This window comes from Nilaparvata lugens, chromosome 11 (assembly GCF_014356525.2).
Source record: "Nilaparvata lugens isolate BPH chromosome 11, ASM1435652v1, whole genome shotgun sequence".
Classification (NCBI taxonomy): domain Eukaryota; kingdom Metazoa; phylum Arthropoda; class Insecta; order Hemiptera; family Delphacidae; genus Nilaparvata; species Nilaparvata lugens.
Window position 1 is genome coordinate 44,452,745 of NC_052514.1, and position 55,230 is coordinate 44,507,974.

The 55,230-nt window shown below is 37.3% G+C and overlaps 2 protein-coding genes and 1 long non-coding RNA gene across 3 annotated transcripts; 2 read left to right on the plus strand and 1 right to left on the minus strand.

Annotated features, from left to right (window-relative positions):
* Positions 1–1,920: 1,920 nt before the first annotated feature.
* Positions 1,921–2,545, minus strand: LOC120353716. Its single transcript, XR_005572538.1, has 2 exons — positions 2,404–2,545; positions 1,921–2,170 (listed from the first exon to the last, which is right to left on the minus strand). It is a non-coding gene; the product is annotated as an uncharacterized LOC120353716 (long non-coding RNA).
* An 8,555-nt stretch (positions 2,546–11,100) lies between these two features.
* LOC120353717 (ATP synthase subunit gamma, mitochondrial-like) lies at positions 11,101–12,045 on the plus strand. Its single transcript, XM_039438525.1, has one exon. It carries the CDS (start codon positions 11,156–11,158, stop codon positions 11,984–11,986), a length of 831 nt encoding a protein of 276 aa, XP_039294459.1. The 5' UTR covers positions 11,101–11,155; the 3' UTR covers positions 11,987–12,045.
* Positions 12,046–17,436: 5,391 nt separating this feature from the next.
* On the plus strand, positions 17,437–44,485 carry LOC111060618 (serine/threonine-protein kinase PAK mbt). The gene is made up of 12 exons (XM_039437318.1): positions 17,437–17,496; positions 17,851–18,066; positions 21,353–21,580; positions 22,520–22,683; positions 25,597–25,609; positions 25,676–25,834; positions 28,369–28,575; positions 31,841–32,029; positions 34,686–34,946; positions 37,810–38,070; positions 41,714–42,446; positions 43,821–44,485. The coding sequence occupies exons 1-11, from the start codon at positions 17,437–17,439 to the stop codon at positions 41,873–41,875; spliced, it is 1,920 nt and encodes a 639-aa protein (XP_039293252.1). The 3' UTR covers positions 41,876–42,446; positions 43,821–44,485.
* The last annotated feature ends 10,745 nt before the right edge of the window (positions 44,486–55,230 follow it).

Here is a 55,230-nt window from a genome sequence, read left to right on the forward strand (position 1 = left end):
TACTTTTAACAGATTTTAAAACAGATACAGTAATGCCATCATGACCAGGCCCAGATGCACCTCTAAGACTCTCGATCGCCTCCACAACCTCAGTCTCTGATACATATTGAAAAGTAAAATAATCTTGCGGATTGTGGGGATTGTCTGGTTGCAAATCGTCACCAGGCTCACTAGGAATATTTTGTACCATTTTCTCTCCTATAGAGATGAAAAAATCGTTAAAAGCATTAGCACATATATTGGGATTATCCCTAGCACTATAGACATTACCATCAATTTCAATTTCTTCCAAACACTCCTTCCTTATTTTACAACCAGCTACCTCCCTAACTACATTCCAAGTCCGTTTTACATCATTTCCAGCCTCCTCAATTTTTCTGCTATAATACAATCGTTTAGCTTCTCTAATAAGGACTGTCAATCTATTTCGATAACTTCTAAAATAATTTCTCAGATTTAAATTGAATGGTTCCTTTTTACATTTGTTAAATAGAGCTTGCTTTCTTCTAATAGAAAATACTAAACCTTGAGTAATCCATGGCTTGATTTTTTTAAACCTCGAACTAGATTTGGCTACATTTATAGTGGATTTTTCAATATAGCTTTGTAGAGTTGCTACAAAGTTATCTGTTGAAACATTAACATCCCTACTAGAAAATACAGACTGCCAGCCCTCAGACTGGATAAGAGACAAAAGCCTATCATAATCGAGCCTGGTGGCAACAAGTGGCAACTGAGCAGCATTGTTAGTCAAGTCTATTTCACAACGAACCCTAAGAGAAGTAACATAGTGATCAGTAATACAAGTCTTCAATACCATGGGTTCAATGTGCTTATTAGTGTGAACATTACCGAAATAATGATCTAAACACGAAGGTGTTCCCTGAAATGGAACCCTTGTAAAACAATTCACATAAGATATAAGCCCATTTTCGTTCAATAAATTCAAATAAGATTCAGTGTGGATGTTATTTCTAGTATTCAAGATATCAATATTTATATCTCCTACAAATATAATATTTTTTCCTAAATTTAAATTCGAAAGCAGCTCAGCTAAAGAGTTAACAAAGTCCTGGCAATTATCATTAGGTGATCTGTAAGCACAAACAATAACCCACTCCTCCTCAAAAATTTTCAGCTCTATCACGAGACAACTAGCCCCAACTATTGTGCATTCCCGCACATGAACATGATCATAATCTTTTTTCAAGTAAACTACTACACCCCCATTTCTATTTGTGTGATTCATTGAATAGTACTGATTAAAACCAGGTATATGACACCCTATGGGCCTAACACCTTGGTGACCCGTCTCAGATAATACAATCATGTCTATAAATGGCAATACATTAGCAAATTCTAAACAGAACTCGTCTAAATTCTTCCCAATGAATCTGATATTACTATGAATTATATCAAAATTTACACTGGGTTGATTAGAAATAATATTGTAATAATCATTAGAGTTATTCAAACATAATGTCTCAACTTCATCGAATTCATCTAAATTTTCAATGAAACATAATCCTTAAGTTACAAGAATAAGAACAATTTTTAATAATAGATAAATAAATAATTGAAGCATTTATTTTTGAAATTTCATTATTAAAACCTGAATTCACATATTATTTGAACTGGGATATTGTTTTTGACCGGCGAGCAAGAGTGGTTCAACCGGGGAACGCGAGAAGATCTAACATCTTCCGTAACGTTCATGATGGGTGCATGGGTGGTGCGACTGTGGTTCGATGGAGGAACGAGGGCGGTACGAGGGAGGAGCATGCTCGGTGCGGGTTGGAAGAGTGTATATGTGTACACAGCTTAAGGAACACGAGTGTCATGACCTGTATTTATAGACTTTGCTTTTCTTCAGAAATCCAAATCAGAATGCTGATGAGAAATGATAAACACAAACAACACTGATTTTCTAATATTTTTTTATGTTTGTAGTAACATAACATAGTATTTATATACTTACTGAAACATTTGATGGGGTCGGGAACGTCTACTTCTTGGACTCAGTATTGATGGGAATTTCTTCGGCTGCTGGGGGAGCATCTCGGTAGTTGGGGAACAGTTCCCACGGATTCGAGAGGTCGAACTTGCGGAATTACTGTGACAACTCCACTGGTTCGGCCACTACACGCTTACGTTCGTCGTCATAATGCACCTGCAACAAACATTCAAGTACCTATTAATACTAGTGACCCCTTGGGTTGAAGAACTCACTCAAGAACTGTTGTGTTGTAATCTTTGAAACCTGCAACTTTTAATTATACAGAGTTGATGAAAATTATGAAAACAACTAAATATTTCTCTTACAAGAATCATTTGACAGTAGGTTTCATTGGGAACCTATTTGAATTGGAATATTAGTCTGTCGCTTCAACATCTAATACTAACCAGCTGGAATCATGTGTCAGCGCGTGTGATAGCTCCCAAATAATAATAATAAATTTATTTGTTCACATTAATCATACAAATAGAGTTGAGCCAACAAACATAGTAAAAAAATAAACTCTCTACATAACAATTTATAATAAACAACAATATTACACAATTTTGATGGTAAAGGTTATAATACAATATTTCCAATGAGAATTAAATAGCATCTGATCACTCTCAAACAAGATCACATATCATTTGTCTTATTTCTAATGCTTTAACCACATAGATGAAAACTCTGTTAATTTTTTCCTCCATCAGATTCAACAGTAATACCTGTTTGGATGTTATATGAATGTTCCCCTTTGTTGTCTGGCGTTGTGTGGTGGGGGGGCCAATTGAAGGGTGACAAGCAGAGCATAATACCGCCAGTTGCCGTTTGCGAGCCAATCAAACAGCTCACTTCTTGTAATGTCGATTTTTGCAAAGTGATCTATTGATTTATTGTGATTTATTACAAGTGTCGTCTCGTCTTGTATCATGATCTGGACCCGGGATCCTAGAAGCAAGGAGGATTTGGACATGAAGGTAGGCCTATGTTATTGTGCACTTAGCCATTTAAATTGTTCAACTTGCTACCCGACGCCAGACAACCCCAAAAGGTTCTCGATGTAATTGATACAGTCCACAAACCAGAGTGCTGTTTGAGCCAGCCTCTGTCGAATAAACATGGTCCTCCGGGCCGGTTTATTTGTTAATCGAATTTGAATAGGACATAAGTTTGAAATATCATCTAATAGGTTTGTCGTTTTTTATGCCCATTTTATTCTTGGTTTTTCTGTGTATATGGCTTGTTTTTGTCATCGTAGATGAATATATGCTTTATTTGTGGTATTCTTAAGAAATTTGGGCTCAATTTAAGTTGGAAATTGAGTAGAACAAGTAATATTTTCATAAATAATTGTGTCGTAGTTTTATTACGTAAGATTGTTGCATTGGCGCCACAAGGCTGGACTGGCAAGTTCATGTCGATAAGTAGAGAAAGACTTATACGTCGTCTAGCTGTAACAGTAACTGGAACTGTTACTTTTTTCAAAGGATACTTGCAGTTATTTGCATTGATTATTGTCGTTACTTCGTTATTAATAGCAGATATTGTTTGTACCAATGAGTATTGATACAGTAGTCTATTATTAGCCTTGTAACTGATCATTCTCTACCGAGCATAAGTTGAAATGCTGGCTTGGCTTGTATGATTAGATAAGCTAGCCATTGTTCATTACACTACTTCATTGTGTCACCTGCTCTCATGTTTTCCCTCTTATTCTTGTTTGGCTCTCTGTCACACTCTCTCTCTCGACGAGCGCTCACTGTTATTGCCTCACTATGGGTGTTATCGAAGACTTGACGTTTCAAAGAGATGCATTAATTCGTAAAATAAAACAGATTAATGAAATTGCCGAAGCTGTCGAAAAGGATCCGAAAAATAAAAAAATGAAGAATTTATTGAAAGTTATGGGTGAGCATATCGATCACCACCAGGTGGAGTTCAATAGATAAGATGCAGAGCTACTATAACAAACAAAATCCTCGATTGGAAACAACTGAGCTTGAAAAACTGATGAGCCAATTTGATGAGACATATTTCAATGTCAAGGCTATTCTCGAAACCTTACCATCCACTCAAACAAATTTGAATATTAGTTCTTCCAATGTAGCTTCTTCACCTACAACTGGAAATATCTCGCCAGTTGCCCTACCTAAGCTTCCTTTAATGACTTTTGACGGCAATTTGAAAATTTGGAGTCAATTTAAAGATTTATTCGATGCCACGGTTCATAATAATGGTCAAATTGCTGACATACAAAAACATATGTATCTTTGGTCTGTACTGAGAGGCGATGCACTGTCAGTCATTTCTGTAGTCCCATTGACAAGTGATCATTATGCTGAGGCATGGAAAATATTATTGAATCACTACAATGACTCTTACAAGCTGACTGACGCATACTTGCAAGCAATTTTTGATATGCCAGCAGTTAATAAGCAACCAGACTCGCTACGAAAATTCATCACTCATTTAGCTGAGTATATTGCAGCACTAAAACCAATTGGTCATTCAGTTAATGACTGGTCGATTCCGTTATTATTTGTCTTACCTAAAAAACTGACTGAAGAATTGAGAGAGAAGTGGCAGAGACTGCTAAGAAATGGAACAGTATCCGATTTGAAAAACTTCCAAATATTTTTGAATGATGAAGCTGTTATTTTGGAGGCTACCAAATCCACTGATTTATTGGGGTCATCTACATCGTCAGAAGCCTCCTCACGTAAGCAGTTTGGGAAATCGAAACCCACTATGGGAAATTACAAAGCTTCAGCTATGATTGTTAAATCGAAATCGGACGAGCTGAAATGTATTGAATGTAATAATTCTCATGAACTGGAAAATTGTGAAGTGTTCTTGAATCTCAAACCGTCTGATAGATTAAAACGTGTAAAAGAATGGAAACTATGTATATGCTGTTTATTGGCAGGGCACTTTATTAGAGATTGTAGAAGAAGGAAGCCGTGCAGTCACTGTAATTCACGTCATCATTCGCTCCTCCATTTAGAGCCGAGACAGCCGCCTGTTGAAAACACCAACACATTGGCTGGTAATAAACAAATGAGCAGGGTAGACGGGCACAACGTCGCTGATCAAAGCCATCAAACATTTGTTACTGACTCAGCTAAGAAAGTATTTTCGAATGTAAATAGTTCCTTAGTATTGTTACCAACTGTTAAATTGGGAGTTCGAGGTAATCAAGGCAATTATCACAAGGTCAAAGTATTATTAGATAGTGCAAGCACGGAGTCATTTATTACAAGGCGATGCATGAAAAAACTGGGTTTAGTGGTACAGAAAACACACAGTTTGCCAATCTATGGATTATCTGATACTAAACTGGAAGTGACAGATGAAATTGCTAACTGTGAATTTGAAACACCGAACTCCCCTTCATTAAAAATTACCGCGTCGGGAGTCAACAAAATAGCAGCTACAAATCAGATAAAAAATGCATACTGGGCACATATTGAAGGACTGAAGCTAGCAGATTCTGAATTTTTCCTTTCAGAGGAGGTTGATATTTTATTGGGTGCTGAATACTTCCCCTTCATTCTGACTGGAAGAAAGGTGATTGGTCCAGCAGGTACACCATCTGCCCTAGAAACTGTATGGGGCTACTGCCTGATGGGTAAGGTATCAGAGGAGAGTTCTACTATCTCAAATAATCTGTGCATGTATTCCAATGCTAATTTAGAAGAGTTGGTGAAGCGATTTTGGGTCATAGAAGAGCCACCTAGGACAAAAAAATTATTGGAAAGTGAAATGGCTTGTGAGGAGATATACAAATCAACTGTTTGTCGTTTGAATACTGGTAGATACATTGTAGAATTACCATCCAAGGAAACAAATACGAGTGAGATATCTGGATATCTTGAAGGTAAAACTAATGTCGGAGAAAATGTTTCCATGATTCGAGAAGAAGAATTGGGAGATAAGTTAGAAGAAGTTCCAGGTAAACAAGGTATAGCCTTCAACAGTTATTTACCGATCAACGGTAATTTAGGGAAAGAGTTAAAAGTGATTCATAGTCCACATGAAATCAAACCAATGGGAAGACCCATACCGAAAAAGGAAATTGAAGAAGATGTTTTTGAAAGGGAGAAATGAAATTTGGAAGAGTTAGATGATGATAGACAGGATAATGTTGAAATAAAATGGACAAAATCCGAAAAGGGAGAAGAAATGAAAGAGTATACTCTAACACCTATGTCATATGGTGTATCATCATCGCCATTTCTTGCCATTTGTACTACGCATCAGTTTATTGAAGATGAAGAACAAATGTTCCCTGCAGCTTCTGAAGCCTTACGGTTTTCTACTTACATGGATGATATAGTTACATCAGTCTCATCAATGGAAGCAACCAAGCAACTGCAGCTTACTGAATTGTTAAGCAAAGGGAAATTTGAATTGCTAAAGTAGGCCAGCAATCATTCTACCATTTTATCAAATCTCCCTCCAGAGCATTGCACTATTGATGCAAAAGATTCCACTTTGGAGTCTGATAAAACCATTAAAATTCTTGGCTTCCAATCGAATCCAATTGGTTACTACCTCTTCTACAGGGTGAAGGTTCCATCCAGTCTAGCTACAAAACGAAATGTTTTATCAACTTTAGCACAAATTTTTGATCCATTAGGATATTTGACACCTTTCATGCTTACCTTCAAGAGTATAATTCAATGTCTATGGCAATCGGGATGTGACTGGGATGATATAGCATCTGTGGAGGTAGTGAAGAAATGGGAGATTTGTGTGGTTGTCCTAGTAACTAGATTATTACATGAAGTTCCAGAAGTGCTTTCAAAAATTATAAACATAGATTATATTGCAGCTTGGACTTATTCAACTGTGACAGTGAGTTGGATTCGGTCTTCACCTCATCGTTGGGCTAGGTTTGTGGCAAATCGTGTAAGTCAAGTACAGGAACACCTGTCTACAGAGCAATTCAGATATGTGTCAACCAAATGTAATCCAGCTGATTGTGCTAGTCGAGGACTATTGCTCAATGAATTAATTGGTAATTCTCCATGGTGGAATGGTTTTATTTGGAAATTGGAATTATTTCTCGTCCCATCCTCTCCTTTCCGTGGGCCTCCTACTCCTTTTGTATAATTCTCCTCAATGGCCCCTGAGGAGTGAAGATATTTTTTTTCCTAGTTTCCCTAGTAGGGTTCGTTAAAGGTGGTTTTTGTTTTTTTTTTGTTATTGGAAGTTCTTCCAAGGTGGGCGGAATGTTTGGACGTTATATGAATGTTCCCCTTTGTTGTCTGGCATTGTGTGGTGGGGGGGGGCCAATTGAAGGGTGACAAGCATAGCATAATACCGCCAGTTGCCGTTTGCGAGCCAATCGAACAGCTCACTTCTCGTAATGTCGATTTTTGCAAAGTGATCTATTGATTTATTGTGATTTATTACAAGTGTCGTCTCGTCTCGTATCGTGATCTGGACCCGGGATCCTAGAAGCAAGGAGGATTTGGACATGAAGGTAGGCCTATGTTATTGTGCACTTAGCCATTTAAATTGTTCAACTTGCTACCCGACGCCAGACAACCCCAAAAGGTTCTCGATGTAATTGATACAGTCCACAAACCAGAGTGCTGTTTGAGCCAGCCTCTGTCGAATAAACAATACCATTAAGGGGTGCATACCAACTGACCCAATTCCCATTTGACCCAACCTACCACTTGACCCAATTTTTTTAAATCGAGAAAAGCCGCGAAACCACTTGACCCAATAGACATCTGACCCAATATACCATTTGCCCCAATATTATAAACATCACAAAACCATCTGACCCAATTGACATCTGACCCAACCTACCACTAGACCCAACTACTGTGCTGCGCTCTCGTGGCATAGTTTATGGTGCGCAAAACATCAATGCCTTCTTGATGAGTGGTACTCCTTCGACAACTTCAATAAATAACTCAACTGAGAAATGCAGTCTCATATAAGTACCGGTAACCGAGAATTGTAGGCAAGAAATCTTTCATCTGTGGGATGTAAGACGCATTACCAACGGCTGTCACATCCAACCAAAATAACACCCACACCTTAAACTTGAAGTGTTTTATAACAAAATTACACCTTTCTCAATTCTGTAAGTAATTTCAATAAATATTTATGTGCTTTCAAAGTTGAAAGTTCTTTTATAATCACTCTGTATTATAAGGGAATGTATTCATATTTCTCTCTCCAGTAATGTTATCTCCTTCTCTCACCAATATACTTCTTTCTCTCTCTAGGATCGTTCTTTCTGTCTTTCTTCCATTGCAATGTCAAAATCTGCTAATTTGTCATCAATTTGCATTTGTATGTGTTGCCGCTATAGTGAGGTCCACGTTGTAATGGCGATATTTGATTAGAAGTGTTGCTATCCTTGTCTATCATTCCACAAAGCAGCTAGCAATATCCTTTTGTACCTCTGCAAGGCTGCCAGATCGTTTTCCTGATGAATGTAATATAATTGTTCATTTTTAACAAAAAGAACAGTCAATATATCAGTACCTTATCGGTTATATTTTATAAACAAGGCAGTGGAAAGGTAGGTAATCGGAAGCCCTGTTCTTCTATCTTACTTTACTGTCATTATAATGTGAGCCCCACTCTATGTGGGGACCGTAATAGCTTCTTTTTTGCTGAGGAATAATGGATAATGTATCAACAGACGCACACTGCCTCGTCGAGGTATGCGCGAGAGGCTTGCCTCGGACAAATCTGTGCGTTTACCGAACATAACCTAAAACTTTCAGTGTCAAGATGAAAAACTCTCAATAATCGAAATTAATCAAGTAAATTTATACTGAATCCTCGAATTTTCATATATTTTAATTGAAAAACCTTGTGTGTTTTTGAATAAATATAATACATTTTTTGAATCATGCCAAGCCCTTGAACAACGAAAATCAAGATGGCTGAGCTAAAATTCCAATGGAGAAAATGGTTTTGCTCAACAGAGTTCTCTAGTGAATTTAATGGACGGTCTCCATGGTAATCATGGTAGTGTTAATTATTTATTTATGCAATATTTGTACAAATAATTACTCAACATTGTGACGAAGCTACTAATAATAAATTAGTGGATACAGCGTAAGTAATATTTTACCGCCTATAGTCTAGTTGTACGTTATATTGTTGGTGATAATTGGACAATTTCGGTGGCTTACATCGGAATGTCAGGCCTAGTTTTGTGGCCTTGTTTGTATATAATTGATACACTAGAAAAACAAATTCTTCTTTATAGAGTAAATAATAAAAATAACAGGTCCAGACCTAAATTTTCTAAATATGTCATAGTATTAATCCATGAACTAACCTACATTTTCATGTATTTTGAATATTGCCTGGTACTTTTAACCTAGGTTTTTATACGGTTACTTTCGCTTTGATGTTTACTGTTTTTTTATTAGTTTTTGTCCGATATCAATGACCCTAGAATTTTTTATTTCTCCATTGCATTAGCCTATGCACTATCATAATTATTGAAGTATCGTCTACTCATTGTTGTTTGAGGTAGATGGAAACCCTGTTTGTTGTTGCTATTAGTTACAACATCGTTGTCCAGTAATCTGCTTCATTGGCTTGTCCTAGATGATCTGAATAATATATTTTCAAGAATTTGAGTTGCCTAGATAGTTTTAGCTTTAAAGTCAGTTAAAAACTATAGACCTACTTATTTGGTAATAGGATTATAGAGTAGAAACATCACCGTACCTAACCTATTCCTTGTTATCCAACGTTCAAATTCCCTATACTTGCTGTATGGGCTATTAATCATTTGTTGGTTTTGCTAATTATCATTTTAATTCACCTTCTTTGGTAAAGCAATTTGATATATCTTTTTCGAAATAAAAGCGTTTCTCGGTGTAAGTGCACGTCCAGTGCCAACATACCTATTATCAAATTTTTGGTTGGGATCGATTTAGTATGTTATTTTGTACGGTTACTAGTGTTTAAGTTTTATTTTTAGGATAACATACTAAATCGATCCCAACCAAAAATTTGATGACAGGTATGTTGGCACTGGTCGTGCACTTTAGCCGCGTTTCTCTCCCTTATTATTGAGTGTTAGAGTTAGATCTATTGTGAGCTTATTTCAACAACACTTTAGCTGCGTTTACACCAAAGTTATTGACAAAATGTTTATTTTTCCGTCCTTATAGATGCTAATAGATTGAACATAACTATCATACACATGATGAACAGATGTGTTTGTTCAGTTCCGTTCAATCTAATTAATAGAATCTATAAGGACGGAAAAGTAAACATTTTGTTAATTATCATCCACACTAACTTTTTATTTCAACATCAACATATTAACTGTCTTTAAGTTGATGCTTTCCATTCAATTATTACTTATTTTTTAAATTAATACTATAGAATTCACCAATTCTTTCCTCTTCCTCACCTTTACTTATTTGTTTTCAATACTTTCCAGGTAGAAGACCACACTCCTGAATCTTCCTGAACATTATCAAGATCTTCCCAATCCTTTCCTAATGCTTCTTCTTCTGCTACCTGTTGTCTTCCTTACCTAGAAGATAAATCAAGATAACTAGATCATCAGGACCTTTCCTGATCATTATCTTCCTTGTTACCTAGAAGATATCTCGAAATAACTAGGACATAGAGACATTTCCTGAACATAATCTTCCTTGTGACTATGTACCTTCATGGATCTTCCTTCTTAATCTTTCTCTTATAATCTTCCTTATTCCTTGTTACCTAGAAGATAACTGGAGATAACTAGAACATAATCTTCCTTGTGACTTGGATAATAACTAAAGATACCTTGGAGGTAGCTCAAAGTGCCTAGAAAAGAAGTAGGATACCTAGAAGATAACTTTAAACAATAGCTCACTAGTCTATAACAAGAAGATACCTAGAAGATAACTCAATACAATAGTCTATAACAAGAAGATACCTAGAAGATAATTCAATAGCCTATAACAAGAAGATACCTAGAAGATAACTCAAGATACCTAGAAAGCAACTAATATACCTAAAGACTACTCGAGATTTCTATAAGATAACTGAAGATATCTAGAAGACTACTCAAGATACCTAGAAAATAACTAAAGATACCTAGAAGACAACTCAAGATATTTAGAAAATAACTAAAGATACCTAGAAGACAACTCAAGAAGCTAACTCAAGATGTCGTCCAATCTACGAGCAATACAAAAACGCTTAAAATCGGTTACAAGCATCCAAAAAATCACAAGATCTATGAGAATGGTTTCAGCCGCCAAGTATGCGCGCGCAGAAAAACTTCTATCAGATGTGAAGGATTTTGGGTTGGGCACGAAAGTGTTCTACAATCTTTTCCCAGTTGAGAAGGAGGCGAAAGACGGTGGAGGGGTGGCAGCGTTTGCCGTGACGTCAGACCGCGGTTTGTGCGGCGCTTGTCACAATGTGGTCTCCAAGAGGGTGGTGAAGTATTTGGAGGGGGTACCGGAGAACCCACAGGTGGTCTGTGTGGGAGAGAAGTCGCGTTCGATTCTACGTTACAGGTTTAAGGATAATATTTTGTTGACGGTGGGCCAGGTTGGGCAGAAACCACCGACATTCCTGGATGCTAGTAGGATTGTGATCGAGGCTAACGAGCTAGGGTTGGGTGAGATGTCGTGGTTTATCGCCTACAACAAGTTTGAGTCGATTGTAAAGTACGAGACCAGTGAGATGGAGATTGCCAGCGTGAAATCGATTACAGATTCGGTGGAAATGTATAAGTATGAAGTGGAGGAGCCCGAGGATCTGGTGGATTATCTGGAGTTTTCACGGCCCGCTCTGCTGTTCTACGCGATGTGCGAGTCGTCGTGTAGCGAGCAGTCGTCGCGGATGACGGCCATGGATAATGCGTCGAAGAACGCGTCGGAAATGATTGGACGACTGCAGTTGCAGTACAATCGCAACCGACAGCGACTCATCACGACCGAGCTGATCGAGATCATTTCGGGAGCGTCGGCTTTGGAGAAGGAGGAGTAAGCCTCAGTTGCACAAAAGCCTGTTAAATTTTAATCATGATTTGGCTCAACTCACACTTACGCGACTCAGGTCGAGAAGAGACTCGACTCGAGCATGTGTTTTCAAATGGGACGTCACGGAGACTAGAATCGACTGGTCTGAGTGTCACCAGTTGGAAACACATGCTCTCTAGTCTCTAGTCGAGAACATGTGTTTTAAATGTTGACAGTCACGGAGACTAGAATCGACTGGTCTGAGTGTCACCATTTGAAAACACATGCTCTCGACTAGAGACCAGTCTCTTCTCGACCTGAGTCGCGTGTGAGTTGAGCCTTAAAGGCCTTGAGAACCAATTAGAGAAGACTTCCTCACGGAATAGCCTTCTCTGATTCGATTTCGTTACATTTAATCATGATTAGAATTTGATAGGCTTCTGTGCAACCGGGCAATAGAGTGGGATATTTGAGAATAGAAGGGAATTGAGGTTGGAGGAGGTTGAGAAAGAAGTTTAATTGTGGTTGGATAGTGATTTTAAGGGTTAAATTTGGGTTGGAGAGAGTTTATTCTGGGCTAGAGGGGGTTTATTATACATTTTTTTATAGGGGAGGATCAACAGGCACATCCCAAAACGGTTCCTCCCCCGAATTTTGATTCATTAAAATATTTGTGGTTGGAGGGGGATTGAATAGGGGTGAAGAAAGGGATAGATTCTGTGTGGAGAGGTAATAGAATTTGAATGAAGTATTGGAATTTGAGGAGATATAAGTTAATGGATAGAATAGGAGAGAAGAGGGGTTGAATGAAGTAAAGAAGGATTGGAGTTTGAGGAGAAGGTAAAATAAAACAGAAAGCTATTAGAAATAAAAGAGAAGAAGGGAAAGAAGGGGTGTAACTGTTGGGAAGAGGGGATGAGGGAGATGTTTGATGGGAATAGAAAGGGAAGTTGAAGAAATTTGAGTGAAAAGTGAAGAGGATTTCAGTAAAAATTGAAAGGAAATTGTAAATTTATGAGGGGATGGTAAAGTAATGAAGATGAATGGTATTGGAGTAGATGTGTTTAGTATTGGAGGGAAATATTGAAGGAAACTGTACTATGGATTGAAGTGAAATAGTTGTGCTGGAAAATGAGAGTGAAGAATTAGGAATGGAGGTGTAGTTGGTGATTGAGTTATTCATAATATTTGTTGCAATTGTCGTTCAGGACTCTCCCATGTATTTTGTAGAGTCTAAGGCTCAACTCACACTTACGCGACTTAGGTCGAGAAGAGACTCGACTCTAGTCGAGAGCATGTGTTTTCAAATGGTGGCCGTCGCGGAGACTAGAGTCGACTGGTCTGAGTGTCACCATTTGGAAACACATGCTCTCGACTAGAGTCGAGTCTCTTCTCGACCTGAGTCGCGTAAGTGTGAGTTGAGCCTAATACATCATAAATGCTTAGAGATACTGAAAAATGTGTTTTCCAAAACTGTAAAAATAGGAAACTAAGTATTGGTAATTCAAGATATGTTCTGTGTGAGTTATTTGATATGGTTCTCCATTATTCCATACTGAAAGCATATTGATTAAGTCGTGTATTAATTTCTCTTGTTATTGATAAGGTTAATTGATAAGGCAACTGAACTGATTCAATAATTTATGTTAGTAAGAATTAAATTTCCCTTATCGCCTCAAGTTATAATATTCTAGTGTATTCTAGAGTATTTTTTGTAGACACTCTCAGTGTATGCTTCAATGTTAAAATATCCATGTTACTCAAGTCATGATTAATTTTAATTTTCCCTGTCTTTGATATCAGCAAATACTATTCAAACATTTTTCTCTGAATAATAATTGATTCTCATTCACATGTTAAATTTAAATGCATTTCCTTGTAATTCCCGGGAAGTTGATAAATAAAGTTTTTATTTTTGTTCTAGTTCATTTCATACTGAGACTATTAATATTATAACTGTTATCATGCACAAATAAAATTTATCATTTGTCAATAGAATTTGTATTTATTTGCTCTCAAAATTATTTTGTGACAAGCTGAAAGTGATGTGTTTTGAGTTCCGGTTGCTCAATATCCAGTTGAATTTTAACCGTGATTAATTCTACAAGAACCAATCAGAGAAGCCGTCTTTCAAAAAAAGATATCTTCTATGATTGTTAGAATCATCAACCAATCACGAATTGGTTCTCGTAAAATTAATCACGGTTAAAATTCAACCGGCTATTGTGTAACCGAGCCTGAATGTTTCAGAATTGGCTAATAATTAATCAGTAGTCTTATGGTATACTAGACGTCAGGCTCGCTTCGACGCCTTTTCCGTCTAGCCCCGACTGGATCGTCCAAGAATGAGATCAGCAGGCTCGCTTCGCTCGCCTGCATTTTTCATGATCATATGTTAGGACGATCCAGTCGGGGGTCCAGACTAAACGGATATGGGGAACGAAGCGAGCCGGACGGCTAGTAATATAATATTCTCTGATTGAAGTAGCAGTGCCCAATCAATTTTTCTGTGGTAAATGCATTTCAATCTTCAACTTGGTGCCAACCTAACAAAGTCAACTCAACTTAATGCCATCCTGGCAAAATTATTAATTTAGTTACCAGTTAACAACTGTTTCGAAGAGGTACTCTCTCTAGATTATAGTTCTATATTAACATATGGTATCGACATTTTTCAATCATAATTAAGAGAATAAGAAGAATGTACATGCTAAAAGATGAACTTTAACCCCTTAAAACCACCCTTAGAGTTGAAATATTGCCAAAAGATTTCTTAGTGCGCCTCTAAAGGTCCAACTGAACATACCTACCAAATTTGAACGTTTTTGGTCCGGTAGATTTTTAGTTATGCGAGTGAGTCAGTCAGTCAGTCAGTCAGTGAGTGAGTGCCATTTCGCTTTTATATAGGCCTATATAGATTTGATAGATCTTTCCAAAGACCTTAAAGAGATATAGACCCACAATGCCTATGCCTTCCCAATGATAGCTCTTACTTGATTTTGAAGGCCGCCATTGGGGCATTTTAGCACGACATATTATATCTATATATTTGTGATATTATAGATTACAAAGGCATTGGTATGTAATAATAATAATATCGAGTGACCTGGCTGGCTCAGGTCTGGTGTCAGAGTTTTCAGGTCGCAACGGATCAATTTCAGGGCCTCTGACATGACCTATGGCATTGGTATGTAATAATCTTATAGGTTTCCCCCTCAATGGCCGATTTCAATTCCAAGTACCACACTAGCGCTGCATGTGAGTCTATGCATCTTTAAGGTCTTGAATCTTCCCAAAGAATGGACATTGATATGTCCAAAGCTCCGCCAATTTATGTAGATGCATAACATATGATTATTATCTATAGTTATTATATTACAAACTGCTTTTTCCTATCATATACAGTTCAATAATTATTTTTTTCTTAGTCTATTAGTATAAATAATCACTATATTTTGCTGTATTGTAAGCTATTGTATATAAGTGTATAAGCCAGTATATATGTAATTACATAAATAAAGTACTCAATCAATTTTGTAAATGTTACCATAGGCAACAGCCATAGTAACAATTATCAATAAATATACTACTATCTATATCTATCTCTCTCTCTATCTCTCTCTCTCTCTCTCTCTCTCTCTCTCTCTCCTCTCTCTCTCTCTCTCTCTCTCTCTCTCTCTCTCTCTCCCATTATCAGTATCGTGTTCCATGGCAGTTGGGAGGAATTCGGAAAGAAAACTTATCTGTTATAGTATTTTGAACACTTGCCAGGCAACTCGTATAGCATTATCAAATATCATGACAATGATAAGCATTAGTATTCTCCTCTGGGCTTACTTTCTAAGCATTGCACATGAAATCTGACTTCTACTATTCATGGATGTTCATTTTGTGTTTCATCTATTCTTACTCCTAAAATTAAGTTTCAGATAGAGTGTAGGTAGGCTATATTCACGTAAATTGAAATAATAGTTGAAAGTATTTTATTGAGTAAACCCATTTTAACAACCAGTGATTTCAAAACATTTTTTTATTTGATAAAAGTCAGTAGTTATGGTAGTTTAAGTCGTTTCTATTCAGTAAGCATAATAATATAAGTATAGAGAAACAATAGCGTAAGCTATTGTTTCTCTATGATATAAGTCACTACAACATCATAATATTCACAATATCAATGAAATCAGGACTTCCTTCAAACTTCCTAGTATATAGGAGGTCCTGATGAAAGCCTTGTTTTATATAATATTTCAATGCTTTAATCAAATAACTTACTGAATACATACAGTCAATGAAATGTATTGTAAATATTATAATTTCTTTTTAGTATCAATTGTTTTTCATTAGAACTCTTCCCCACACACAGACTTGTCTATGTGGGGAAATTTCACAAGTATTTATATTATTTATACATGTGTACTGTATTTGTAATGATTTCTGTGAAAAAGGTGAATCAATATAAAATGAATATCAAATAGATTTTTGGAAAGAGAACCTAATTTCGAAAGAAGATTTGTGATTACTATTACACTAAAGTACTAGTGCCAATGTTGCATAATTGAAATGATCTAAACGTGTTGGCCTTGTTTGGATATTGAATACGTAAGTGGAAATTAAAACGTCATAGATTTTTTTGTATTATAGCTCATGAGTTCCAGTCTGTTGAATATCTGTAGTGACAATTGATTTAAACAGCTTATGTAGCCTGGAGCCTGGTGGCCTAGTCCTTAGACCAGATATAGAAAAAAAAAATATATATATATAACTAGCCGTCAGGCTCGCTTCGCTCGCCATCCGTCTAGCCAGGGGGCTCCGCCCCCTGGACCCCTGACTGGATCGTCAAGAATGAGATCAGCAGGCTCGCTTCGCTCGCCTGCATTTTCATCGGCATTTTTATCATATGTTAGGACAATCCAGAGGGGGTCCAGACTAAACGGCTGGCTAAACGGATATGGCGAGCGAAGCGAGCCTGGACTGCTAGTAATATATATTACCAGGATTGAAGTAACAGTGCCCAATCAATTTTCCGCGATAAATGCATTTAAATCTTCAATTGGTGCCAACCTAACAAAGTCAACTCAACTTAATGCCAACCTGACAAATTATAATTTAGTTGCCAGTTTACAACTGTTTCGAAGAGGTACTGTATCTAGATTATAGTTCTATAGTACACTATGATATGGAAATTTCAATTATAATTAAGAGATTGGAGGAAGAAGAATATATATGCTAAAAGACGAACTTTAAACCCTTAAAAACAACCCTTAGAGTTAAAATATTGCCAAAAGATGTCTTAGTGGCCTCTAAAGGGCCAACTGAACATACCTACCAATTTGAAACGTTTGGTCCGGTTTTAGTTATGCGAGTGGAGTGAGTGCCATTTCGCTTTTATATATATATATATATATTTCTATATCGGCTAAGGCATAGTGTAATAAGGGCTTCTTACTACAATTTTTTACTTGAAGAAGTCGTTAGGTCATGTCAGAGGCCCCGAAAATTGATCAGTGCGACCTGAAACCTTCAGACCGAGCTAGACAGGTCATCGATATTATTACAACAATTTTTTATCAAATTTATGTCCGAAATCACGCACCCAATTCTATATTTTAGAGAATATATACATTTTTCTTAGGCCCAGTTTTTAGGACCCATATTAAATCTGATGGATTATTTAACCTATAGAATTAACATAGTATTGTAAGCTTTAAATGGCTGGACTAATGGCAAAATATCGATGGGCTTATCTAGTTTTAGTATCGAAATATTATTGATATTCGATACTCGATATTTTAATATCGATATTACTGGTTTACTTGAAGTAAACAATGAATGATGATTAATAATAATTATTGATGTATACAAACAAATAATTAATGTGTTTTGTGTTTGTAGAAGTTCTCGAAGAAAAAGAAGAAGCCGCAAATCTCGCCTCCGACCAACTTCGAGCACAGGGTGCATACTGGCTTCGACAAAGGGAGGGCAAGTATGTGGGCTTGCCCTGCAGTGGGCAGCATAGTGGGCAACAACCAGATACTCAAGAGCACCAATCGGCCCCTGCCCCTTGTCGATCCTTCTGAGATTACACCTACCGAGATACTTGACCTTAAGGTACTTGCAAACTATATTGTAACTATATTTACCTTATCTTGGACTTTGTCACCTATAAATTTGGAAGAAGAATAGCACTAGGAATGGCTTATTATTTTATCTACCAATGTTATATCATTAGTGTCATTTGCATTTTAAATAAATAAATATTCACTTTGATCTTAAGTTACTTTGAAGCTGCTCACTTGAAACTGTCTTCAACAGGAGCTTATGACCTAGTTTAGTTTCCTTTTCGTCACTACAACAAAACACAAAAACAAACAATGCTTTTTAATTAATACAAATACTAGTGCTTATTTAATACTATTTGTCATGTCAAGTTATATTCAAGATAAGATTGAAAAGAATTCTATAGTGAGGTCCATTATAATGACAGTATTTGATTAAACATGGTGTTTCTATCCTTGTCTATCATTTGACTAAGCAGATAGCGTTATCGTTTTCTACCTCTGCATGGTTGCTAGATCGTTTTCCAACAATGTAGAAATATAATCACATAACAAAACTTATTATGCAAATGTATTATTTAATCATCTACGATCAAACTACGCACTCAAACTTATCGTTCAAGCCTTTGCTATCAAATCGTATGTACGTAGGCGCCACCTTAGATAGATTTCCTAAATTTTCAGAGGAGGAGGTTTCTTCAGCCTTGAAAAATGTCAAGAGCAAAATGTCGAGTGGAGTGGATGATATTCCAAGCAGTATATTGAAGGAGTGTTTCGAGCCAATAAGAAGTATAACAACAAAGCTTATCAATTTATCATTCAGCTCAGGAACGTTTCCTTGTCAATTGAAGGTGGGGAAAGTTATTCCAGTTCATAAAAAAGGATCCACTTCAGAAGTAAGCAACTTTCGACCAATATCAGTGACGAGCTCATTTGCTAAGTTGTATGAGAAATTGGCGGCTATAACAACCGTTGCAGTGCAGAGCACCTTGAAGTAAATGCAATTCTCTCTTCAAGTCAGTTCGGGTTTCGACACGGAAAGTCGACTATCGATGCCATTAATAACTTCCTTTGCCGAATATACAAGTCACTGGATACTGAAAAAAAGGCTTTGGGTTTCTTTATCGATTTCCAACGAGCATTCGATAGTATTGATCACGATATTTTGATAGAGAAGTTGCGACATTATGGTTTTAGAGGTTCAGCACTAAAATGGCTGAAATCATTCACAACGGATAGATTGCAGATTGTAGAAATTGAAGACACAAAACAGAAAATAGGAATCATAAATACAGATCGAAAGCTTGCCGGATAAAGAGAGGAGTACCACAGGGGACAGTTCTCGGTCCTGTATTATTTTCATGTGTATAAATGATTTACCCAGTAATGTACTGTTGCCAGTAGTGTTCTATTTGCAGATGATGTGAAACGTTCTTGTTGTCGGAAATAATCTGCAGAAATTCTAAGGCAGGAGAGCTCGTCATAGAAAGCATCGAGAATTGGTGCAGGGCAAACAGACTCAAAGTCAACGTGGAGAAGAAGACCTGTTTTGTCAATTTTTCAATAATTAATGATTCCAACCGCCCTGCATTCCCTAATTTACTGGATTTCAAGATGGATTCGAAAGAAATCAAACACAAAGGTGTGTGGCTTTCTAGGAATTGAGGTTGATGCTTGTTTGAGGTGGAACAATCATGTTGACGAAGTTGTGAAACGACTGAGCAGAGCGACATTTGCTATCTCAAGATTAACGTTGAATATGAACAAGAGCGTAGTGTTCGCGGCTTATTAGGATACTTCCAACTCTACTAACAACGGCTTGATATTCTGGGGCTCTTCAACTGGATCGGCGCAGAGTATTCAGATCACAAAAGCGAGTAGTCAGGATGATGCTTGGGAAACCTCCCAGAACCCCTTGTAGGCCCCTGTTCCAAAGCGCCAGAATTCTCACTCTTCCCTGTCTATACATACTCGAGGCTGCACTACATGGATTTAAACATAGAGCTTCCTGGGCTAGAGGATCGGACATTCATAGCTACAACACGAGGTCTAGGAATGCTCTAAGACTGATGTACAGAGACTTCGTTTTTCCAAAGTAGTCCTGATCACATGAGCAGAAAAATATTGAACTCTCTCCCACCTATATTATCTACAATTGAATCCAAAGTTTGTTTAAGATAAATTGAAGAACTGGCTAATAGAAATGTGTTTTTACAGTGTGGTGGAACTTTTTGATCAGAGAGGTGCTTAAAATGTTATTTGCGATTATTTACGATGGTATTCACATCACATATGTATAAATGTATTTATTACGTATCTTACATTTAAATTTGTAAATTCCATGAAATTGAATTTTATATAGTCTATATGTATGACGACTGTGAAACATATTGATACAATATGTAAATGAAGGAATAAACTATTCTATTCTATTCTATTCTATTCATTGTATAAAATCAATTTGCTTGACGAATAAAGGACTCGCCACACCAAGCTCGCCAGTACCGCCGAGGTAGTTACCGTGGTGGTAGTTTTCTCGGCTGAAGCACGCCACACCGAAAAAACGTCCGCTAGCGGTAGTCTCCGAGTAGTGAGTTAGTAGTGGGGGGTGGGACGTACTAGTTGCGTTGTGTTGCAAGGAGGAGAGGTGCGCATGCGCTACCTCTTCGAATCGCCTGCCATGTATTCAGGTTGAGCGCGCCACACTGAGCCGCTTTGTCCGCGTACTACTCTCAGCGAAGTTTTGTTTTGAATCGCCTAGCAGGCGGTCGTAGGTGGTAGTGCGCGTACTACCGCCGCGGTAGCGAGCTCGGTGTGGCGCGCTCAACTGAATACATGGCTAGCGATTTTTAAAACTCGCTACCGCCGCGGTAGCGAGTTGTGTGGCGTGCCCTTAAAATATAATTGATCATTCTTAACAAGAATGAAAAGTTAATATTACATCGATATGCTGGTATAAAGTGCGTGCAGATATACGCGCCGCGAACATGAGCAATTCACTTTTGATCAGCTGACTATATCTGTATTTTTACAGAAACGGTAAGATACAGATATAAAAAGCTTGGCATCAGCTGATTAAAACTGAATTGATCATGTTCGCGGCGCGTATATCTGTACGCACCTATATCTCAATAGAAAACAGTGGTAAAGCAGAGAATCGGCAACGATTCATCTTCTTCTCTACAAGTGATGAAGCGGGGTTTAGGGCAAACACTCAGTTATCAATTGGTAATCCATCAACACGATGCGTTGCCACCATCATTTACCAGTAATTTTATTTCACAAGTCTCTCTGTATGTTTTGTATAAACCGAATTTGAATTAAACTCTCTGTTGCAGACAATAGTCCGCGGCGACCAGAAACCCCTGCCGAAAGGGGGCTTTGTCCCGGGGGGCTCAACCCCAGGAGGGCCCCCGGGGGTGCCGATCCAGTGGGAGCACCCCATGCACCGGCCGGTCTGCCCAAGACGTCGCACGTGGCTCGCAGCAACTCGCTTCGCTCGCACAGTCCGCCGCGTTCTGCGCAGAGGCGATTTTAGGGCCGCCAATGCTGCCACATCCACCGCTGTACCCGAGGACCATTTGCTCAACCTACCGCACTATCCTAATAACGAAATAATTCGCCTTATGTGAGTATGGTAAATAGAAAAATTTGACATTCATTTTTTAAAAAGTAGTGACTTTTTTCTGGTGGGGGTGGAGACAACATGAGCACCGAACTTGTTCGTGAATAAAGCCTGGTTTTCATTAGTACCGGTAGATTTAGTGGTAGAGTTCCCTGGGCAAGTACTAACTATCTTGTGAACTCTCCCAATAAAAACGTTCATTGTAGAGTAATAGTTTTCAGTAGAGTGAGTGGGATAGCACCGTGGATAGTACTCTTACCACTTGCCTTCCCCAACACCGCTCTCACTCTACTCTACCACTACTATGCTAATGAAAACAGTCGAGTAGAGAGTAGAGTTTTGTATTGACATAATTAAGGTTAGTTCTGTTCACTAGACAACACACTACCTACTATTCTTAATTATAGTGAAAACAGTTACCCGACAAAGGAAGTAGAGTAGAGTTAGCTCGGTAGAGTTAGTTGCCAGTTACTCGACCACTAACTCTACTAGTGGAAACCAGGCTTAAGACAGCTGCAATTTCAAGCTTTTCCTCGTGACTGAACCCTTTATAGCTACCTATATTTTCATTTACCTTTTAGAATAGTATATTTTCAATTATTGTATTGTATGTGTGACATTTGCTGTACATTGTGATGGAGGTAATGCTTCTGAAGACCTTGGAAGCGGTTACATTAAAACTTATTCTATTCATTTTGAGTAAATTAGTGCATAAGCCAACACGTATTGTAATATTCACATTAATGTTGGAATCTAATGTAAACGGTTGTGTCCTTAAAAAAAATAAAGTGTAGCCTATACTAGTAGTACTGTAAAAAGTGAGTAAAAACAATTGTGTTGTCAAAGCCCAAATTCATAATAAGATAATTTTGTTTTGTAGGTGAAACAAAGCCCCGAATGGGGTGGGCCCAACCACGTGGATGGAGGAGGGGTTGTACGTCGCTCCTCCCCGTCTTCCTCGTCGCAGGGAGGTGAGGAGTACCGGGGAGGACCAGCGGCCTACCATCAGAAACCACCACCAGACCAATGGCAAACCCTCCTCAGGTCAGATATTCAACCAAACCCAATAACTTATCGATAGCAATATGGTATAAGATTATTATGAGGGGCATTTTTGGCAACTTCCGATTGATCATAACTCGCCAAGTGAATTTGAGGGCCGGTTTCCTAACTATAGCTAAGTTCGATATTTATTCGAAATTTAATTCGATATTTATTCGAATTTTTTTTTGTTCGATATTTATTTTTAACTATAGCTAAGTTCGTTTTTTGATTTAGCTAAGTTCTAGACTTTAAACAGCTGGAGTCAGAAAATTGACTTTCCGAAACGGGGCGCAGTCGCACTCCACGTTTAAATTAAATTTAGAAAATCTAGATAATTGAACACAAAATAAAATAGTGTGAAGCTTCAGCTATTTTGGATTGTTTAGAAATGTTTCATTTCGTCAAGGAAAAACGTTTCCAATATTATAGAAATGAGAAAATTAAGATTATCATGAAAACTGCGACTACGCCCCGTTTCGGAAAGCCAATTTTCTGACTCCAGCTGTTTAAAGTCTAGAACTTAGCTAAATGCCGAGCTCCGAAACCGGCCCTACGGGGGCTCTGACGTTGGAGCTCCTCGTTGGTATGGAAGCTATGTCTTGTAAAGGTGCGTACAGACTTTCGCTCTGCTCCGCAACCGAACGTCACTCCAGCAGAGCGTTTGATGATCGACCGGGGTACAACAGTGATTCGACCGGGGAACGCGAGATCTAACATCTTCCGTAACGTTCATGATGGGTGCGTGGGCGGCGCGACTGTGGTTCGATGGAGGAACGAGGGCGGTACAAGGGAGGAGCGTGCTCGGTGCGGGTTGGAAGAGCGTATATGTGTACGCAGCTTAAGATATAAGTTACTATAGTGAGGTCCACGTTATAATAGCTGTGGAGAAAGATAGGAGAACAACGTTGCCGAACCTCTGTCTTGTCAATGCCTTCTATAGAAGGTAGCTGATACAGGTTTATTTATGTAATATTAACTGTTCATTCTCTTCTAAAATAATAAATTATATTTTATTAAGCAAGACATTTTAGGCCTATTTTTCAATAATTTCATAATTAAGATGAAATATTTTGTTAATGATTAATTCTACATTGTTAAAAGACGATCTGGCTACAGAGCGAAGCGAGAAAGAGATAGCGTTATCCGCTTTGTTGAATGATAGACAAGGATAGCAATACCATTGCTAATCAAACACTGCCATTATAACGTGGACCTCACTATAGGACTATCGGCTTTTGTTAATGATTAATTCTACATTGTTAAAAGACGATCTGGCAACAGAGCGAAGCGAGAAAGAGATAGCGCTATCCGCTTTGTTGAATGATAGACAAGGATAGCAATACCATTGCTAATCAAACACTGCCATTATAACGTGGACCTCACTATAGAACTATCGGCTTGAGATAACAGTTGAAGTTGCAACATAAACGCCCTATACCGTGGGATATCTCCTTGTGCTACCTTATCTCTATGATGCAAGTCACAACGTGTTTCAATGCCACTTTCCTGATTTTTTTCGGCTCATACTACATCATTATAAAACGTGCCCCTGCTCATATACGCATTCAATGTGATTACATCATTATTTCAACCAGTTTCATTCCCAAATCGTGAATTGAGCACAGTATCATAGAGAAACAATAGCATAAGTAGATATCCCATGTTATAGAGCGTTTATGTCGCAACTTTAACTGTAATCTCAAGCCGATAGTCCACGTAGTTCTTTCCTGTGAAGCTGTGTGACAACTCGTACATCATTGAATGAAAAAGACTGAGAAATTGTCAAAAAACCACAGATTTACTGATAATTAGAAAGACCGGTTTCGGTTATTACACCATTGTCAATCTCTGATAAACTAAATACAAGAGCAGCAGAATTTATACTAGTAGGCGAGTACTGCTATTGGTCAAGGGCATGAACGCCTGCCATTGGCCCAGCTAGACAGTCTCCTCCCACTCATCGGTTTGACAAAATGGCGGCTTGAGCAACAGAATCGCCATGATAACAAAATTTACTTTCAGTTCAAAATAAGAACCAAGAAAACAAGTGTGAAATAAGATAATGAAACAAATAATAAAACAAAATCCACACTTGTTTTGTACGTTCAGTACAAAATAAGAACCAAGAAAACAAGTGTGAAATAAGATAATAAAACAAAATATACACTTCTTGTTTTCTTGGTTCTTATTTTGTACTGAAAGTAAATTTTGTTATCATGGCGATTCTGTTGCTTAAGCCACCATTTTGTCAAACCGTTGAGTGGGAGGAGACTGTCTAGCTGGGCCAATGGCAGGCGTTCATGCCCTTGACCAATAGCAGTACTCGCCTACTAGTATAAATTCTGCTGCTCTTGTATTTAGTTTTAGTTTATCAGAGATTGACAATGGTGTAATAACCGAAACCGGTCCTCCCAATTATCAATAAATCAGTGGTTTTTTGACAATTTCTCAGTCTTTTTCATTCAATATGAATATTACCACAATATCAACTTCTCAACTACACAATAAGTGACTCGTACATCATTATAAATTCGTATTGCTCACTATAAAATAGGAAATAAAATAAATAGGAAATTCTCACTAGGAATATTGAAATCATTTGTGTTTAGTTTCCTCAAAATATGAGATTCCATAGGTGAGAAAGGAATTAATGAAACATATTCCTCAAACGCAGTATTTTCATCTATGTGTAGATGACTTTGAATACTTTGTTATATTGTATTAGCACCTTTATTGCTCTTTATTTATTGATACAATAAGTACATCATCGAAATGATAGGGAGAGAAAAAAATAATTTAACCTTGTGCTATTCCTCTCCCAAATTTAGATAAGGTTACACATAAGCCGAAATAGATTGTATCTTATAGTTGTTTACTTCACCTAACAATTTGTACAATTTGAGGTTGTGGTAGAGAGAATTTGAACGTCATATCTTCACCAAAAATAACGATTTTTTCCATTATTTCATTTTCCATTTTGACTTGTTAATAGATGCAAGGAGGTAGCATGGAAGTGCCTGCCGGGTACGCAGTGGGTGGATATCGGCCTCCTCACTCGCAACAGGTCTCCTCCTCAGGACAACTCACGCCTTCCTCACAGCCTCCTCACAACGCCAGGCCGCCTCAAGGTGCTCCTCACAATCTCAACAAGGTCAGTCAATCATCAATCAATCATTCAAGCCTTATCTTTTCTCATCATCAACCTATAAATGTCTGATAGTTTATTTCCTTCACGACTAATTTCTCCATCTGTAAAAATAATACTAGCCTATAGTGAGGTCCACGTTATAATGGCAGTGTTTAATTAGAAATGGTATTGCTATCCTTGTCTATCATTCAACAAAGCGGATAGCACTATCTCTTTCTCGCTTTGCTCTGTTTCCAGATCGTCTTTTAACAATGTAGAATTAATAATTAACAAAATATTTCATCTTAATTATGAAAATTCATTATGAAATTATTGAAAAATATAATTTCTTGTTTGATAAAATATAAATTGATTACCTTTAATATTACATCAATAAAGCTGTATCAGCTACCGTCTATAGAAGACAAGACAGAGGATAGGCAACGTTCTTCTTCTATCTTTCTCCACTGCCATTATAACGTGGACCTCACTATAGTACTTGCCCAGGGAACTCTACCACTAACTCTACTAATGAAAACCAGGCTTATTGGTTGTGTATATATACGACAAATAACGTTTTCCTACAGTTACGTTGAAAAGTGGCCATTGGTGCACTGATTACAGAACGCAAAGAATCACTTTTCCGCTCTAGTGCGGGAAAAATTTTTCTGCACTCCAGATTTGCAACATGGCAACGCAAAATACTTAGTAGGTTATATGGAGCAACAGTGCAGCAAAATCAAAATGAAGTGGTAACAGTGACTGCTGTGGCTGCTATAGTGAGCAAGGTGCAACCAAGCACAACGCGCTAATTATTATTCATTATATATTATAACCAACGACAACGAGGACTTTAGGATTTTAGAATTAGGTTTTTATCAAAATAAATTACACAGAAAACATTTGATGCATTTCAGGCAATTTTTACCCATAATTACCCACTTTTCATATTCAATGGTAACTGTAGGAAAACTTAATGTGAAATACGTGCGCAAAGTTCCTCTGCTGCACTCAAGAAACCATTCCGCCCTCGCCTACGGCTCGGGCGTAAACGTTTCTTTCGGTGCAGCAAACTGTCACTTTGCGCACTAGTTGCACAAATAACTATTTCCACTCTTCTAAGTTCGAATCTTTATTCTTTATTTATTCATACAATGAGTATATCATGCATCAAATAATAGGGAGAAAAAAATAAGGTAACCTTGTGCTATTCCTCTCCCAAATTTAGATAAGGTTACACATAGTTCGAAATAGGTCAAGTCTTGTAGTTGCTCACTTCACAAAATTTTCAGTCCTTAATTATTTTCTCAAAGTAGATTTTTAAATGTAGATGCTTCAAAACCAAACATGGAAGAAATAGTTCAAATTATTATCACTAAAATAGGAAATATTCACATATTATAGAAAATATCGGGGCACCGAGCTTCGCTCGTTATTTATTGATAAACAGAACTCAATTCTTTAAAATGTTTGGGGAAGGACTAACAGGCACAGCCCAAAACTGAATCTTCCCCGAATTTGGATTTATACACTATAAATATTCCAAAAAAGTAGGATATGTTACATACACTTGAATTCAGGTCAAATTTTCAGTCCAAACATTTGAAAACAGAAAAGTTCTCATTTATATTGTTTGCAAACCAAATTGAATAACAACATAACACTCACCAATCACTTAAAACTGTAAAATAATGATCAACTTTGAAAATTATTATATACTCTAGTTTAGAAGGATTATCATGTCATGTCAATAAATCAGATTATTATGATCAAGTCTATTAAAATTTCTAGATCATAGCGTATTCACAAGGTTGTTTTAGCCAGCTAAAGTGCTATTTGATAACTCTGGATTGTGAACGCCCCATCTAAAACCAACTGCTATAAGCTAACTGCAGTAGCGATCCAAGCGGATAATTTGTGTAACTCAAAGCTTATAACCGTACTTTTGCCACCAAATATGACCAAAACAAATATGGCCGCCGTTTTAACAGAGTTAGCTAGAGTTAGCGGACTCAAACCTGCGCTATCTGCTATCTCGTCTGTTAATTTTTTTCTAACGTACCACTATAGCATTTAGTTAACATAGACTTAGCAAATAGCAGGAGTTAGCGAATAGCTCGACTTGGCCAGCTAACTCCAACATTGTGAATATCCCTAATATTTATCGTGAGATACGGTAAGCTGATTGATTATACAAGCTGATCTTCCACACAGGCACACACATCTTCTGTTATCGACAGACGACGTAATCATCTGTTTTTCTAAGGATGAATAATTGTTATCCTTTTCATGTCCTATAGCGAGTTTTCTCAGGGTTGAGACCTAGTGCAATCGAATTTTCATATCATAAACCTACTTTGTTCCAAATTTCGTGAGAATCGTTAGAGCCGTTTTCGAGATCCGTTGGACATAAATAATCATATAAATCAGCCAGATAACCAGTTATAAAAATATACAATTTTTTCAGAAATTGCTCGCTTAATATAATAGGATAATAAATCTAATAAAATCTAATCTGATTGTTTTGATTGATTTATTTATTCATCTTATAATTTCAGATTGGTGTGGAGACGCCGCTGGCCAGGATACCCGACCAAAACCAAAACATCAACAAGAACAACAACAGTAGCACTGCCTCCCCCTCGCCCACTACTCCCACCCCCACCCACAACGGCAACCTGGCTAGTCAACAACAACAACAACAACAGATAGCAGCAGCTGGCACCAAGCAGCACCACGAACAACAGAGGATAACTCACGAACAGGTAACTTACATTATTTGTGTAAAAGAAGAGGAAATTTATTCCCATCAAACGACTTTCACATCCAAGTGACGTACACTATTTTTTGTCATAATAATCTAAAGAAGAATCATTGAGAAATAGAAAACACTACCTGCTAAACATAACCTTGTTTACAAATTCCGAATCACGAATTTTGTGGAAGTTGACAAAACTTTCACCTGGAGCGCTGAAGGTGGTTTTTTGTAGCAGTTTAGCTGTTCTAACTGAACTGTTATAACTATTATTTATAATATAAAGGATATCATTTCGTTATTATATCTAATTAAATAAATGTATGTATCTTGGTTTAAGTGCAGTAGCATATACTTATATTTATTTTTGTAAAGCTTTTTTGTATTTTGTTTTTGGCAAATAAAATTCATTCATTCCATACAAGGCCCCGGCCTACGATATTGCAACGTCGCAGTGTAGGCCTAGAATCTAAAGGTGCGTACAGATTCACGCGCCGGGAACACAAGCAATTCACTTTCAATCATCTGATGCAAAGCTTTTTATATATCTGTATCTTGCCGTTCCTGTATAAATACAGATATAATCAGCTGATGAAGAGTGAATTGCTCGTGTTCGCGGCGCGTAAATCTGTACGCACCTTAATACATGATTGGTGAAAAAGATTTCAAAAAATACCAGCTGATCTTTTTTACCAATCATGTATTAGACTCTAGGTCTACTCTGCGACGTTGCAATATCGTAGGCCGGGCCCTTGTATTAGAGGTGGCTATGGCTGTCCTATTTCGGAACTAGGAAACAACATACTCGACTGTAAAGAAAACATATGGTTTCATTACAGTAGAGTATGCTGTAATGAGAATCATATATGTTTATTTGTTCTGCAAACCTCTGTTTACCGGATTGATTTCATTCATGGAAAACAGCTGAGATTGAATCACTATGATAAAAAAGGACTATACAATTTTGAAAGCACTTAAATAATTATTTTTTCGCCACACTGCACAGAAAGCAGCTGTTTTCCAGTCCCTACGTAGATCTGAAAGACCTTGTTTGAAGACGACGTCAGAAAAGGGTTTCTTTTCCGGTCTAGGCCAGAAAGTTGTCTCTTTCCAGCCGCTCATGGAAGTAGTTAATAAGTCATCCGCTAGATCGGGCGAGTGTCCACTTTCATCATCAGCTGAAGTCGCCATGATTTCAGTTCCAGTTTCGAATCAAACTAATTCGCTTCGCATCCAGTTTTATTCAATTATTTATTGTTGATTAGTGCATTCCGAATTTTCAAAAATGCTTGAAGATGACTGTGGTATTCCAAGTGAAATTTTAAAAGAATCTGAAATCCTGACAGCAAATCTTTTACCACTAAAATCAAGAGATAGGTACGATAGCTTAACGAGTATTCTTTATTTTGTATTCTTTATTTATTTTGTCAGCAATACCTGTAGTGTGGCGAAAAATATCGTTCGCACCACGGGCAAAAATGTTTTTCCAGCTCTCAATCTTTTCTTGAAAAGATTTCTTTCTTGAAAAGCTCTTTTCTTGAGCTTGAAAACCGATTACGAGCTGGAAAAATCTCATTTTCTGCTCTAGGTGCGAAATATACTATATTGAAATTGCTTACAGAATTGAGAAAGGTGTCATTTTGTTACAAAGCACTTGAAGTTCAAGGTGTGGGTGTTATTTTGGTTCGATGTGACAGCCGTTGGTAATGCGACATACATCCCACCAATAATCGATTTCTTGCCACACTCGTACCAGCATATCAGGCGTAACTTGAGCAACCGCAGCGATCCGAATGTGATCCGATTTCGGAGGTCATTAAGATTGTCTGGCAGAGGCGGAAAATGAACCTCATCCTTAATGAAACACCACAGGAAGAAATCCATTGATGCTAAATCCGGTGAGCGAGATGGTCATGCAATTGGCCCTGCATGGTAAATCCAGCGAAGTTGGAAGCAATTGTCTACAAAATCCCAAACTTCTCCCTGGAAATTAGTTGGTGCACCGTCATACTGAAAGTAAAAGGGCACTTGTAAAAAACATGAAGTGTTTTGTAACAAAATTACACCTTTCTCAATTCTGTAAGTAATTTCAATAAATATTTATGTGCTTTCAAAGTTTACTATTTCAAAGAAATAGTAGAGAAATTCAATTTTCGTTTCGAGGTGAAATGGGGAATAGAATAAGCAGCCTTTCTACTATAAGGAGAAAGGTCAGAACCGATGTGTGGGCAGTGTTTTGTGTTTTTGTGGGGGCAGTTCAATTGGAAAGCGGAGAGAGTAGCTGTCGGACTATTTTAAGTCCAATTCAAACTGAATTATACACCCTGAATCTCCTCAAAATGTTTTTTCGTTTCAGTAATCCCCTCCCATAGCAGTTAGGAAAATTTCAATTTCCCTACAATACCTACTATAAGGTCTGAAATTTTCCTAACTGCTATGGGAGGGGATTACTGAAACGAAAAAAAACAGTTTGAGGAGATTCAGGGTGTATAATTCAGTTTGAATTGGACTTTACAACTTTGAAAGACTTATTTCATGACAGCTTCTGGAATTTTATTATCTGGCAAAGGACTATTATTTCAAAGACTATTGTGCTTTCAAAGTTGTAAAGTCCTCTTATAACCACCCTGTAGGATTCGAGCCAATACATCATCTGAATCTCCTCAAACTGTTTTTTTATCTCAGTAATCCCCTCCCATAGCAGTTAGGAAAATTTCAATTTCCCTACAATACCTACTATAAGGTCTATTTATTTCATGACAGCTTCTGGAATTTTATTATCTGGCAAAGGACTATTATTTCAAGGACTATTGTGCTTTCAAAGTTGTAAAGTCCTCTTATAACCACCCTGTATAATTCGAGCCAATACATCATCTGAATCTCCTCAAACTGTTTTTTTTTCTCAGTAATCCCCTCCCATAGCAGTTAAGAAAATTTCAATTTCCCTACCATACCTAGGTCTATTTATTTCATGACAGCTTTCGGAATTTTATTATCTGGCAAAGGACTATTATTTCAAGGACTATTGTGTTTTCTAAGTTGTAAAGTCCTCTCATAATCACCCTGTATTATTCAAGCCAATACACCATCTGAATCTCCTCAAACTGTTTTTTTTTTCATTTCAGTAATCCCCTCCCATAGCAGTTAGAAACCTACCATACCTAGGTCTATATTTCATGACAGCTTTTGGAATTTTATTATCTGGCAAAGGACTATTATCTGTCCTTTCAAAAAGGACACGGATTTTTAAATTTAAAAAATAATTCTGATTTCAGTTCCGAGCAGCCCTACAGATGGTGGTGAGCCCTGGTGACCCGCGGGAGAACTTGGAAAATTTCATGAAGATCGGCGAAGGGTCGACGGGGACTGTGTGCATAGCTACGGAGCGAAGCACGGGTCGCAAAGTGGCTGTTAAGAAGATGGACCTCAGGAAACAGCAGCGTCGGGAGTTGCTCTTCAACGAGGTAACAGAACATTAATAATTCAATGTCGAAATATTCATTTAGTTGATTAATTTATTCGATACAAATATACGTTGATTGACAAATTTTTACTTCAAAAAGCGGATTCCCACATATCAGTTTCCGTGAACGTATCGGGAAGGCCCCAAAGAAGCACCCCGACAGCTAAGCTTTTTTTAAACCCACTTTCGAGGGGATCAACTGACGGCGTCAACTGAGCTCCTGAAAGAGAAGCTTAACTGACGGGGAGCTTGGTTGTCGTGAGCGTGCGAGGAGCTTGGTTGTCGTGAGCGTGCGAGGAGCTTGGTTGTCGTGAGCGTGCGAGGAGCTTGGTTGTCGTGAGCGTGCGAGGAGCTTGGTTGTCGTGAGCGTGCGAGGAGCTTGGTTGTCGTGAGCGTGCGAGGAGCTTGGTTGTCGTGAGCGTGCGAGGAGCTTGGTTGTCGTGAGCGTGCGAGGAGCTTGGTTGTCGTGAGCGTGCGAGGAGCTTGGTTGTCGTCAGCGTGCGAGGAGCTTGGTTGTCGTGAGCGTGCGAGGAGCTTGGTTGTCGTCAGCGTGCGAGGAGCTTGGTTGTCGTGAGCGTGCGAGGAGCTTGGTTGTCGTCAGCGTGCGAGGAGCATGGTTGTCGTCAGCGTGCGAGGAGCTTGGTTGTCGGGTTCGGTGACGACAACCAAGCTCCTCACTCGCTCAGAGTGTCGGAGTTTTCGCGAGTAAGCTGACATATAATATTTCATGCACTTACTCTATGGATTTCCTCAAATCACGCATAATTGTAAGGGAATGCACTCGAATTTAGTGCACAGATGTTTATTGTTGTCTGTTCAGCTTTCAATGTATTTAGTGGCATCAATATATACTGATAATATATTGTTACAATTCGTCTAGAGCGCAAGGCTCTTGGCCCTTAAGCTAGCTCCGCAGTGCAGGCTGGATGCTTGTCTGAATCGGACTAGGCGCTGAGACAGCAAATAATAGCAGCGTTGGTGGGAATGCGAGCGGCCGCAGTAACATCTTCCACCCAGCAATGGTCGGCGTAGTTCCGCCTAGCGGACAGACGAAAGATCAATCCAATCGGTTATTTGATCCCTCCAGCCAGGCTCAGCCAAGCAGCCGAGACAATAGAACAATGGAGTGACGGTCTTATTCGCAATTTTCTTTCTCACGATTATTTTTATTTTTGTGCTACCTATAATCAATATAATTCCAGTCACCAGTAAAAAGTTTCCAGAAACGTGGTGTACTACCATATTAATGACTTTCATGATGATTTATAATTGATATTTTTTAATGATATTATTTATTTATTCACACACACACACACACACACACACACACACATAAGATACATCAATATAAAATAAAATTAATTACATCAATAAAAAACATTACAGTATTAAATAAATAACATAAATATGAGAACACATTACAATTATAGAAGCAATTTATACATGTTATGTGGTGAAGAAGGGTAGAGGATCAAAAGTTCTTCCAACTATGGCTATCCATGTCATAGGAAGGCTTTTGATCCTTGGAATTTTTGGAAAGGATTGGGAAAGGGATGTGATAGAGCACAATTAGGGGAAGTGAGCGCACTAATCAGAAAAGTTCTCTGTTAACTTATTATAGTTGTTCTCAAAGGTAGAAGAAGTAGGCTAGTTAATTTTGATCCAAGCATTGATATCTGTTTTTACTTTTTTTGTTATCTTGGCACAGCTAATAATTTGTTCAGGAATTTTATTTATAATTTTAGTGCTTAAATATATGAGTTACCTTCTAATATTTTCAATGTTAGTATGATAGATTAGGTACTATTTATTTTAGGTATTCAGATTAGGTAATTATTTAAAAACATTGTTGGCATTCTGAGCCTTCAGGCTAAACTTTGGGTCGCTGAGAACGAATCTGCAATCAGAATTTCTCTATCACGAAAAATAACGAAAAAAAAACCCAGCTGTTGATCTTCCGGCAACCGTTAACAGTCATCCTGCAATGCGGCCGAAACACTTCCAAGCCAGACACCCATCTCAAATAACAACAACGCCATGAGAAACCATCCTGCACTGCGGCGCTAGATTTAGGCCGCTCCTGTACTTACTTACATATATTATATAAATACAAACATGAATCACTTGCGAGACGTACAAACACTAATTCTGAAAATGTTTGCCAATTCAATAAGAAACATTTCCAAATCAGTTGGATTCGGAAAGAGAAATATTTTATTTCATTTTATGTTTGCAGCGATAGAAGTGACAACATCAACAAGCTTTTCTTCTAATAATCAAATTCATAGAAAGTGTGAAACTGTCTGTGATTGTACTAATTCCCCGCCCGCTTCAAGCTGGTTTCAATGCTCAATAGGGGATCGGCTGTCGGGGAGCTTGCTTGTCGGGTACGATCACGACAACCAGATCCCTCATATCCAGCAGGGGATCGGCTGTCGGGTAGCTTCGTTGTCGTGAACGTGTGAGGAGCTTAGTTGTCGCCGACAACCAAGCTTCTTCGTTTAGTAGTGGATTAGATGTCGGGGAGACTAGTTGACGGCAATGGCATATTATCTCAACTGCATTTTACAACTTCTTGTCAAATTAACTTGGTTTGATTTGAGTTGATCGATTGGTTTACATTTTGAGTTAATTTTTGTCTCGGTTTGGTGTTGTAGGTAGTAATAATGCGCGACTACCACCACCCGAACATCGTGGAGATGTACGAGAGCTTCCTCGTTGGAGACGAGCTGTGGGTGGTGATGGAATTCCTCGAGGGAGGCGCACTCACCGACATTGTGACGCATGCGCGCATGGACGAGCAGCAGATTGCCACCGTCTGCAAGCAATGTCTCAAGGCGTTGGCATATCTGCATTCACAGGGTGTCATACATAGGGACATCAAGAGTGACTCCATTTTGTTAGCCAATGATGGCAGGGTGAGTAATTATTCTTTCAACCCTCTTTTGCAGTCATTACATTACAATATCGGGGCACCGAGCTTCGCTCATTATTTCTATTTATTGACCGAGCGAAGTGAGGTCTAAGATTCAAGTCGACGGTTTGGCATTTATCTTATGTTTGAATGTTTATATGTTGCGCATTTACGGCGAAACGCGGTAATAGATTTTCATGAAATTTGACAGGTATGTTCCTTTTTTAATTCTCGTCGACGTATATACAAGGTTTTTGGAAATTTTGCATTTCAAGGATAATATAAAAGGAAAAAGGAGCCTCCTTCATACGCCAATATTAGAGTAAAACTGGGTTTACACCAAAGTTATTAACAAAATGTTAATAACCTAATCCTTATAGATTCAATTAGATTGAATGGAACTTGACAAACACATATGTTCATCATGTGTATGATAAGTTATGTTCAATCTAATATAATCTTTAAGGATTGAGTTATTAACATCTTGTTAATAAATTTGGTCTAATCGCAGCTTTAAAATCAGACTATAGAATTGTTCATCATAAATCAGCTGACAAGTGATTACACAGATGTGTGGAGAAGCCAGTCTATTGCTGTATTTCCATAAGGTCTATAGTTTCAATCAGGTACTTGTGGATGAGAATACTGCGTCAGGTCTACTGTTCACAGAACTACTCGTTGATAAACAGAACACAATTCTCTAAAATTATCGTGTTTATATTTTACAGCTGGCTATACGTCAGCTGATGAATTTCGGGGATGCGATATTTTGATTTTCCTCAGAACCACTCGCTCACTGTTTACTATCTACAGACGACGAAAGTCTCAGCTGTTTCAGCCAAGGATGAATCATCCTTTTAATGTCGTTCAGCAAGTTTTCCCAAGGATGAGACCTAGTGCAATCGAATTTTTATATCATAAACCTTCTATGTTCCAAATTTCATGAAAATCGTTAGAGCCGTTTTCGAGATCCGTTGAACATAAATAACCATATAACTAGTTATAAAAATATAGACAGAATTAATAAAACAAAATAAATCTTATAGCACCCTTTATTCTTTAAAAAACATTAAAATAGTTGAACAACTAGTTTCGGTTTACACCATCTTCAGGTTCAAAAATAAAAAGGTTTATTTATAAATAGATGGTGTAAACCGAAACTAGTTGTTCAACTATTTTAAAGTTTCTTAAATAATAAAGGGTGCTATAAGATTTTTTTGTTTTATTAATTTAAAAGCTGCCCATGTCAATAAGTGTTTTATTAAATATAAACAGATATACAGAAATTGCTCGCTTAATATAATAGGATTTGCAGCACATTAAATTCTCAACTAGTTGAACAACTAGTTTCGGTTTACACCATCTTCAGTTTAAAAAATGAATAGGTTTATTTATAAATAGATGGTGTAAACCGAAACTAGTTGTTCAACTATTTTAATGTTTTTTTAAAGAATAAAGGGTGCTATAAGATTTTTTTTGTTTTATTAATTTAAAAGCAGCCCATGTCAATAAGTGTTTTATTAAATATAAACAGATATACAGAAATTGCTCGCTTAATATAAAAGGATTTGCAGCACATTAAATTCTCAATTCCGCTCATCAATCTGCAATAGTCCGAAACTCAATATCAACAAGAAAAAGACAACGCTCATCAACTTCACACCAAACAACTGCAATAGAGAGGATGAGGAGTTGAGAGAGGACAGCATGCTGGCGGTGGGCTCTACTAAGTTTCTTGGTGTGATGGTCGATAAGAACTTGAGCTGGAAACAGCATTGCGACTACTTATCTAAGAAATTATCCTCAGCACTTTATGTAATACGACGAATAAGAAATACTACGGATGAAAAAACGGCTCTAACTGCTTACTATTCGCTGTTTACTTCGCACCTGCGATATGGGATTGTTGCCTGGGGAGCTGCACCCCAAAACTGTCTTGACCAAATACTTAGAATACAAAAAAAGGCAATAAGAACAATTTTTCAAACGAATGTAATTGAGCACTGCAGGCCTCTGTTTCTGGAAAACAAAATTTTTACAGTAATATCTATATACATCTTGGAAACTATAATACTAGCAAAAAACTCAAATCCACCTTTAAGAGGCAATCAACATAGCTGCAACACAAGAAATAAGACCAATATGAATATCACTCGGCACCGAGTAGATAAATTTCGAAGATCTCCAATTTGCACAGGATCACGATTCTTCACCTTCTCCCGCTGCATCTCAAAACTATTGAGAGCAAAAAATTATTTGTCTCAGAATTAAAAAAATACTTGATTGTAAGGCCATATTATGCAGTTTCTGAATACACAGAGGAACATACTTTCCAGCACTTGCGAAAATAAACTATTATAGAATAGAATAGAATTTATTGGTCATTCAATATTCACAAGAAATACATTGACTTTGTCAGATTACATTTTGAAATCAAAATTCATACATAAAAATTTAATACATAAATTCATAAATCACTATTACTACAGAAACTGCACCCAGTTAATCAAAAAGAAATCATTCACAGTATACAAACATTCATTAATCAACACATATTTTATTTTATTTTTAAATTGTGCATATGTGAGTAACTTAAACTTGTCAGGTGTGGAGTTGTATAGCTTTATTGACATGAAATCCAGTTTAAGATTTGACAATTAGATTATTTATATTAAAAATAAATAAATATTTTTTTTATTTATATCAAATTTTGATATTGAGATTAATAATAAAACTTGACAATTCCCCGGTCAATTGACTGTGGCGAAGAACTGAAACTGAACTGAACTGAACTGAGCTAAGTTTAGATCTAAACTCACATTCATCCATGTCCTTCAGATAGAAGTATCTCACATTTTTACTTGCAGGTAAAGCTGTCAGACTTTGGATTCTGCGCGCAAGTGTCTCAAGAGTTGCCGAAACGCAAATCGCTGGTGGGCACTCCCTACTGGATGTCGCCCGAGGTGATATCGCGGTTGCCCTACGGACCCGAGGTCGATATCTGGTCGCTGGGCATCATGCTCATAGAGATGGTCGACGGTGAGCCTCCCTTCTTCAACGAGCCACCCCTACAAGCCATGCGTCGTATCCGGGATATGCCGCCGCCCAAACTGAAAAACACTCTCAAGGTACGATCAGATATATCGATATAGATATCGATATAGTACGATATATCGAATGTATGTATAATCGATATTAAAATTATCGATTCAATCAATCAATTTTATTCAAATCAACACAATACAATATACATAAAAGAAATCAAAACACAAGAAAATCACAAACAAAAAATCTGGTGTGGTTCACTCACACAACTTTCCTTGCTCATTGAACTGGGAGCCTCATTCTTAAACGACAATAATTTAGAGAAATAACATAATGACGATTGGCGGCAACATAATTATTTGAAACTACGATCAGACTACTGTATATGTGTGTATATAATTGTTTTCAGAGTACTTTTTCCTTTGTGTAAATTGTGAAATCCGATGATTATTTAAAAGTCGTCGAAACAGCTGTTCTACAGATGAAAATATCTCGACTATGTGTTATTTTTATAGACTGCTCTACCTACCTACCTCATGCACGAAAGGATGGTTACAAAGTCCATTTCTCAAGGATGGGGTGAACCCCCCATTAGTTTCCCAGAAAGGAGACTCATGCCAGTTGATGGAGCTGATAAATAACTATACAGAGTATGAATTTCAAATAAATCAGTCGAGTAATTTTTGAGAAAATTGTGAAAAACATGGTTTTTCAGTAATTATTCGCCATTTTTCTCGAGAATATTACGCAGCTCCTGCAATTTTCCTAGAAATGAGACTCATGTCAGTTGATAGGGCTTATAAATAGCTATCCATGGTATAAATTTGAAGAAAATCGTTAGAGCCGTTTTCGAGAAAACCGTGAAAAAACATGGTTTTTTAGTAATTATCCACCATTTTTTCCGCCATCTTGAATTGAATTTTATTGAATTTCTTATTGTCGGGTCCTCATAGTATAAGGACCTCAAGTTTAAAATTTCAAGTCAATCGGTTAATTAGGAATGGAGTTATCGTGTTCACAGACATACACATACACACAACACACACACACACACACACACCACACACACACACACACACCACACACACACACACACACACACACACACACACAGACCAGCACCCAAAAATCATGTTTTTGGACTCAGGGGACCTTGAAACGTATAGAAAACTTGAAATTGGGGTACTTTAATTTTTTTGGAAAGCAATACTTTCCTTACCTATGGTAGTAGGGCAAGGAAAGTAATAAATTTCTTATAAAGAACAAAAACATGCTTCATGTGCGGGGCGCTGAAAAGAAAGAAAGGAGGAAAAATACCTAGCCAACTATGGCATCTCAGTTTCATTGTGGCATCAGTCTTATCAAGATTATTTATTTATTATTATTTCATCCACTGACCTCATATGAAAGGGGTATTTGGACTTGTCAATGTCGTAAGTCAATAAAATACAGAACATAAATACATAAATGATAAGTCAATATATTTTTTTCTCTCCAAACCTTATCTCGACGCTCGTAGTTTAGAACATAAATAGGTACATGAAAAGTCAATACATTTTTTTTTCTATTCTCTCTAAACCCCATTTCGACACTCGTAGTACTCTATGAACTCTTCATTTGAGTACGCGCATATGGACAGCAGCTCCTTCTTTAATTGATCTCTGAATAATTTTGTACCAGTCATTTATTTTATATGAGCTGGCAATAAATTATACAACCGAATACCAGAACTTCTAACACCTCGCTCATACATGGTTGTCTGGTGTGTGTCGTCTCTAAACCTAGCGCCGCAGTGCAGGATGGTTTCTCACAGCTTGGCGTTGTTGTCATTTGAGATGGGTGTCTGGCTTGGAAGTGTTTCGACCGCATTGCAGGATGACTTATAACGGTTGCCGGAAGATCAACAGCTGGGTTTTTTTCGTTATTTTTCGTGATAGAGAAATTCTAATTGCAGATTCGTTCTCAGCGACCCCAAGTTTAGCCTGAAGGCTCAGAATGTCAACAATGTTTTTAAATAATTAAAAATCATCATGAAAAGTCATTAATATGGTAGTACACCACGTTTCTGGAAACTTTTTACTGGTGACTGGAGTTATTATTGATTATAGGTAGCACAAAAATCAAAGTAGCCGTGAGAAAGAAAACTGCTGATGAACGCGAATAAGACCGTCACTCCATTGTTCTATTGTCTCGGCTGCTTGGCTGAGCCTGGCTGGAGGGATCAAATAACCGACTGGATTGATCTTTCGTCTGTCCACCCACCAGGCGGAACTACGCCGACCATTGCTGGGTGGAAGACGTTACTGCGGCCGCTCGCATTCCCACCAACGCTGCTATTATTTGCTGTCTCAGCGCCTAGTCCGATTCAGCCAAGCATCCAGCCTGCACTGCGGAGCTAGGTTTAGGTTGTTCATATATCTTGTTGGTTATTGATGGAATGTTCCGCCTGTATTATTGTGGCATCAGTTCGATATATCGAATTTGGCACTATAGTAAGGTCCACGTTATAATGGCGGCGTTTGATTACCAATGGTATTGCTATCCTTGTCACTTATACACTTATTCTTCACCAAGACCAGCGGAGCCGGATAGGTTGAGTCAAAAATAATAAGAATTCAACGAAGCTAGTCATGACTATAAACTTGAGTTATCAAGATGGCATGGTCACTGCGACTTCGAAGAAATCATGTAACCCATAGAAAGGGTTTTCTGTGAGCCAACACTTCAAATTAGCCTTTAAGAATGACTGGGTACTCAAGGCTGTTATCCATCATTCAACAAAGCGGATAGCGCTATCTCTTTCTCGCTTTTCTCTGTTGCCAGATCGTCTTTTAACAATGTAGAATTAATAATTAATTAACAAAATTTTTCATCTTAATTATGAAAATTCATTATGAAATTATTGAAAAATATAATTTCTTGCTCAATAAAATATAATTGAGAATAGACAGTTAATATTGCATCAATAAATATGTATCAGCTACCGTCTATAGAAGGCATTGACAAGATAGATTTTGCAACGTTGTTCTCCTATCTTTCTCCACTGTCATTATAACGTGGACCTCACTATAGTTCGATATATCGGGGCTAACAACATTTTATATGCTCCTTCATTCCCGAAATTCATTTTATACTTTCCTTGCCCTATTACCATAGGTAAGGAAAGTATTGCTTTCCAAAAAAAATTAAGGTACCCTAATTTCAAGTTTTCTATAAGTTTCAAGGTCCCCTGAGCCCAAAAACATGATTTTTGGGTGTTGGTCTGTGTGTGTGTGTGTATGTGTGTGTATGTCTGTGAACACGATAACTCCATTCCTAATTAACCGATTGACTTGAAATTTTAAACTTAAGGTCCTTATGCCAAGAGGATCTGACAATAAGAAATTCAATAAAATTGAATTCAAAATGGCGGAAAAAATGGCGGATAATTACTAAAAAACCATGTTTTTCACGGTTTTCTCGAAAACGGCTCTAACGATTTTCTTCAAATTTATACCATGGATAGCTATTTATAAGCCCTATCAACTGAAATGAGTCTCATTTCTGGGAAAATTTCAGGAGCTCCGTAATATTCTTGAGAAAAATGGCGGATAATGACTTAAAAGCCATGTTATTCTTGGTTTTTTTTTAAAATTGTATCAAATTGTCTTGTTTAGGTATTAAAATTAATTTTATGGTGTGTTTGTGTTTTTGATGAGAAAGTTTAATGGTTTTTGTGTTGTTCAGGTATCACCCCGGTTGCAAGGCTTCCTAGAGCGGCTACTAGTGAGGGACCCCGGTCAGAGAGCCACCGCCCAAGAGTTGCTTCAACATCCGTTCCTCAGGCAGGCCGGGCCACCTGCGTTGTTGGTGCCTCTTATGCGGGGATCAAGGCATAGTAACTGCTAGCAGCAAGGCATGCCTCAACGTATGCCTCAAGGCATGCCTCAAGGTGGTTCAATGAATAGCAACTGTTAGGTTCTAGGAGGGACTCAGAGTATGCCTCAAGGATTACGTCAAGGTAGTGAAATTCATAGTAACTGCTAGCCGCAAGGCATGCCTCAAGGTATGCTTCAAGGCATGCCTCAAGGTGGTTCAATGAATAGCAACTGTTAGGTTCTAGGAGGGAGTCAGAGTATGCCTCAAGGATTACGTCAATGTGCTGAAATTCATAGCAACTGCTAGCCGCAAGGCATGCCTCAAGGTATGCTTCAAGGCATGCCTCAAGGTGGTTCAATGAATAGCAACTGTTAGGTTCTAGGAGGGAGTCAGAGTATGCCTCAAGGATTACGTCAATGTGGTGAAATTCATAGCAACTGCTAGCCGCAAGGCATGCCTCAACGTATGCCTCAAGGCATGCCTCAAGGTGGTTCAATGAATAGCAACTGTTAGGTTCTAGGAGGGAGTCAGAGTATGCCTCAAGGATTACGTCAATGTGGTGAAATTCATAGCAACTGCTAGCCGCAAGGCATGCCTCAAGGTGGTTCAATGAATAGCAACTGTTAGGTTCTAGGAGGAACTCAGATTATGCCTCAAGGATTACGTCAATGTGGTGAAATTCAAAGCAACTGCTAGCCGCAAGGCATGCCTCAACGTATGCCTCAAGGCATGCCCTAAGGTGGTTTAATGAATAGCAACTGTTAGGTTCTAGGAGGAAGTCAGAGTATGCCTCAAGGATTACGTCAAGGTGGTGAAATTCATAGCAACGGATAGCGCTATCTCTTTCTCGCTTTTCTCTGTTGCCAGATCGTCTTTTAACAATGTAGAATTAATAATTAATTAACAAAATTTTTCATCTTAATTATGAAAATTCATTATGAAATTATTGAAAAATATAATTTCTTGCTCAATAAAATATAATTGAGAATAGACAGTTAATATTGCATCAATAAATATGTATCAGCTACCGTCTATAGAAGGCATTGACAAGATAGATTTTGCAACGTTGTTCTCCTATCTTTCTCCACTGTCATTATAACGTGGACCTCACTATAGTTCGATATATCGGGGCTAACAACATTTTATATGCTCCTTCATTCCCGAAATTCATTTTATACTTTCCTTGCCCTATTACCATAGGTAAGGAAAGTATTGCTTTCCAAAAAAAATTAAGGTACCCTAATTTCAAGTTTTCTATAAGTTTCAAGGTCCCCTGAGCCCAAAAACATGATTTTTGGGTGTTGGTCTGTGTGTGTGTGTGTATGTGTGTGTATGTCTGTGAACACGATAACTCCATTCCTAATTAACCGATTGACTTGAAATTTTAAACTTAAGGTCCTTATGCCAAGAGGATCTGACAATAAGAAATTCAATAAAATTGAATTCAAAATGGCGGAAAAAATGGCGGATAATTACTAAAAAACCATGTTTTTCACGGTTTTCTCGAAAACGGCTCTAACGATTTTCTTCAAATTTATACCATGGATAGCTATTTATAAGCCCTATCAACTGAAATGAGTCTCATTTCTGGGAAAATTTCAGGAGCTCCGTAATATTCTTGAGAAAAATGGCGGATAATGACTTAAAAGCCATGTTATTCTTGGTTTTTTTTTAAAATTGTATCAAATTGTCTTGTTTAGGTATTGAAATTAATTTTATGGTGTGTTTGTGTTTTTGATGAGAGGGTTTAATGGTTTTTGTGTTGTTCAGGTATCACCCCGGTTGCAAGGCTTCCTAGAGCGGCTACTAGTGAGGGACCCCGGTCAGAGAGCCACCGCCCAAGAGTTGCTTCAACATCCGTTCCTCAGACAGGCCGGGCCACCTGCGTTGTTGGTGCCTCTTATGCGGGGATCAAGGCATAGTAACTGCTAGCAGCAAGGCATGCCTCAACGTATGCCTCAAGGCATGCCTCAAGGTGGTTCAATGAATAGCAACTGTTAGGTTCTAGGAGGGACTCAGAGTATGCCTCAAGGATTACGTCAAGGTAATGAAATTCATAGTAACTGCTAGCCGCAAGTCATGCCTCAACGTATGCCTCAAGGCATGCCCTAAGGTGGTTCAATGAATAGCAACTGTTAGGTTCTAAGAGGGGCTCAGAGTATGCCTCAAGGATTACGTCAAGGTAGTGAAATTCATAGTAACTGCTAGCCGCAAGGCATGCCTCAAGGTATGCTTCAAGGCATGCCTCAAGGTGGTTCAATGAATAGCAACTGTTAGGTTCTAGGAGGGAGTCAGAGTATGCCTCAAGGATTACGTCAATGTGCTGAAATTCATAGCAACTGCTAGCCGCAAGGCATGCCTCAAGGTATGCTTCAAGGCATGCCTCAAGGTGGTTCAATGAATAGCAACTGTTAGGTTCTAGGAGGGAGTCAGAGTATGCCTCAAGGATTACGTCAATGTGGTGAAATTCATAGCTACTGCTAGCCGCAAGGCATGCCTCAACGTATGCCTCAAGGCTGCCCTAAGTTGGTTCAATGAATAGCAACTGTTAGGTTCTAGGAGGGACTCAGAGGATGCCTCAAGGATTACGTCAAGGTAGTGAAATTCATAGCTACTGCTAGCCGCGAGGCATGCCTCAAGGTGGTTCAATGAATAGCAACTGTTAGGTTCTAGAAGGGACTCAGAGGATGCCTCAAGGATTACGTCAAGGTGGTGAAATTCATAGCAACTGCTATGCCGCAAGGCATGCCTCAACGTATGCCTCAAGGCATGCCTAAATGTGGTTCAATGAATAGCAACTGTTAGGTTCTAGGAGGGAGTCAGAGTATGCCTCAAGGATTACGTCAATGTGGTGAAATTCATAGCAACTGCTAGCCGCAAGGCATGCTTCAAGGTAGGCTTCAAGGCATGCCTCAAGGTGGTTCAATGAATAGCAACTGTTAGGTTCTAGGAGGGAGTCAGAGTATGCCTCAAGGATTACGTCAATGTGGTGAAATTCATAGCAACTGCTAGCCGCAAGGCATGCCTCAACGTATGCCTTAAGGCTGCCCTAAGTTGGTTCAATGAATAGCAACTGTTAGGTTCTAGGAGGGACTCAGAGGATGCCTCAAGGATTACGTCAAGGTGGTGAAATTCATAGCAACTGATAGCCGCAAGGCATGCCTCAAGGTATGCCTTAAGTTGGTTCAATGAATAGCAACTGTTAGGTTCTAGGAGGGACTCAGAGGATGCCTCAAGGATTACGACAAGGTAGTGAAATTCATAGTAACTGCTAGCCGCAAGTCATGCCTCAACGTATGCCCCAAAGCATGCCCTAAGGTGGTTCAATGAATAGCAACTGTTAGGTTCTAGGAGGGAGTCAGAGTATGCCTCAAGGATTACGTCTATGTGGTGAAATTCATAGCAACTGCTAGCCGCAAGGCATGCCTCAACGTATGCCTCAAGGCTGCCCTAAGGTGGTTCAATGAATAGCAACTTTTAGGCTCTAGGAGGGACTCAGAAGATGCCTCAAGGATTACGTCAAGGTAGTGAAATTCATAGCAACTGCTAGCCGCAAGGCATGCCTCAAGGTATGCCTTAAGGTGGTTCAATGAATAGCAACTGTTAGGTTCTAGGAGGGACTTAGAGGATGCCTCAAGGATTACGTCAAGGTAGTGAAATTCATAGCAACTGCTTGCCGCAAGGCATGCCTCAAGGTGGTTCAATGAATAGCAACTGTTAGGTTCTAGGAGGGAGTCAGAGTATGCCTCAAGGATTACGTCAAGGTGGTGAAATTCATAGCAACTGATAGCCGCAAGGCATGCATCAAGGTATGCCTTAAGGTGGTTCAATGAATAGCAACTGTTAGGTTCTAGGAGGGGCTCAGAGTATGCCTCAAGGATTACGTCAAGGTAGTGAAATTCATAGTAACTGCTTGCCGCAAGGCATGCCTCAAGGTATGCTTCAAGGCATGCCTCAAGGTATGCCTCAAGGTATGCTTCAAGGCATGCCTTAAGGTGGTTCAATGAATAGCAACTGCTAGCCTCACTGTATGTCTCAAGGCTTGCTTTAAAGTATACCTCAAGTTGGTTTAATTCATAGCAACTGCTAGTCGCAAGGCATGCTTCAAGGCATGCCCTAAGGTGGTTCAATGAATAGCAACTGTTAGCCTCACTGTGTACGTTCTGTGTACAGTAAATAGTTCCAGTTTCAATCGTATATTATTCAATCACGTGACTAGTGCAAAATGTTCCCATGGAACGCCATTTCAGAATCGTTGGTTCAAGCTTTTGGCGCGCTTTTATAAATTTGATTTACACCAAAATGTGTCGTTTACTAGCTGCGTGAATGAAGAAAGGCTGTTTTACAAACTTACCGTCTAGAAAAGTGTGCATTTCTTTCATTCCATTACTCTCAAATTTTCTATAGAGAAAAATTTATTTAACGAATGGTTATCAAACATAATTTTGTTGGTTATGTATTCTATGGCTATGCTATGGAAAACAAGCTATCAGCGCATGCGCAGCCGCAGAGAAGCAAGCATACTACAAAATTCAATCAACCAATGAGAGCTCGGATAGTTGGAACTGTACCTCGTTTAAACAATTTACCAGGCTTCGACTGTGGGGCAGGAACTTGGAACTGGAACTGGTTTCTGGTACAGAATCTGTCAAAACTCTTCCCATGGAACGCGGAACTTTTTACCTAGTAAATTGTGAATCGGACAATTTATCACATTCTATGTACACAGAACGGGCCCATTGTATGTCTCAAGGCTTGCTTTAAAGTATACCTCAAGTTGGTTTAATTCATAGCAACTGCTAGCCGCAAGGCATGCCTCAAGGTATGCCTCAAGGCATGCCTTAAGGTGGTTCAATGTGTAGCAAATGTTAGCCTCTAGGAGGGACTCAGTGTATGCCTCAAGGTGGTAAAATTCATAACAATCACTAGCCTCTAGGTATGCCTTACAGTAATAAATTAACAATTTGGCTCAAGGCATCTAGATATGTTATATATGTTCTTCGGTGACTATGTAAACATTGTGGCCAAGACTGGCGATACAGGTATTACAGATTAAAATAGTATCTTACGTCACATGGGCGGGAAGGGGCCTTTTGCAGGCGAGAATGATGTTTCTAGTCGAGGCGTTAGCCGAGACTAGAATTTAATTTGAGCACTGCAAAAGACATTCACGCCCAAGTAACGTACACTATTTTTTATCATTATAATCCAAAGAAGAATAATTGAGTGATAGAAAACATGACCTGCTTGTGCTGAAGTTACTACATGCATTCTATAACCATAACCTAGTTTACAAATTCCGAATCAGGAATTTTGTGGAAGTTGACCCAAATTCCACGTGGAGCGCTAAAGGTGTTTTTTTTGTATCAGTTTTTGCTGTTCCTATTTCGGAACTAGGAAACATTCTCGGCTGTAAAGAAAACATACGGTTTCATTACAGTAGAGCTTAGACCAGTTATAGAATAGACACGGCCCATTAATATTCATACTGAAAGTCGATGAAGCCAACATCTACTGCCATATCACCATATCGTGACGTCAGCATCGGAAAGAAAACAATGTAAGTACAAACTCTGCAGAAAAGTTTTCTATCCGATGCTGACGTCACGATATGGTGATATGGCAGTAGATGTTGGCTTCAGAGGCTAGACTTCCCAGCGTGTCTATTCTATAACTGGTCTAAGCAGTAGAGTATGCTGTAATGAGAATCATATGTTTATTTGTTCTGCAAACTGTTGTTGTTTACCGGCTTGATTTCATGCATGGAAAACAGCTGAGATTGAATGACTATGACAAAAACTGTATTACAATTTGACCAAACTAGTTGGGTTTGAGCATAGATAAAATATAGCTCATGCTACATAATTTATTTGTAGTATTACAAAGTAGCCAAGTCAAATTGCTATCCTCTCGGAAGGCTTCAAGTTATGCCTTTAGGTAGGTTGGTTTGAGTTACGGTGACTATTTAGAACAGTTTGCTCAAGGCGTAAGAACTGCAAGCCTTTAGGTAGGCATGGAGGTCGAGGTAGATAGATAAAGCATACCTCAAGGTGTGCCTCAAGGGCTGGACACTAACGACAGGATATGCTAATCATGCATGTTTGTGTCATCAGCGAAAGGCTTCAGTGAAAATTGAAAATATGAGAACCTTTCGGAATATTGTCTGGTAAAACTTGTTTACTCTGATGGAAACTACACGATTAGTTTACATGAGTTTCAAAAATTTATAAATTTATTTTAGAACTATGCTTCCTATAGTCAGATTAAGGCTCAACTCAAACTTAAACGACTCAGGTCGAGAAGAGACTCGACACAATCGAGAGCATGTGTTTTCAAATGGTGACAGTCGCGGAGACAAGAATCGACTGGTCTGAGTGTACTACGCGACTCAGGTCGAGAAGAGACTCGACTCTAGTCGAGAGCATGTGTTTCCAAATGGTGACACTCAGACCAGTCGATTCTTGTCTCCGCGACTGTCACCATTTGAAAGCACATGCTCTCGACTAGAGTCGAGTCTCTTCTCGACCTGAGTCGCGTAAGTGTGAGTTGAGCCTTACTCCACTGCAGCTTACCTTATAAATACTATCAATGAATGATGCTTCCCATCCAAAAATAAGTTCCAAATGAATAAGCATAATCTCGAAATCAAAATATCTCATCCCCGAAATTCACAAGCTGACTTATAGCCAAACTGTAAAGTATAAACACGACCTAAAAGATGAAGAAGCCTTGATGGTTTGAAAGATGAAAGGGTAGGTTAGGGGTTAGGTTTTTGCTTTTAAATGGTAAAATATAATTCAAATGCTTTGATTATTATAAAGCAGAAACAGGAAGTTCGCATGTCAAAACCTTGTTTGTGTTATATATTTTGGCTATACGTCACCGTATGATTTTCGGGAATGCGATATTTTGCCTACCAAAAATCTCACTGTAGCTGAATAGAATAAATATTATTATCTATTTTCTCAATAGACAAGACGATCAGTCTTGCAACTCGATATTTTAAAATTTATATTTTACAGAGACTTTTATTTTTGGAAAATATTTTTGTCTTTCAAGCAATAGACAGTGGCCTTAAATAGTTATACGATCCAAAACAAGTATACAATAAGGTGCGTACAGATATACGCGCCGCGAACATGAGCAATTCACTTTTAATCAGCTGACTATATCTGTATTTTTACAGAAACGGTAAGATACAGATATAAAAAGCTTGGCATCAGCTGATTAAAAGTGAATTGCTCATGTTCGTGGCGCGTATATCTGTACACACCTTTCAAGTCACATTAGATATATAAGTACATGATAATATCATTTAGATTATGTTTTTATTCAATAGAAAACTCCTATTTGGATTTTTCAAATTGGATATTAATGTTCAAGATATTGTTACGAATAATGATATATTAATATTTTTCATCAAATAAATACAGATTTTTGTACAAATTTACTGCAGGATTGTACCAGCCTACATCAATTATAATCGTAATTAATTAATAATAATTAATTATTATCGTATAGTGAAATTCGTCCAATGATATTATTAATAGTTTTATTAATTATTGACATTATTATGATATTGATAATAATTGTAATGATATTATCATCGATCATTATATTATGATATACAATATTTCCTACCTTGACTTGTATCTACGTTCAAAAACATTCCCGTAAGTAGTCTATTAAAAGCCAATGCAGAACAAAAGAAATATTTTTTATTACGGTACAAGAATGTTAATTTTTATTTTATCTGTTTTGTTTTGATGTGTTTTCCAAGCTATTTACATTATTTTGACCATTTTCATAATGCTGTGGTTTGTATTGTTGATGTTGATATTTAATATAATTATACAAGGTACCTATAGTCCACGTTATAATGGCAGTGTTTGATTAGCAATGATATTGCTATCTTTGTCTATCATTCAACAAAGCGGATAGCGCTATCTCTTTCTCGCTTTGCTCTATTGCTAGATTGTCTTTTAACAATGTAGAATAATTAATTAACAAAATATTTCATCTTGATTATTGAAAAATATAATTTCTTGCTTAGTAAAATATAATTGATTATTTTAAACGAGAATGAACACTTAATATTACATCAATCAACCTGTATCAGCTACCGTCTATAGAAGGCATTGACAAGACAGAGGATCGGCAACGTTTTTCTCCTATCTTTCTCCACTGCCATTATAACGTGGACCTCACTATAGAATACATTCTATGTATTCTAGGTACATTGGAATATTATACAATATACATTCCATTTTTATGATAGTAAGATGAAATGGCAAGCATTCCTTGAAAATTGTATCAATGGTTCGCATTAAACTTATGCTGACAATTTGTTGTGAATCTAACCATAGATTTTCTAAAATGTTGTTAAAAAACTTTTCAGGTATTGATTTACCAAAAATACTAATCGATTTGATTATGATATTATATTTTACTATATACTTGAATCGATGAGTGAAGTTTTATTTTATTTTTCTATCCTACAATAAATTCAATCTACGAGCCATAACTATTTTTATTTTTTGTTAAGCCTATTTATTTAAAAATCTATGCTTATTGATTGATTCTTCATTGCTTCATACAATAAGTACATCATGAAAATGATAGAGAGAGAAAAAAGTAAGGTAACCCTGTGCTATTCCTCTTCCAAATTCAGATTTATCTAATCTCCTTTTAACAATTCAAAAAAGGGTACTGGGATTCTTATTTTTATTTATATTTATGTTACAAGTAGCCCTATAAGAGACTAATCTCCTTCATAATCTATAGTCAAATCGATTTGTCAGGAAGAATGACCTTTTTTGAATTAGTTTTCTTTAATTTTATTCAAAATGGCTTGACTCTCCCAATAATGTTTTGTTTTAATTGTTGATACTTTAAAATTGATCATTATTTTGTTCTCTATGAAATTAGTGCTACCCTCCACATATGAGTGCCTTTTATGACTAAAGAAAGCAATAAAATTGTATTAATTGATAGTAAAATGAAACGTATTGAATAACCTAATAAACTATAATCACATTCCTTAGCTTATAGGCATAATATATTATGTTGATTTGCCATAATTGTTGAGTTTGAAAATATTCACTATATTTATGTAAATACAATGAATTTTAGCTTTTTGAAATCACTGAATATCTTGTTAATTGTATTTGTAGTTGAACTATAAACTATTAATCATTAGCATTAATTATTTTCTTTTAAAAGGCCATTTTTGTATACAATTTTGTTAATGGAGTGAATTTGTTGAGAAAATATTGAATTTGGGATTGAAAAAACATTTGAAAACTTTAATAATTTAGATTAATGATGAGTTTATTGATATTATGTACTTGAGTTTTTTAAATGAATTTATACAATTATGGATTGTTGAAATATCACTTTGAATGAGTGATTCATTTTTTATGTATTTCCAAGTAAGTTACTGTATTGGAAAAATGTTTATCTCATACATCACACTCCACTATGGAATTCTTAAATTAACTGATCAAATGAAATTTATTTCATCTTCCCTTGGAAACAGGTTTAACATGAAAAACATTTTTTGAACTCAAATTACTACTTAGGTTTATATTCGTATTCAATCTTAATTAGGAATTGCAAATTAATATATCAATATTCTATAGTGAGGTCCACGTTATAATTGCAGTGTTTGATTAGCAATGGTATTGCTATCCTTGTCTATCATTCAACAAAGCGGATAGCGCTATCTCTCTCGCTTTGCTCTGTTGCCAGATCGTCTTCTAACAATGCAGAATTAATAATTAATTAACAAAATATTTCATCTTTATTATGAAGTTATTGAAAATTATAATTTCTTGCTTAATAAAATATAATTGATTATTTTAAAAGAGAATGGACAGTTGATATTACATCAATAAACCTGTATCAGCTACCGTCTATAGAAGGCATTGACAAGACAGAGGATCGGCAACGTTGTTCTCCTATCTTTCTCCACTGCCGTTATAACGTGGACCTCACTATAACAAGTCTACTTCTTTCTTCAGTTCTCTACCATTTGATTCAATTATTAATAATAAATCACATATTTATGATGAATTCATTAAATATATTATTTCCATTATACTATTTTAGACACTTGTAATCACTGTATATTAATTTCTCATCATGAAATGTTTTTCCTTGACGAAATAAAACATTCCTAAATAATTCAAAATAGCTGAAACTTTACACTATTTTCTCTTTATTTTATTTTGTGTTCAATTTTCTAGTTTTTCAAAATTTATTTTAAACGTGGACTGCAACTACGCCCCGTTTCGGAAAGCCAATTTTCTGACTCCAGCTGTTTAAAGTCTAGAGCTTAGCTAAATCCCGAGCTCGGAAACCGGCCCTAAATGAATTAAAACAAAGTAATTGAAATAAATATATGTATTAAAACATTCACTGGAGGCTCATCTACTTATTTTTGTAATGAATCACTTTTTTTTCTCAAATCTGTTGATTTTGTAGCTGTATAAATAATTTTGTACAATTTACTTTTTAGTTTATATATATTATCACATTCACACCAAAACCACTTTAAACCTAGAATAATTTTGTATTCTTGGTATTAGCTGTTGTGTTATATTAAATTATTATAGTAACCTAATTTAGTTTTTATAATCATTGTATTGTTTTGTAAATATATTTGTACCTATTGTATTGATCAGGCTGTATGATAATCAGTATTGAACAGTATTTTTTTAGTTATTTATTTTTGGATTATTTTGATGAAATACAAGAGATCATTTATATACTTGAGTATTATATCTCATGCATCTGTAAGTAATTAGAGAAACATTTGTGTAAATAGATATCAGGATTTTAATGGTTTAATTATATTATCTATTAGAATATTGTCTAAATTCTTTTCATAACCTTTCCTTTATCCAATACTAGCCGTCAGGCTCGCTTCGCACGCCATATCCGTCTAGCCAGGGGGCTCCGCCCCCTGGAACCCCGACTGAATCGTCCAAGAATGAGATCAGCAGGCTCGCTTCGCTCGCCTACATTTTCCATTTGAGCATTTTTATCATATGTTAGGACAATCCAGTCGGGGGTCCAGACTAAACGTCTGGCTAAACGGATATGGCGAGCGAAGCGAGCCTGACGGCTAGTAATATAATATTTCCAGGATTGAAGTAGCAGTGCCCAATCAATATTTTTCCGCCATAAATGCATTTAAATCTTCAACTTGGTGCCAACCTAACAAAGTCAACTCAACTTAATGCCAACCTGACAAAATTATTAATTTAGTTGCCAGTTAACAACTGTTTCGAAGAGGTACTCTATCTAGATTATAGCTCTATAGTAATATATGATATGGAAATTTCAATTATAATTGAGAGATTGGGAGAAGAAGAATATTCATGCTAAAAGACGAACTTTAAACCCTTAAAAACCACCCTTAGAGTTAAAATATTGCCAAAAGATTTCTTAGTGCGCCTCTAAAGGGCCAACTGAACATACCTACCAAATTTGAACGTTTTTGGTCCGGTAGTTTTTTAGTTCTGCGAGTGAGTGAGTCAGTCAGTGAGTGCCATTTCGCTTTTATATATATAGATTCCAATAGTAGGCTATTGAGTTCATAGTATACCGGAAGTCATCACACAGTCACCCATGAATTCGCTACAATAAAGAGTTAGTTTTCCATTGAAACATAAAATCTTTCCCCAACTCTCAGATCAGAAAAATCACTCATCTTCAAATGCTTATAACTCTAGAATATGAATGAATTCCGCTACTGTGACTACATATTATTGTTAATCTCGTCAAGTTCTATCATTCCTGAGAGGTTGAGCGATTTTAATTTTTGCAAAATTCTGATTTTTTTTTGTGTAGTTGAGAAGTTGATATTGTGGTTACTATTCATATTAAATGAAAAGTTTAACAGAGATTGACAATGGTGTAATAACCGAAACCGATCTTTCTAAGTATCAATAAATCTGTGGTTTTTTGACAATTTCTTAGTCTTTTTCATTTTAAATTCTTGATGTTTTATTCATGGATTTAATGGAAAATGAAAATCTCCAAGATTTACTTGATATTTGAGCTATGGATAGAGGTTGACCTAACAAGTGTCGTGCTATAATATGAGACGTTTCACTACAATACAGGGTGAGTTATCCACTGAAACATAATTATAATCTTACCTCTACTCTCAGATCAGAGAAATCACTCATCTTCAAATGCTTATAACTCAAGAATAGGAATGAATTTCGCCAATGTGATGACATATTATTGTTCCTCTCGTCAAGTTCTATATTATTCCTGAGAGTTTGAGCGATTTTTGTTATTGACTATTTCTGCAAAAATCCATGATGTTTTTATTCCGCATGGATTTCATGGAAATAGTTATTTGTGCAACTAGTGCGCAAAGTGACAGTTTGCTGCACCGAAAGAAACGTTTACGCCCGAGCCGAAGGCGAGGGCGGAATGGTTTGTTGAGTGCAGCAGAGGAACTTTGCGCACGTATTTCACATTAAGTTTTTCCTACAGTTACCATTGAATATGAAAGTGGTAATTATGGGTAAAATTGCCTGAAATCCATCAAATGTATATGTGTGTAATTTTATTATTGATAGAAACCTTAATTTATTGTCAAATTGAATAAAAATGTTGTCCTTGGTTATATATATAATGAATAATAATTAGCGCGTTGTGCTTGGTTATAATATATAATGAATAATAATTAGCGCGTTGTGCTTGGTTGCACGTATGCTCACTATAGCAGCCACAGCAGTCACTGTTACCAACTTCATTTTGATTTTGCTGCACTGTTGCTCCATATAACCTACTAAGTATTTGCGTTGCCATGTTCCAAATCTGGAGTGCAGAAAAATTTTTTCGCCCCACTTGGATGTAATGAGCTGGTTTACGTGCGTCATATGGAGGCCGAAAGTGATTGTTTTCTGACCAGGCCGGTAAAATTTTTACGGCCCTAGGGCTGTAAAATAACCTTGAAGTCAGCTGATTCTGATTTGATGTGAACGTGTTTACAAAATAGTTTATGAAACGGAATCAGTTTATGCTTCTAGAATTGAATAAAGTTTTTGCAATAAGATACTATCATTTTATTTGGATGAATGGTATACAAATAATGAGATATTATAAACTATTCAAATTCAATTTTCAGAGTATAATAGAATCTAACCTCAAACCTCCTAGTACAGCATTTATCATGGAACATGGTGGATAAACGGAATCATTTTATGCTTTTAGAATTCAATAAAGTATTCTGTAATAATATACTATCATTTTATTTGGATGAATAAAAACAGATAAGATATATATTATAAACTATTCAAATAATTCTTTTTCAGAGTAGGATAGAACTTCTAACCTAAACTTCCATTGACATTCAGATTGGC

Bases quoted from the DNA above. Each gene is read 5' to 3' on its own strand.
- LOC120353717 (XM_039438525.1), top strand. From the start codon at position 11,156: ATGTCGTCCAATCTACGAGCAATACAAAAACGCTTAAAATCGGTTACA.
- LOC111060618 (XM_039437318.1), top strand. From the start codon at position 17,437: ATGTCAGAGGCCCCGAAAATTGATCAGTGCGACCTGAAACCTTCAGAC. The intron at 18,067-21,352 runs GTACTTGCAAAC...TCTCTGTTGCAG, and splicing joins CCGAGATACTTGACCTTAAG to ACAATAGTCCGCGGCGACCA. The intron at 28,576-31,840 runs GTAACTTACATT...TTCTGATTTCAG, and splicing joins AGAGGATAACTCACGAACAG to TTCCGAGCAGCCCTACAGAT.